The sequence below is a fragment of the Jaculus jaculus genome, chromosome 5 (genome assembly GCF_020740685.1).
Source record: "Jaculus jaculus isolate mJacJac1 chromosome 5, mJacJac1.mat.Y.cur, whole genome shotgun sequence".
NCBI classification, from domain to species: Eukaryota; Metazoa; Chordata; class Mammalia; order Rodentia; family Dipodidae; genus Jaculus; species Jaculus jaculus.
Genome location: NC_059106.1, coordinates 47,119,156 through 47,187,281, shown reverse-complemented (window position 1 = coordinate 47,187,281; position 68,126 = coordinate 47,119,156). Strand labels below are relative to the sequence as shown.

The 68,126-nt window shown below is 46.0% G+C and overlaps 2 protein-coding genes across 2 annotated transcripts in view; one reads left to right on the top strand and one right to left on the bottom strand.

Moving 5' to 3' along the window:
* Positions 1-9,837: 9,837 nt before the first annotated feature.
* On the bottom strand, positions 9,838-25,536 carry Aadacl4 (arylacetamide deacetylase like 4). Its single transcript, XM_045149078.1, has 4 exons — positions 25,369-25,536; positions 17,973-18,312; positions 14,784-14,847; positions 9,838-11,811 (listed from the first exon to the last, which is right to left on the bottom strand). The coding sequence occupies exons 1-4, from the start codon at positions 25,534-25,536 to the stop codon at positions 11,037-11,039; spliced, it is 1,347 nt and encodes a 448-aa protein (XP_045005013.1). The 3' UTR covers positions 9,838-11,036.
* A 39,927-nt stretch (positions 25,537-65,463) lies between these two features.
* Dhrs3 (dehydrogenase/reductase 3) overlaps positions 65,464-68,126 on the top strand; it is a 12,514-nt gene continuing 9,851 nt past the window's right edge. The window contains exon 1 of the mRNA XM_045148648.1: positions 65,464-66,398. Coding sequence (XP_045004583.1) covers positions 66,204-66,398 — 195 coding nt within the window. The 5' untranslated portion in view covers positions 65,464-66,203. The remainder of the gene's footprint in view (positions 66,399-68,126) is intronic.

Below are 68,126 nucleotides of genomic sequence, written 5' to 3'. Positions count from 1 at the left end.
TGAGGAATACAGCTCTCTGTCAGGAGTGATGCCCTGCATCATGCCCTGAAGGTGGATAAGACGTCCTTTGGATGCATAGGAGTTAGTATTGCCATAAGGATCCTGGATGCAGAAAGGAAATTCACAGCTGAAATACATATCTGCTACCCTGAGGACAGACGTGAAACCCTCTCGATGGGTGGCTTCCCTTCTTGCCCCATCTGCTCTATACATGCTAGTGTGGTTTGACAGGGAAGGATGCCACCTTGCTGGTTGTGTTTGGGTCTCAGCTGGTGGCTATCAGTGGGCAGTGGTGAAAATGAGGTTTTCTAAGGAGAGGAGCTGTGTTTCCATTCCTTTCCTGTGGTATTGTAACACACTGTCACAAACATGGTAACATTAAAACCACACAAATGTAGCCTCCTGGACTGGAGAGATGGCTCAGCGTTAGGTGTGCTTCCTGCACAAGCATGAGGGCCAGAGGGGCCCTGAGACTACCTAAGTTCAAATCTCCAGATCCCATGTAAATAGCTGGGCAAGGCCACATGAGCCTGCACCCTCAGTCCCACAGGGAAGCACCGGCCTGAGACTCTTCAGAGCTGGCAAGTTCTAGAATCAGGCTCCTAAAGTCAGACTCTTAAACAAGACCAGGTGGAAGAGCTATAGAGCCAGACACCATGTTCCTCCCTGGCCAAAGCAAATGAGCAATTCCCACTGCTGGCAAAGGTATATACAGGTGTACTCACCACACCCAGCGACGCCTTAGGGCTGGAACCCAGGATCTGCCCCCAGTGACAACTCCTTCAGCCAGGTAGCTGAAGATCCAAGTTATAAGCTTTAATAAAACACCTGAGTCTATGGGGAACATACATTCAAACTACCACAGTCCCATAACAGACATGCCCCCATTGCACCAGTTTGTCTGTTTGGTCTGGCTGGCTAGCCATAGAACTTATAGAGACCACTGATGGTTAACCTTGATGATGAGCCAGGCGGTGGCACACACCTTTAGTCCCAGCATTCAGGAGGCAGAGGTAGGAGGATCGCCATGAGTTCAAGTCCATCCTGAGACTACACAGTGAATTCCAGGTCAGCCTGGGCTACGGTGAAACCCTTCCTCTGAAAAATAATAATAATAATAGATAAATAAATAAACTTTGGCAATAGCCAAAATTTTTCAGAAAGAAAGAACAAACATGCTCTCAAACTATTCCATAACATAGAAAGGGAAGGAATGCTACCAAACACATTCCTTGAATCTGTAATTATTCTGATATCCAAACCAGATAAGGATACCAAAAACAAAGAAGCGATAGATTAATTTTCCTGATGAATAAAGATGCAACAATGCTCAAAAAAATTACAATTGAATTCAAAAACATTAAGTTCTGAGCTGGAGAGATGGCTTAGCAGTTAAGGCACATACCTGCGAAACCTAAGGACCCAGGTTCAATTCTCCAAGTCCCATGTAAGCCAGATGCACAAGGGATCATCTGCATCTGGAGTTCATTTGCAGTGGCTAGAGACCCTGGCATGCCCATTCTCTCTCTCTCTCTCTCTCTCTCTCTCTCTTTCAGTCTCCAATAAATAAATAAAAATAAATCTTAAAATAAAACATTAACTTCAACATTAAAAACAACTCATTTGGGGCTGCAGGGATGGCTTAGCAGTTAAGGCATTTGTCTGCAAAGTCAAGGACCCAGGTTCAATTCCCCAGGACCCACATTAGCCAGATGCACAAGGCAGTGCATGTGTCTGGAGTTCATCTGCAGTGGCTGGAAGCCCTGGTGCGCCCATTCTCTCTCTACCTCTTTCTCTGTCAAATAAATAAAAATAAAATACTTTTTAAAAAACTCATGTATAGAAATGATGTAAAATGTAATAACCATGTGTCCTCATACCTATATATGTTGCTGATTCTAAGGTAGAAATAAAACACCCTATTAATAGAAGGCAAAAAAAGAAACGCATGGGCTGGAGAGATGGCTTAGCAGTTAAGCGCTTGCCTGTGAAGACTAAGGACCCCGGTTCGAGGCTCGGTTCCCCAGGTCCCATGTTAGCCAGATGCACAAGGGGGTGCACATGTCTGGAGTTCGTTTGCAGAGGCTGGAAGCCCTGGCGCGCCCATTCTCTCTCTCTCCCTCTATCGTCTTTCTCTCTGTGTCTGTCGCTCTCAAATAAATAAATAAATAAATTTAAAAAAAAAAAGAAAAAGAAACTCATGCCAGGCATAGTAGCACACACCTTTAATCCCCACACTTGGGAGGCTGCAGAAAGAGAATCCCTCTGAGTTCAAGGCCAGCCTGAGACTACATAGTAATTCCAGTCAGCATAAGCTAGAGCGAGACCCTACCTTGAACCCCCCGACACACACACACACACACACACATGCACACACAAGTAAAAACCAACTCATAAACTAAGTTGATTTCATGTCAGGGGTTCAAGATTGACTCAACATATTCAAACCAGTAAATATAACACAGGGGCTAGAGAGATGACTCCGTGGGTAAGAGTGCTTCCTGTGCACGGGTGGAAACCTGAGGGAGAATGAGAACCCTTCAATTTGGTTCCCAGTACCCACATAAACAACTGGCCGTGTATGTCTGATACTCTAGTCTTGTGAGGAGCAGATCCACTCTGGAATGAACGAGAGGTGGCTCAGTCTGAAGGAAACACATAGATGAGCAACATAGGGGACACCTGAAGTTCTTCTCTGGCCTCCATTCAGGATGTGGGCATCTGAGCGCACATGCGTGTGCACACACACACACACGCACGCGCACACACACGCACACACTGTGGGGTTTGGGATATAGCTCATTGATAGAGCATTTGCCTAGCGGGCACAAGGGCCTGAGTTCTATATGCAGCAACCACAAAAGTACATCAATCAATCAATAAATAAATGTAAATAAGTAGAATCAGGGGCAGAAATCACATGACCATCTTGATCAAGGCAGAAAAGGCTTTTGACAAATGTCAACATCCCTTCATTATAAAAATCCTGACCAAACTAGAAATACAGGGAACATACCTCAGTATAATAAAGACAATAGAGCCAGAGAGATGACTCAGCAGTTAAGGAACCTGCCTGTAAAACCTAACGAACCAGATTCAGTTCCCCAGTACCCACATAAAGCCAGATGCACAAAGTGGTACATGCATCTGGAGTTCATTTGCAGTAGCAGGAAGCCCTGACATGCCCATTCTTTCTCCCTCCCTCTCATAAATAAATGAAAACTATTCATAGTGAATTTCAGGTCAGCCTAGACTAGAGTAAGACCCTAACTTGGAAAATAAAAATAAATAACCAAGGTTACTTCATCCTGCAAAGCTATCCATTCAAATAAATGGAGAAATAAATACATCCCACAACAAAAGCAGGCTAAAGGAATATTTGAAGACAAAACCAGCTCTATAGAAAATACTTGAAAGAATCCTCCGTGCTGAAGAGAAATAAAAGCACACATATAAGGAACCTGGAAAACACAAACCATACTCAAATACTAGTTAATACAGAGAGCAAAGGTAAAATCAGAGGAACTAAAAAAAAACCAAGAAAAATGGCGAAAATAAATACACAACTTTCAATAATAACTTTTAATATCAATGGCCTCAATGCTCCAACCAAATGACATAGGTTTTCAGACTGGGTTAAAAAGTAGCATCCTTCAATTTGTTGCCTCCAAGAAACTCACCTTTCTACAAAGGATGGACACTATCTTAGGGTGAAAGGTTGGAAAACAGTGTTTCAAGCAAATGGGCCTAGAAAACAAGCAGGGGTGCTATCCTAATATCTGACAAGGTAGACTTCAGTCCAACATTAGTTAAGAAAGATAAGAAAGGCCACTTTACATTGATTAAAGGCACACTCCAACAGGAGGACATTACAACCCTAAACATATATGCACCTAAAATGGGGGTTCCCAAATTCATCAAACAAACACTATTAGAACTAAGGTCACAGATAACACCAAACACAGTTGTAGTGGGTGATTTCAACAACCCACTCTCATCAATTGACAGGTCATCCCAGGGAAAAATAAACAGAGAGGCATCTGGCCTAAATGAGGTCATAGAAGAAATGGACCTAACAGATATATACAGGACATTTCATCCAAATGCTGTGGAATACACATTTGTTTCAGCAGCATATGGAACATTCTCTAAAATATACCATATATTAGGACACAAAGAAAATCTTAACAAACACAGGGAAATTGAAATAATTCCTTGTACTCTATCTGATCACAATGGGATCAAACTATAAATCAATAGCAAGAAAAGCTATATAGCATATACAAAATTATGGAAACTAAACAATATACTACTAAATGATGAATGGGTCAATGAAGAAATCAAGAAGGAAATTTAAAAAAATTCATACAGTCAAATGATAATGAGAACACAACATACCAAAACCTTTGGGACACAATGAATGCAGTCCTAAGAGGGAAATTTATAGCTTTAAGGGTCTATATTAAGAAATTAGAGCTGGGCATGGTGGTACACACCTTTAATCCCAGCATTTGAGAGGCAGAGGTAGGAGAACTGCCATGAGTTCGAGGCTACCTTGAGACTCATTCCAGGTCAACCTGAGCTAGAGTGAAACCCTACCTCCAAAAAAAAAAAAAAATTAGAAAGGTCTCAAGTAAACAACCTAATGCTTCACATTAAAGCCTTGGAAAAGAAGAACAAAAATCATATGATCATCTCATTAGATGCAGAAAAAGCATTTGACAAAATCCAACATCCCTTCATGATAAAAGTCCTACAGAAACTTGGAATAGAAGGAATATATCTCAACATAATAAAGGCTATTTATGACAAGCCTACAGCCAACATAATACTGAATGGAGAAAAACTTGAAGCTTTTCCACTAAAATCAAGACCAAGACAAGGGTGTCCACTGTCCCCACTTCTATTTAATATAGTACTGGAAGCCTTAGCCATAGCAATAAGGTAAGAGATACACTTACAAGGGATACAAATTGGAAAGGAAGAAATCAAGTTATCATTATTTGCAGATGACTTGATTCTATGCACAAAGGACTCTAAAGATTCTACCAGCAAACTGTTAGAGCTGATAAACACCTACAGCCATGTAGCAGGATACAAAATAAATACACAGAAATCAGTAGCATTCCTATATGCTAACAACAAACACACAGAGGATGAAATCAGAGAATAATTCCCATTCACAATTACATGAAAAAAAAAGTACCTTGGAATAAACCTAACCAAGGAAGTGAAGGATCTCTACAAGGAAAACTTTAAAACACTCAAGCAATAAATTGCATAAGACACTAGAAAATGGAGAGACATACCTTGTTCTTGGATCGGAAGAATCAATATTGTGAAAATGGCAATCTTACCAAAAGCAATCTACACATTTAATGCAATACCCATCAAAATTCCAATGGCATTCTTCATGGAAATAGTAAAAAACAATACAAGAATTCATTTGGAAGCACAAAAAACCTGGAATATCTAAAACAATTTTGAGCAACAAAAATAAGGCTGTTGGTATCACCATACCTGATTTTAACCTATACTATAGAGTAAGTCCAAATGCATCAAATTCCTAGTGTCAAACCTGAAACTCTAAACTGATGAGGAAAAAGTTGGGGAAACCCTTCAACATATTGCTATAGGCAATGACTTTCTGAATATAACCCCAATTGCTCAGACAATAAAACCACAGATTAACCACTGGCACCTCATAAAATTATAAAGCATTTGTATGTCAAAAGACACTGTGAATACAGCAAAGAGGCAACCCACAGAGTGGGAGAAAAATTTTACCAGCTACACATCTGATAGAGGATTGATATCTAAGATATACAAAGAATTAAAAAAATTAAATAATAAGATATCAAACAAGCCAATTTAAAAAATGGGCAATGCACTCAGGAGGCAGAGGTAGGAGGATTACTGTGAGTTCGAGGCCACCCTAAAACTACATAGTGAGTTCCGGATCAGCCTGGGATAGAGTGAGATCCTACTTCGAAAACTTACAAAAAAAAAAAAAAAAAAAAAAAAAAGCTATAGAACTAAATAGAGAGTTCCCAAAAGAAGAAATACAGAGGGCACATAAACATCTAAAAAAATGTTCTACATCCCTAGTCATCAGGGAAATGCAGATTAAAACTATATTGACATTCTATCTCACTCCTGTCAGATTGGCTACCATCATGAAAACAAATGACCATAAATGCTGACGAGGATGTGGGAAAAGAAGAACCCTTCTACACTGTTGGTGGGAATGCAGTCTGGTCCAGCCATTGTGGAAATCAGTGTGGAGGTTCCTGAGATAGCAAAAATTGATCTACCATATGACCCATCTACAGCACTCCTAGGCATATATCCTAAGGACTCATCTCATTACCTTAGAGATACTTGCTCAACCATGTTTATTGCTGCTCAATTCACAATAGCTGGGAAATGGAAGCAGCCTAGATATCCCTCAACTGATGAATGAATAATGAAGATGTGGCACATTTATACAATGGAGTGCTACTCAGCAGTAAAGAAAAATGAAGTTATGAAATTTGCAAAAATGGATGGATCTGGAAAGTGAGGTAACCCATGCCCAGAAAGCCAAGCATCACATGTTCTCTTTCATATGTGGATCCTAGCTACACATGATTGGACTTCCATGTGAGAAAGGAAGAAAGGTCAGTATCAGGGGCCAGTAAGTTAGAAAGGAGATATAAAGGGAATAGAAAGGGAGGCAGGGGGCACTTAATAGGATGGTATTGTATACATGTAAGTAGAAGAAGAGATTAATGGCAGTGAAAAGACCTAAGTGAGGTCAGGGGAAGAGATTAAGTAAAGGAAAGGTGAAGGGAGGGCTAATCAAAATCTAAGAGGATATAAATATGGAAACCTACTTTTTTGGACAATTGAACACACAGGAGCTATAGATTGTTGCTAGAAATTTTTCAGAGGTTCATGATGGGGGTATCAGTTCTCCCTGCTTATGACCCTGGTGTTTAAGGCTGTGGAAACTTCAGGAGGTATAGGTGGTGAATATAAGTAAGTAACTAGGGGATGGCCTTTCCATGTTATAACTACCCCAGTTCTAGCCAGCTTCCTATGCTTCTTGGTGTACCACGATATACAGACTCTCAACCACATATCCCCACCGCCATGTATTCCACCATACCCTTCCCATCATGGCGGACCAAAATGTCTCCAAAGCCATGAAGCAGAGTACATTCTTTTGCATGTAAATTGTTGTTTCAGGTATTGTCATCTGAAATGCAAAAGTAATAATCACACCAGGTATTATTCAATATTACTTGAATTAATTTTTTTCCTAAGATTTGCTGGTGATTTGTAGGTCTTGCCATGTATGTGTGTGTATGTATGTATGTATGTATGTATATATATATGTATGTGTGTATATATATATATACACACACACACACACACACACACCCCACACACACACAAATACAAATACAAGACACTGTTTTTGGCACTTTATAATTCTGACTCTTTAACCTTCATGATGCCTATGAGGTCTTACTCATTTTATAAATGTTTGAGGTAAAATGCAAAAGCTCAAACACCTCACTAAGGTGAGTATAAACCCAAAATGTGATATTAGGCAATCTGAATTCAGTATACATGGGCTTCCATTCCATGAGGCATGCTCTATGACTCCTTCTTACCCATCATCTGATTTGGGGCTCATGAAGGAATTATGGCCCCCTTCCTTCTTTCCATCCCTACAGTAATCATTGGCGTTCTATTTCTCCAAGCCATGTTGACCATAGGTAAGGTTTTATAAACTATTTAATTTTACTGTTGTGTTTTGTGTTTTTGTTTTTTTTTTTTACAAGAGAAGTAGAAAGAATGAGAGCCTATTGTAATGGGTTAACTCAGACTGAGAGTGGTGGTTTACACCTTTAATCCCAGAACTTGTGAGATCAAGGTAGGGGATCACCATGAGCTCAAGGCTACCCTGAGACTACATAGTGAATTAAAGATCATCCTGGGCTAGAGTGAGACCCTACCTCAAAAACCCAAACATGTTAACTCACAATAGGGTCCTTAAAATATCTTCAGCATTTTCTTCCAAGAAAATTTTCTGGGCTGGAGAGATGGCTTAGCGGTTAAGCGCTTGCCTGTGAAGCCTAAGGACCCCAGTCCAAGGCTCGATTCCCCAGGACCCACGTTAGCCAGATGCACAAGGGGGCACATGCATCTGGAATTTGTCTGCAGTGGCTGGAAGCCCTGTCATGCCCACTCTCTCTCTCTGCCTCGTTCTCTGTCTGTTGCTCTCAAATAAATAAATAAATAAAACTAAAAAAAAAAATAAAGGCATGTGCCAATGCGCCCAGCTCTAATTGAAAATTAAAAAAAAAAAAAGAAAAAAAAAAGAAAATTTTCTTAGGGAAACATCTAATCCTTAATGACCAAAACAGGAGGGAAGAGAGATGCTGTTGTAAAAACAGGTTGAGAAGAGATGGAAGGAAGTAGCAGGAGATGACCAGCTGACATGGCGTGGTAAGAGACGTGAGGTAGAGCTGTGGAGGAAGACAGACCCCTCTCCTGGGGTAACCAGCTCTCAAAAGCTCCAAAAAGAGAGCTCATGAGTATGGCCCATCCTGACAAGGTTGTGTAAGCAGACAAGTGAGCAGAGCAGCTTGCCCCATCACCTTCTGTGCAGGGAGGAGGCCCCGTGATGTCCATTCCTGCTGTGTACACCCTTGCGTGTCCCCTTGTGTGAGCAAGACCCACGGCTTGCTTCTGAGAGCATGAATGTGATGCCCATGGTTCCGTTACAGCGGATTCTGTTTATCTCATCATTGAAGTCCACCTTTCTGTCTCTACCTTTAAGGAGTGCTGAAGCAATATTGTTACCAGTTTTGAGAGCCACTGAACCTTTGTAGGCTCTGGATGGATTTAGTTTAGGAGTTAGAGGGCCAGCCACTCAACAGTTACTAAAATTCCCTGAGCCAGTGGACATTGAGTGCTTGTCCTGACAGCCATGAACAATGATGAGCGCAGATGCAGTTGAAGGGTAGAATCAATAAGGATTATTAGAATGTAAAGCACCAAGTGAAAGTAAGGCAGGAAGCAAAATTAAGGCCGAAAGTAAAAGAAGAAATAGGGCTGGAGAGATGGCTCATTGGTTAAAGGCACTTGATTACAAAGGCTGATGATCTGGGCTTAATTCTCCAGTATCCACATAAAGGCAGATACACAAAGTAGCACATGCATTTGTTTGTAGTGGCAAGAGGCCCCAACATGCCCATACTCTCCCTCTCTCTCTCCCTCTCCCCCACCTCTCTCTCTCTCTCTCTCTCTCATTAATAAGTAACATGTTAAAAAGTGAAAATAATGCAGGGGACCACCCAAGCTGGGAGGGGAAGCCAGCTAGCAAACTAAATGTCCTTAGACATGTGAATTAAGTGTCAAGTGAAGGTGGATTGGACTGGTTACTTGGAATATATGTGGGGGTTTCTGATAGGCTATGTGACACCCTCGTGTATGTGAATTAAGTAGCAAGTCAGGGTGGATCAGATTGGTTACTTTGAGTGTAGAGTCTCAATAGGGTGATGAGTTAGACAGAGGTTCCATTTGTATAGGCCAGTCAACATTCTGGGGAGTCAACGTAAGCCAGGGCCTTTTGAATATTAGTTCCCAGACTCTGCTTTCTGGACCTGTTATAAAAATCTGTCTGGCCATGCAGTTACTGCCACTCTTTTTTTTTTTTTTTTACATTTTATTTTACTTTTATTTATTTATTTGAGAGATAGAGAGAAAGAAGGGGAAGGAGAGAGAGAGAAAATGAGCACGCCAGATCCTCCAGCCGCTGTAACTCCAGATGCATGTGCCGCCTTGTTCACCTGGCTTACGTGGGTTCTGGGGAACTGAACTAAGGTCCTTTAGTTTCACAGACAAACAGCCTAACCGCTAAGCCATCTATCTGTACAGCCCAGTTACTGGCCACTCTTTACAGTGATCCAAAACCTCAACAGAGTATCATTTCTCCATCCTTCAGAGGTGAGCGTGTTGGGACCCAGAGAAGTTAGTGTTGCATAGAAGAGGTATCCAAACAGCTTCTTTGTTCAGGTGTCATGGATAGTAGTGGAGTTTGGAGTAATTCCAGGTGTATCTGGTCACATGGGTCCATAGAAAATATACTGTGACCCACTCCCAGCATGGATTTGGGAAGCTGTGTCCAAGCTCCCCGTGAGCATATAGCACCGCACACTGAGTCACCGGAAACAATCTATGAACTCAGCAACTTATGACCTCAGTTCCCCTAGGGAACACATATCACATGTAGCCTGTAGCTTCCAGAGCTCTCCAGACAGCCTTGTTTCCAAGAACCTGCCTCTCTGCAGACAGGATCTGATTCAGTACTTCCAACTCAGAACATAATCCCAACAAAGGCTCGCGGTCCGCAGATCTCACCCTGTCCTTTTCAGGGATCCCTCCAAGCTGCTTCTCCTTCCTCCATTTCTCAAAAACTCACAATGAAAGTGTCCCATGGGCCATGATGCCCTCAAGACAGCCGATCCTCTGTGAAATCAGCCTAGAATTCAACACTCGGGTGACCAGATTGAGAGAGTCTTGTTGAAACTGTATTTCTCAGGACAACTGGAAGCAATGTGAGCTTGGGCTGGGTCCAGGTGACTTTGACCTTGGGAACCATAAGATGACCTTTCCTGGTGTACTTCATCATCGTGGGTATGGGTTTCAACAGAGGACGATGACCACATTATGTTGTTAACTCTGCACAGGCCTTTTGGTTAAAACTTCAAGAAACTTTTAAAGCCTCCCTCCTCCCCACTTTGATATTTATTGTACCTAAACCTTCAGTGGTAAATACTGCTAGATGCGGGGCTGGGCATTGTTGGCCTGGAAAGAAAGACATGGATCGGGTATTCTTGACCAGGAAGTCAGCCATTGTCCCCTGCACCTCATCCTTCCTGGGCCACACCGAGCTTCGTTGTCTCCTTCTTCAGTGAAATAAAACTCAGGACCGGTCTCAGCTTTGGCCCTGGCCATCCACACAGTGCCCACAGTCACCATCAAATACCATTTATGTAACTGACCACAGCATTTACAGCTCTCAGGGAGGAGGGGAAACAGAAAGGCTTCTTATCAAATAACAGTATGCACCCATGAAAGCCATCCTCCACATGGCACCAGGTCACAGGGACGCCCTGGTCTTCCAGGCGCTTCTTATAGAGCAAGGTGTCATCGCGGAGGATGTCGTTCTCATAGCTCACCAGGAAGGCCTCGGGAAGCTGAGCGATGACCTTGTCATCGGCTAAGAGGGGTGAATTTTCTACATCTAAAACATGTCTGGTTTCTAGATAAGCAGCCTCATTAAAAGGTCCAGGAAACTCAGGTTGTAGGCCTTGAGTCCTGAATCTTTTGGGGATATTTTCAGAGCTGAGCCATTTCTTGTACTTCTCCCAGGCATCTGGGGGTATACCAGCACCTTTCAATATGGCATCTTCCCAGGAGCGGTCAATGGCCAGATATTTACACACAGCCAACATCACTATGTCTTTAGTGAGGAATGGGACGTTTTGGTGCTGCTGAAAAGATGGCAGGAAGAAATTGATAGCCTGCAGGGGTGGACAAATCAGGACCTGAGCCCGGAGCTGGGGGAGATTGGGTCTGTTGAGCAAAGCCTGCATCACAACAGCCGCAGCCCAAGCTCCAACACTTTCTCCCGAGATCACCACCCGGGAGGGGTCTACCCCATAGGTTTGCAGGGTCTTCAGGAAGTGGATGGAGGCATTCAGGCAGTCCTGGGTAATGACAGGATGATGGTAGTCAGGAAGCTTGCGGTACCTGAGGAAGAAAGAGGAAGAGAGCACACAGGTCACTGGCGGCAATGAGAGTAGCACCCTCCCCTCCCACAGGAAACCACACCTGACCACACCCCCAGACGCTGGTGCAATAGTGGCGTGTCTGTTATGGAGGAAACCAACCGCTCTCTCACTGGATTTGTGATCCACTGCACAGGTGCCTGGTATGGAAAACCCAGTCTAAATCTGGTGGCTGGGGAGGCCATAGGTTCTGAGAGGGAAGCTACGACTGTTATTTGGCGAAATGGATATGTTGAGCCCATCAAATTGCCCTCTTAATGCTTATGTTGATGCCCATAGTTTAGTGCTGCTCTCACTTTGGGTCAGAGAAAGTTCTTTTTGCAATGGCAGTGACTACTGGGAGACTCAAAACTCATCAAAGTGCTGAGAAGTGGCAGCCGTGTGCTCAGTCACCAGTGGGTTATCTCTATTATATCCACTAATACTTGGAGAGCATTGTGGAAGAGATGGTGGAAAGAATGGAAGAGCCAGAGGTTGGAGAGGAGTGCTTTGGAACGCTGTCTTGGGTACACAAAGTGACTAGCCTTTGTAGTCATGAGCTCACAGAGGCTGGCATTATTCTTGCACAAGACCTGCACAATATTGGGCCCATCAACAGGTTGTCATGCATGATGGAGGAGTTAAAAAAAAAAAAAAAGCCAGGCGTGGTGGCACATACCTTTAATCCCAGCACTTGAGAGGCAGAGATAGGAGGATCACCATGAGTTCAAGGCCACCCTAAGACTCCATAGTGAATTCCAAGTCAGCCTGAGCTAGAGTGAGACCCTACCTCCAAAAACCTAAAAAAAAAAAAAAAAAAAAAAGCACATATATACACACATTGTTAAAAAGAGGCTAAAGCCGGGCGTGGTGGTGCATGCCTTTAATCCCAGCACTCGGGAGGCAGAGGTAGGAGGATCGCCGTGAGTTCAAGGCCACCCTGAGACTCCATAGTGAATTCCAGGTCAGCCTGGGCTACAGTGAGACCCTACCTCGAAAAAAAAAAAAAAAAAAAAAAAGAGGCTAGAAATGGCTTAATGGTTAAAGTGCTTGCCTATAAAGCCAAAGGACCCAGTTTCAATTCTCCAGTACCCATATGAAGCCAGATGCACAAGGTGGCACATGCATCTACAGTTCATTTGCAGTGGCTGGGGGCCCTGGCATACTCATTCATTCTCTCTCTCTCCCTGCCTTTCTCTGTCTCTCTCTCTCTTTATCTAAATAAATAATTTTTTTTCTATTTTTTTGAGGTAGAGTCTCACTGTAGCCCAGGCTGACCTGGAATTCACTAAGGAGTCTCTGGGTGGCCTTGAACTCATGGCGATCCTCCTACTTTTGCCTCCTGAGTGCTGGGATTAAAGGCGTGCACCACCATGCCCAGCTTAAATAAAATAATTTTTAAGAAGGGAAAACCAGGTGTGGCAGTTAGACACCACCGCAGCCAGAGGGAAGGAGGCAGTGGAGACTGGAAAGAGGAGACCTTCCTCATACTACTGGAGAAGAGCAGTGATACGAAGTGACTTGTTTCAGTCACACGGCTGCACTGTCTACCCAACCTGAGGATGCCAAGGGGTGAGGGGGCCATGGAGGTGCGGCAGTACCCAACATGGCAGTTTTGAATCCAGTCACTTCCACCTATGAACTGGGCCCACCGACGCATGTGCCCTTGGACCAAGCAGCAGGATGGGAGTGAGTACACCGGCCCCCTCCTGGCCTTCCATCCACCCAAGGGCTTCTTTTGCTTTCAGAACACAGTTAAATCTTAGGTGTCTCTCCCTACTTGTTCAAAGTGCCTGGAGGTGGGCAGGTACATAGATATTTTAACAGGATAATGGGTGCATTTTTTTTTCTCTTTGATTTTTGAGGTAGGATTTCACTGTAGCCCAGGCTGACCTAGACTTCACTATGTAGTCTGGAATGGCCTTGAACTCACAGTGATCCACCTACTTCTGCCTCACAAGTGCTGGGATTAAAGGCGTGTACCACCATGCCTGCCTACAATGAATGACTTCAGACTCATGACCCCAACAGCCATACCCTCCTTCCACCTGACCATCAGAGGACCCTGGCTGCCCACCATCTTCTCCCAACTCAATACCACCTTATCAAGTGAGGGGCCACCCTGAGTCCTGCATCTATGATCTCTTTCTTTCCCTTTTCTAATGTTTTGCTGGCTATAAATTATTCCTTTGATTCTCATTAATTTTAACTTCGCAAAGACACTATCAGCCCTTATATATAAGTCTTGAAAAATGAGTCACTTATGATCCTACATGACCTGGGTTCCTTCCTGTCCTCTGTGTGCCTCCAGGTCATTTACTGTGTGGCTCTGCCATGCTCTGGGCAAGCCGGGTGCTGTCGCCTCCCAGTCATTCTGCCATGGCTCGCCTGTGCAGTACTAGCTGTGGGCATCTATCCAGGCTTCTCCTCTTTTTTTTTTTTTTTTTTTTTTCCGGGTTTTCAAGGTAGGGTCTCACTCTGATCCAGGCTGATCTGGAATTAACTATGTAGTATCAGGGTGGCCTCGAACACACGGCAATCCTCCAACCTCTGCCTCCTGAGTGCTGGGATTAAAGGCGTGCGCCACCATGCCCAGCTGCTTCTCCTCTTGTCTTTTTTTTTTTTTTTAATTTATTTGACAGAGGGAGAGAGAGAGAGAGAGAGAACAAGATTGGATGCGCTAGGGTCTCCAGCCACCACAAATGAACTCTATTGTTCATCTTGTGCATCTGGCTTACATGGCTCCTGGAGAATCGAACCTGGGTCCTTCGGCTTTGCAGGCAAGCACCTTAATCACTAAGCCATCTCTCCAGCCCTTCTTCTCCTCTTTACAAGAGGAGTGTCCATGGGTGTCTATTGAGGCCATGGCCCCTGCTGTGGTCTACAGTCACCAAAACCCACCCTTCCAATCTCACCCTCCCACGGACAAGCCACCGACTCTCTCAGGCCACTCACCCCACAGACAGCACCACCGAGTCTGTCTCCCGGGACAGGAAACTGCACAGGCTGTGGTAACTATCTGTAAGAGAAGACCCAGCTGGAAGAGGAGACCGCAGCTGCCACTCTGGCGGGAGAGTGCCATCCTCTCTCTTCCTCTGAGGCGATCTTGGTTAGCTCTGCCAGGTCAAAACCAGACAGCACCCCAAATCCCTCAAGTACCGGGGCTTCTTGAGTAAAACTTAGGGTTTACCTATAGAAACACTGAATTTTAAAGTGGGGTACACTGAGGACCTAGAAGGTTTGGAGGTCTAAGATGGGTAAAGCCAGCCAGGTGTGGTGGCACGCACCTTTAATCCCAGCACTCGGGAGGCAGAGGTAGGAGGATTGTTATGAGTTCGAGGCCACCCTGAGACTCCATAGTGAATTCCAGGTCAGCCTGGGCTAGAGTGAGACCCTACCTCGAAAAACTAAAAAAGAAGTTAAATTAAATTAAATGGGCAAAGCCAAGAGTGGGCATGAGTGGATTGACAGCCCTGGAGTGTAAACAGTCCCAAGGGGGTTTAAGCATGGGTGGACTTCTAACCCTGACCTGACCCTGTGACCTGTCCAGCTTTAGTCTCTTGTCTGTCAACGCTGACATCTTTCCTTTCCTCCCAGGCCTGCCGGTTCTATTTCAGGGTTTTGTACTTGCTCCTTGCCCTGCTGAGGGCTTAAGATGCTAGTGAGGCAGGTGACACTAAGTCAAGGTGTCACCAGGACCCTCCTCCCTCAGGCCTACCAGGTAAAGTCACATCTTCATGCAGTAGTTCACAAACCCACAATTAGTACCACTTACATCATGATGAGAGAAGTAAAAACTTCAAGTGTGCTTTCTCCAGCCTTCACAAGTAACTAAAGCCAACTGGCACCCACCTTCATGTGAATTTAGATAAAATGTTCCTTACAGGTTTTAATTGATTTATTTTTTATTAACAACTTCCGTGCTTGTAAACAACATCCCATGGTAATGCCTTCTATCCCTCTCTACTTTCCCCTCCGAAACTCCACTCTCCATCATATCCCCTCCCCCTCTCAATCAGTCTCTCTTTTATTTTGATGTCACCATCTTTTCCTCCTATTATGCTGGTCTTGTGTAGGTAGTGTCAGGCACTGTGAGGTCATGGATATCCAGGCCATTTTGTGTCTGGAGGTCACACTGTAAGGAGTCCTACCCTTCCTTTGGCTTTTACATTCTTTCTGCCACCTCTTCAGCAATGGACCCTGAGCCTTGGAAGGTGTGACTTAGATATTTCAGTGCTGAGCACTCCTCTTGTTTTTGCAGTAGTATATGTATATTTTTTCTTTTTGGTGTTTTTGGAGGTAGGGTCCCACTCTAGCCCAGGCTGACCTGGAATTCACTATGTAGTCTCAGAGTGGCCTCAAACTCACAGTGATTCTTCTGCCTCTGACTCCCGAGTGCTGGGATTAAGATGTACACTGCCACGCCCACCTCCCTTTTTTTAAAATTTTTATTTATTTTTATTTATTTGAAAGCGACGGACAGAGAGAGAGAAAGAGGCAGATAGAGAGAGAGAGAATGGGTGCGCCAGGGCCTCCAGCCTCTGCAAACGAACTCCAGACACGTGCGCCCCCTTGTGCATCTGGCTAACGTGGGTCCTGGAGAATCGAGCCTCGAACTGGGGTCCTTAGGCTTCACAGGCAAGCGCTTAACCGCTAAGCCGTCTCTCCAGCCCCCACCTCCCTTTTTTAATATTGCTCTGAAACCAGCATTATTTGATGTAATGATTGAGTTTCTCTGGCCCTTATTTTAAACCCTCATTTGCCAGGCCTCCTGCCCGGCTTGAAATTATCTTGTCCACCTCCTCAGCGCTACCTCCCCCTCATCCCCGGCCTGGCCTCCAGCTTCCCTTCTTGGAGAGGCTTTGATGAGCAGCACAGGTCACTGGCTGTCAGTGTCCAGCCCCCCCCCCCCGGGTTACCCTCATCTGGACCCACCTCTTGACTTGTGCTCTCCTGCGTGGCCCAGCCTCCACTTTTGACTGACACGCCCGTGGGGACAGAAACCACATGATGTCTTCCACGGTGCGCTCTGAGTCTGGAGAGGGTCTGAGGCTAAGCAGGTGCCCAGTAACTATCTGTTTCACCACCCTTTCTTTTACATTTTCCTGTAGCGCAGGTGGGGACTTCCGGGGATTTCTGCGAGTGAAAAGCATGCTGGGCAAGGGTAGGCCTCTAGGGCAGGACAGACTCAGTTTACCTGTGAATGAGAGCTGGCGCCTCAACCCCTGCAGCTGTCAAACAGCCGGGGATATTTGACCGCTAGGTGGCAGTACGTAACCCTCAGCCCAGGGAGGTTCTCAAAGGGACGTGGTCAGCCTTTGCACAGGTGTCCATCGCTCTGTCCATTCCCCATCCATCCATCCCTTTGTTCATTGGCAAACCCATCATTCGACATAACTGTTCATCCAACCATCTATTGATTTGGGCACTCATTCAAAAACTAAAAGTAAGCCAGACACATGCAACGCGGGCTTCCCCGGAGTTCTCGGGGCTTCCACTGCTGCAGGGGAGACACACAGCAAACAGGGGAGCATACGGGGACCACGACAGGTTCAGATTGTGACAAGTGCCACGAAGACATTTAAAAAGGGTTCCCTCAGGGATCGTGACCGAGGTCCTGGGCCTGGCCTCAGAGTGGCAGGGCGGTCACTTTGGGGAGGGCTATTTGAGACAAGGACGGAAGACCCGGGGGAGCCAGCCATGCCAGGCCCGGCTGCGGGGGTCTCCTGAGCGCGGGCAAGCAGGGCAGAGACGGGCAGGGAAGCGGCCCGCGCGTCTGCGGGCCTGGGCAGCTCAGGGCTTGGCACAGCTGGGGCACCGAGACCCCGGGGCCGGAGGGGCGGGCCCACGAGCGCCGCGGGAGAGCTGGGAAGCGAGGGAGGAGTCACGGCCAGGGCCAGGACAGCGCCCCGGGGTGTTTCTGCCCGGGCTCCACGTCCACCCGCCGAGCAAACGGGCCGTGGAGGCTTCCAGCGCCCCGACCTGGGGAGCCCGCAGCCCGCAGCCCACGACCCCCCCTCCCGGCGAGGGCTCCAGCCTCTGCTCGCGGGCACTCCCTCGCTCCTGGAGGTCTTCGTGGGGCCGCACGCGGGATTCCGCCCGCCGCCAGGACCTCGCCCTGCCACCCCGCCGAGGAGCTCTTACCCAGGCTGCCACATATGGCGCCCCCTCCGTGGAAGAAGATGATGCCCCGCCGGGCTTTGCAGGAAGCGGCCTTGGGCTGGTATAGCCTCACAGGGATGGACCCAAAGCGCATGTCGGTCACCACTAATTTGGGGTCCTTCTTGATGGTCCCTATGTCCTGTAAAAACTGGAGCAATCTGGGTGTGGAGCAAATCCTCAGCTTCTCCAGTATACTACCCTGTTGGAGGGAAAAGAGGGAAAGGGAGCTGTGGGCACTGCCCTGGCATGCGCATGGTGCCACCGCTAACCATTGCCAGCCTGTGTTGGGCGTTTCTTGCCTGCCTCCCGTGTGTACAGTGGGCTCACGGGCACGCAACAGGCTGCGGGCTCTGTTCAGATGAGGTGTGGGTTTTCTGATTTTTCTTCTTAAAAAGCCCCTATTGAAGCCGGGCGTGGTGGCGCATGCCTCTAATCCCAGCACTTGGGAGGCAGAGGTAGGAGGATTGCTACCCTGAGACTACATAGTGAGTTCCAGGTCAGCCTGGGCGAGAGTGAGACCCTATCTCGAAAAATAAATAAACAAATAAAATAAAAGCCCATATTGAATGATAATGTTACTGTAATTTGATTTTTTGTTCTACCAAGATTCATGTTGAAATGCCATTGTCAATGTTAAAAGATGGACCTTATTACAGAAGACAGAAACATAGATCAGAGATATAGAATAAATGACCCGGATCTAAGTGCATGCAGTTTCAGTCACTTGATATTTTGGCAAATATACTAAAAATACACATTGGAGAAATAGCCTTTTCAACAAATGGTGCTGGGAAAAGTAGCACATGTAGAAAAATGAAATTAGATTCCCTGCCTCTCACCCTGCACAAAGTTCAACTCCAAATGCCTAAAAGATCTAATGCAAGACTGGAAACTCAAACTGTGAGAGTAAAAAGTAAGGCAAACACCAGAAGATATGCACATAGGCAAGGACTTTTGCAATAGGACTCCAGTCGGTGAGGAAATAAAGCCAACAATTAACAATTGGGACCTCACGAAATTAAAAAGCTCCATACAGCAAAGAAATGGCTAATGTAGTAAAGAGACAGCCTACAGAAGGGGAAAAAAATCTTTGCTATGTATGTATCTGACAGATGATTCATACCTAGAATATATAAAGAACTCAAAAAGCTAAACAGTAAGAAATAAAATAACCCCATCAATAAATGGGCTAATAAAATGAACACCCATTTCTCAAAAAGTGACATACAAATGTCCAATGTGCATCTCTCTCTCATTATCTGTCTCTTTCCCTCTCAAATAAAAAATAAAAATGAATAAATGCCTATCAATAAATAGGTCAATGAAATGAGCAGACAGTTCACAAAAGATGGAACACAAATGGCCAACAGGCATCTTTTATAATGTTCAATGTCCTTAGCCATCAGGCAAATACAAATTAAAAACACTGAGATTTCAATTCACTCTAATCAAAATGACTATTATTAAGAAAACTAACTGGACACAATGGAGTTCTCCTTAGTGGTAAAGAAAAATGAAGTTATGAAATTTGTAGGAAAATGGATGGATCTGGAAGGGATTATACTAAGTGAGGTAACCCATGCCCAGAAAGCCAAGCATTGCATGTTCTCCCTCATATATGGATCCTAGCTACAGATGACTGGACTTCTGTGCAAGTAAGGAAGAAAGCTCAGTAGCAGAGGCCAATAGCTAGAAAGGAGATATAAAGGGAATAGAAAGGGAGGAAGAGGGGACTTAATAGGATGGTATTGTATATATGTAAGTAGAAGAACAGATTAATGGGGATGAAAAGACCTAAGTGAGGTCAGGGGAAGAGATTCAGTAAAGGAAAGGTGGAGGGAGGGCTAATCAAACTCTAAGAAGATATAAATATGGAAACCTGCCTTTTTGGACAATTGAACACACAGGAGCCATAGACTTTTACTAGAAAATTTTCAGTGCCAGGAATGGGATATCTTCCAGTGAGTTGTTGACCAGGGAGGTCAACAAAACATTACAGGTCATTGCCGAGGCCCTTAGTTTCCCACCAGGAATAGATGGTAAGACCCTATGGCTAAAGATTCCACATACTTGCCCTGCAAAGTCACTAAGAAATCCTGCTGGACCTGAGCTGAAAACCTCTTTAGCTAACAGAAAACTGGAAAAAGCTACACTGCATGCAATTCAATGGGAGAGAGAGAAATCACCAATGAAGATACTCAACAGTGGACACTGCAAGTCTTATATTTGGCCAGCTATGCCAAATGAGCCAATGGGTGAAACAGTGGCACATCTGTTATGGGGGAAACCAGCCACCCTCTAATTTGACTGGAGGCCTGCTCCATGGAGGGAATACATCCCTGATACTGAAAACCTGCAACAGGGTAGTCATGAGCCCTAAGGGTGTAATGTCTGTTGCTGTCTGGCTAAATGTATATACTATGTTCACCAAACTGCCCAGTAAGCACTTCACTTAATATTCATACCCATATATTAATGCTACTTTCACTTTTGGTTAGAGAACCTTCTCTTTTCAGATGATGGTGACCTTGGAATGACTCAGAAGGCACCATGGTTCTGAGAAGAAGTGACAGAGGAGTGCTCAGCACTAAAATATCTCTGTCACAGGGTCCATTGCAGAAGAGGTGGCAGAAAGAATGTAAGAGCCAAATGAAGGGTAGGACTCCTTACAACGTGCTCCTCCAGACACAAAATGGCCTGGATATCCATGACCTCACAGTACCTGACACTATTTACACAAGACCATCATAATAGGAGGAAAAGATGATGATATCAAAATAAAAGAGACTGATTGAGAGGAGGAGGGGATAAGATGGAGGGTGGAGTTTCAAAGGGGAAAGTGGAGGAAGGGAGGGCATTACCCTGGGATAATGTTTACAACCATGGAATTTGTTAATAAAAAATAAATTAATTAAAAAAATAAACAAAATTAAAAAAAAAAAACTAACTGGGCATGGTGGTGCGTGCCTCTAATCCCAGCACTTTAGAGGCAGAGGTAGGAAGATTGCTGTGAGTTCAAGGCCAGCCTGAGACTCTATAGTGAATTCCAGGTCAGCCTGGGCCAGAGTGAGACCCTACCTTGAAAAACCAAAACGAAGAGGAAGGAAGGCAGGCATGATGGTGCACTCCTTTAATCCCAGCACTTGGGAAGCAGAGGTAGGAGGATCACCATGAGTTCAAGGCCACCCTGAGAATACATAGTGAATTCCATGTCAGCCTGGACTAGAGTGAGACCATGCCTCAAAAAAAAAAAGAAGAAGAAGAAGAAGAAGAAGAAGAAGAAGGAGGAGGAGGAGGAGGAGGAGGAGGAGGAGGAGGAGGAGGAGGAGGAGGAGGAGGAGGAGGAGGAGAAGAGGAAGAGGAAGAGGAAGAGGAAGAAAAGAAAACTAATGACAGCAAACACTGGCAAGGTAATGGGGAGAATGGAGCCCTGATTGGCTTGTTAGGAAGTGTGAATTGATACAGTTGCAATGGAAATCAGTGTGTGGAGATGTCTCAAAAAAGCTAAAAATTGGGCTGGAGAGTTGGCTTAGCGGTTAAGCCCTTGCCTGTGAAGCCTAAGGACCCCAGTTCAAGGCTCGATTCCCCAGGTCCCACATTAGCCAGATGCACAAGGGGGCGGCGCACACGTCTGGAGTTCATTTGCAGTGGCTGGAAGCCCTGGCGTGCCCATTCTCTCTTGCTCTCTGCCTCTTTCTCTCTCTCTCTCTGTCGCTCTCAAATAAATAAATAAAAATAAACAACAACAAAAAAATAAAGGTGTGTGCCACCAGGCCTGACCAATTAAAAAAAAAAAAGGCTAAAAATTGTGCTGGAGAAATGGTTCAGTTGTTAAAGGTGTTTACTCACAAAGCCTGACAGACCAGGTCTGATTCCCCAGTACCCACATAAAACCAGATGCACAGTGGTACATGCTTCTGGAGTTCATTTGCAATATCAGGAAGCCCTGGAGTGCCCATACTCATTTTCCCTGCCTGCCATTTCTAGCTCTGTCACACACACACAATATCTCTCTCTCTTTCTCTCTCTCTCTCTCTCTCTCTCTCTCTCTCAAATAAATAAATAAATAAAATATTTTTAAAAACTAAACACTGAAAGTTTAACTACAATATCACCCAGCTGTACCATTCCTGGCCATATATTCAAATGACACAGTAACTTATCACAGAGATGCTTGTACATCCACATTCAATGCTGTCTAGGAAATGGAATCAAAATAGATGTCCATCAACTGGTGATTGAATAATGAAAATGTGGTACATATTCACGATACAATTTTACTTGGGTATAAAGAAAAATGAAGTTATGAAGTTTGTAGGGAAATGGATGGAATTTGAAAAAATTAAAGTAAGTGACGTAACCCAAGCCCAGAAAGTAAAAAGTTGCATGTTCTTTCTTATACATGGATCTTAACATTTTTGATATATAGGTAAATGGGGGGGGGAGTGTGAAATAAGCTATGAATCAAGATAGAAGATCAAGAGAAAGGAACAAGAAATGATAACAGGGCTGAAGAGATGGCTTAGTGGTTAAAACACTCTGCTGCAAAGCCAAAGGACTCAAGTTCAATACCCCGGGACCCATGTAAGCCAGATGCACAAGGTGGCACACACGCCTGGAGTTTGTTTGCAATGGCTGGAGGCCCTGCACTACCCGTTCTTCCCCACCCCCCCCCCTCTCTCTCTCTCTCTCCCTGTTTCTGTGCACCTGCTTCTTTCTCTCTTAAATAAATAAATAAAAATAAAATATCAAAAAAGATATGATGAGAAAGTGGGGAGGGAAAACAAAAGGAAATGTAGCATGAAAGCAAAAAGGAGGTTGTGGTGGGGGACAAGCACAAGGAGGGAAAGATAAAGGAAGAAAACAGGGTGAAAAGAAACAAAAAAATAAGATTTTATTTGAAAAACAACATAATGAAACCCAATCCTTTTTTAAAAAGATAAATAAAATCTAAAAAGAAAAACATTAAAAAAATAAAAGGGCAAGCTGCCCTCCAGTTTCCTCAGGTAACCTTGGGGCGAAAAAAAAAAAAAAGACTTGGGTAAGTGTTCATAGATTCCAACGTGCCTCTATCAACCACCAGTGAAACTGGGACCAAATCAGCATTCCTTTTGTAGAAAGCTGGGCACTGGAAGAGGAAGAGAGGGAAAGTCAAGGACCAGTCTTGCTCTTTCAAGTTTCCTCTTACAGAAGAGGAAGATAGACAGGCCTAGGGTGCTTCCTGCCTTGCCCTGAACCATCTAGAGCTCCTCTTAGAAGTCCCAGCTTGCCCGAGACACAACTGGAGAGGAAGGTGAGTTCTTGTGCAGAGAACTAAGTCAGAAGCCTACGGCTTGGAAGAGCATAGACCCTAGAGGGAAGCTTCCATGGTTCATTGGCTAAAAAGAGAGGTTATACTTGCCAAAAAGTTTTCTAAATGTCTATGTTGTCCCCTTTGTTCCATGCTGTTCTCAGTCTTGTTTAGGGAATCTATTTTTTTAATATATTTTATTTGTTTGTTTGAGAGAAAGAGGCAGAGAGAGAGAGAGAAAGAGAAAATGGGTATACCAGGCCTCCAGCCACTTCAAATGAACTCCAGATGCATGCGCTGCCTTGTGCATCTGGTTTACCTAGGTTCTGAAGAGTCAAACCAGGATCCTTTGGCTTTGCAGGCAAGTGCCTTATCTGCTAAGCCATCCCTCCAGCCCCTAAAGAATCTCCTTTTTTACAGACAGAAATGAATAGCAGGAAGAGCCAAGTCCCATCATGGATGCACCAGGACCTCTTACCACTGCAAACAATCTTCAGAGGCATCAGCCAATTTGTGCATCTGGCTGTACAAGTGTACTGGGGAATCAAGCCCAGGATGGCAGGTTTTGTAAGCAAGATTTACCCACTGAGCTGCCTCCCTAGCTCCCTGTGTGCCTTTCAACAGTTGGAACAAGAGACACACCAGAAAGAACAGCACTGCTGAACAGTGTTCTGTGGATATTTAAAAACTCCCCAGGGCTGGAGAGATGGCTTAGTGGCAAAGGCACTTGACTGTGAGGCCTAAAGACCCTTGTTCAATTCCCCAGATCCCATGTAAGCCAGACACACAAGGTAATATATGCATAAGAGTGCACATGTGCACAAGGTGACACATGCATCTGGAGTTTCATTGCAGTGGCTGGAGGTCCTGGTGGGCCAATTCTCTCTCTCACTCTCGCTCTTTCTCTCTCATAAAAAATTTCCCCAAAATTTTTGGAGACTTCCTAAGCAATGACTTAACAGAACTAAGTTTGGAAAACAGAATGTTGTTATAATATGTAGATGATGTATTAATAGCAAACTCATCCAAGGAAACCTCAAGTACAAATACATGGTCAGGATTTTTGAAATTTTTATTGCACTTTTTTTTTTTTGTCTAAAAAGGACCATAAAATCTCCAAGAAAAGGCCCTTAGTATCTGAAGATGTATAAAATGTCTCGGTTTTATAATCTCCCAATGATGACAGCCTTCCCACTGAATGAAAACCAGGCCTCCAAAGATCCAGAAATAACAGAAGGTGTCCCAGGACTTGGCAGGCGTCTGATGTATTTGCATTCCAGCTTTTGGCAAATTGCAAAGACTATACATGACAAAGTACTATTAGATTCAGGTAAAGGATTGAGACATGGCTTTCTTGGGATGGCAAGGCTGATTTTGAGAGGTTCATAAAGTGGAACTGTAGAAGGGGATGCACTGGGGAACCCCTGATTGGACTGAAAGGAAAGAGGCAGATCAGTGAGAGAGCAGTGTGGTTTTGGAAGGAAAGGGGCAGAGGACAGGAGCCAGGGAATGCCTGATGGAGAAACAGAGAAAAAAGAACAAGAATTAGTGAAAAAGAGAAAGAGGTATATGCAACATGGAGAGAGAGAGAAAGAGAGACAGAGAGAGGTATCATCTTAGGCCAGGAAGAAGCTGAAGAGATTACTGGTCATGAAACTAAGAAAAGAATCATAGGGGAGGAATAAATGTTAAGGGAGATGGGAAATATATGTCAAAGGCCAGGCATGGTGGCATGGTGGAATAAATGAGAAAACAGTATAGTGACACACATATGTTTGAAGGTGCCATGATGAAATTTTGTACAATCATCAGAAACAAGAAAACAAACAAGCAAACGGACAAACAAATGTGATAAAGAGTGGGGAAAATTGATAAATAGAGCCAGAGAAAGACAGGAGCAAAAGACGAAAAGAAAGGGAGTAAAAAAGAAAAGGAGTGGGAAAAGGAGAGAGAGAAAAAAGGAGGAAGAAATAACAGCATACAGTACAGTTTAGTCAACTCAGTCTTGAGGGATAGAAGTGAAGCAGGAAGGAGGGCTGAGATAGAGAGGGCGCCCCGACCCGCGGAGGGGCCCAGAGGAAGACTCACCCAAGCAAACACGTACAGCACCACACAATGCAAAAACCTGAGCCTGACCGGATGCTGTATGGTGGCGGGGATTTCCGCAGTGACCAGGTGTCTGACGACAGCCCACACGAAGAGTCCCAGGGGAAAGGCGAGCAGCCCCCCTAGGAGTCCCAGCCACAGGACAGCCATGGCCCCGAGGTCCTCTCTGTCCGGAGCTGTCCCGAGCTGCCAGTCTATGTGAGGAGCACCTGACCCAGTTTTCCAGGCTGCCACCTCCGCCCTGCTCCTTCCAGATTACACCTGACACAGTGGTGTGACCTGTGTGCCCTCACATAGCCACCCAAGTCAGCCTATGGGAGCCAGGGAACCTGCTCCTCAAGGACTTAGGGATCAGAGAAGCTCACCTGGCCCACCATAAGGGACTTACGAGGTGAACTCCCAAAGATCACAGGAAGGGGCTCTCATGGCACCCCAGCCCCTGGGCGTGTGCAAGAGAAGTCTCACTTGGGTTGCACAGACCCCTGGGGGCTGACATAGGAGATGGGGATCCCTTCTGCCCCACAATCTGGCTAAGGTGGGCAAAGCACATCCCATTCCCGGCTCCTTGGTTCTCTACCCTCTCCCTGGCCAGTGCTTCAGTCCAGGACACTGGGAGCTGCTGGGTCTCCAGGGGTTAAGAGTATCACTTGATCTCTCTCTCTCCCTCTATCTGTCTTTCTCACTCTGTCTGTCGCTCTCAAATGAATAAATAAAAAATTAAAAAAAAAAAAGAGTATCACTTGATCTCAGCCACATGGATGCTAATGCTGCCGCCCCTTCTGCTTGCTGACTGTGGCTGCAGACGGTTCTCCGCTGTCTCCCAGCGTGGAAGGTGGAGAGCTGAGAGCTCCTACTGGGAGGAAGGTCTCAGAACACAGAGGAGGCCCTGGCCAGCAGGGAGCTCAGCACAAGCCTGTTTTCCAAAATGGATCTGACCTTTTTTTTTTTCTCTTGTAGAAGAGAGCAATGTGGGAAGAAATTGTTCCCAAACCAGCTTTTAGAGCCATTTTCAGAGAGAGGATCAGTCCTAGGAATTATCACTGGGGTGGTGGTGGGCAGGGTGTGGTGGACTCTTGAGCCATTTGGCCAAGACTAGTGTGACTGGAGACCCATTGGTGCAGATGAGGGAGCAGCAGGGAAGCCCAATGAATGGAGCTTTTCAGGGTCCAGGGAAGGTTTGGCAGGAAGAGAGTGCAGATGATTCCTTTCACATGTTTCCTTATTTGTCATTAAAAATTGAAAAAGTCTCATCCACCAAGGCATTCATTAACATAGACTTATTATCACAGTTAATTTTTATTTTTCCAATGAAGTTATGTTTCCCTTTTTTTTTCCCCCAAGGTAGGGTCTCGCTCTAGCCCATAGCCCAGGCTGATCTGGAATTCACTACATAGTCTCAGGGTGGCCTCAAACTCATGGTGATCCTCCGACCTCTGCTTCCCAAGTGCTGTGATTAAAGGCGTGTGCCACCACTCCCAGCTGTTTCCCTTTCTTAAAAAATAAAAATAAGGGCTGGAGAGATGGCTTAGCGGTTAAGCACTTGCCTGTGAAGCCTAAAGACCCCGGTTCGAGGCTCGGTTCCCCAGGTCCCACGTTAGCCAGATGCACAAGGGGGCGCACGCGTCTGGAGTTCGTTTGCAGAGGCTGGAAGCCCTGGCGCGCCCATTCTCTCTCTCTCCTTCTATCTGTCTTTCTCTCTGTCTGTCACTCTCAAATAAATAAATAAATAATGAACAAAAAAATTTAAAAAATAAAATAAAATAAAAAAAAAATAAAAATAAAAGTAAAAATTTGCTGGGCATGAGGGCTCCTGTCTACAATTCCAGCACTCAGGAGGCTGAGGTAGTAATATTGTTGTAAGTTTAGGAGTACATTGAGACCTCAAAAAAAATACATATATCAACTAACATAAAGTTTACCTTTAGAACCATTTCTAACCATATAGCATATAGCATAGTGGTATCAAGTAAATGTGTGTGTGTGTGTGTGTGTGTGTGTGTGTGTGTGTGTGTGTGTGTGTGCATGTGTGTGTTAGATCTCTTGCAACACTGAAATTACATCTTTGAACTCCCCTCTTTTCCAGCCCCACCAATGTTACCATAGTTGTTAGGGTCAGAGCCTGGGCAGCTAAGCTCAGCTGGCCGCCCTCAAATGGCTGGGGCCCTGGACTGTATAGAAAGGAGCACCAATGCCCATCACTCTCTGTTTCCTCCCTGTGGACTGAATGTGAGCAACTGCCTCAGCTCCTGCTGCCGCGCCTTCCCCTCCATGAGGACCATGGCCTGAAATAAACCCTTCCTCCCTTAAACCGATTTACTTTCGTCAGGTATTTCAGCCCAGCAACAAGAAGGTAATTAATACAGAGCTATAGCAGCACATGGTTGTAAAAGGGATTGGCTTCCAAGAAGTAAGACCTCAGAAGAATGTAGCAGTCGCAGCTAGGAGGATCAACCACTACCCCTGGTGCGGAGCTCGGAGGAAGACCCCAGTCTCCTCTCCACAGGGCTGAGATCCATTCAGATCTTCCTGGAAAAGGCGCGTGGTGACTTCTTGCATTAGCAAAGACGTGTCTTTGCTGTGACACTGGTGGTATTTGTATACATACTCACACCCATTTTTTGCCATCTTGGGTGCTAGAGAAAGCCACGAATTCATAGGGGACAGAAGAACTCTGAAATCAAGCCACCGAAGGGGGCTGGAAGCAATGCCCTCCATATATGACAAGAGGCCCGAACAGGAACACCACATGCGTTGGTGGTAGGACGCTGGGGAATCAGGTGAGAGCTGAGCTGGCAGCCTTCTTCCTGATTGCCGGCTGCCAGCGTGCTGCTGAGCGCCACGCAGGTGGCCGTGGGAGAAGAGTCATCGACAGTCTTCACCAACAGTGAACCCTGCAAACTACATGGCTGGCCTGCCTGGCAAGATGCACACGTGAGTGCAATTGTGGCATGCCTGTTGTGGAGGTGAACGGCTCTCTGATCGGAATTGAGACCTATTTCACAGGCAAGAACTCGTGTTTATGGTACCATGAACCTAGTCAAACACCTATGACCGACCGGGAAGTTCATGAGCCCTAGTAACCGACTGCTGTTGTTTGGCTAAATGGATATATTATGCCTACCAAATTGCTCTCTAAATATCTAAATATCTATGCCCACATATGTGGTAGGGGGATTTCTGAGAGTTCGAGGCCACCCTGAGACTACATAGTTAGTTCCAGGTCAGCCTGGACCAGAGTGAGACCCTACCTCAAAAAAACAAAAAAAAGGAGCCAAAGCAAGCATCCAGAGGAATGAGGAAGGGACGTAAGGGAGGAGGGTTCTGGAGCCGGCTGCAGCTTTGACTGGTTATATAACCAAAACAAATGAATTCACCTGGCTGACCTCTGTCTATTCCATTTGCAGCTCTAGACCTAATAGAAACTAAGCATGTGAACACCAAGAGACACATACACACTCCTAAGGCTGGAGAGAGGGACCTGAGTTCAGATCCCCAGAATTCAATGAAATGCCAGATGTGGTGGTCCACACCTATAAACCCAGTGTAGCAAGGGAAGCAGAGACAGGCAGATTCCTGGGCTCACTGGTGAGCTAGTGTGGCTGAATTGTGAGCTCTAGGTTTCATGAGAGAGCCTTTCTCAAAAAAAAAAAAGAAAAAGAAAAAATAGACCCCAATCTTCCAGGTAAGATGGCAGCATAGTAACCATACCAAAGCAGCTTAGGGAGGGAAATAAGCAGAAAAACAGCAAAATATACTCTTTTACCAACAAGTGAAAATGTGTAAATTTTTATCAGCCACAACAGAGAAGGAGGAGAGACTCAGGTCTTCTAGAATGGAGGAAACTGGCCAGAATCACACCAATGGCCCCGGTCTGCTCACTCACCCGCCGGCCTTGCCAGTGCAGAGCTGCAGGACAGAAACAAGGTGGAGGGACTTTCCGCTCACACCTCACACCAGCCTCCTTGCAAAGTCATGAAACCTGAAGGGGAAGACAGCGGGGACCAGCGGAGCCGCTGCTGAAGGAGATCACAAACGGGACCAGCTGAGCAGCTCCCGTACAACTCCAGGCATCCTGCACAGCCTCTCATCCCCCAACTGCCAGTGCTGCGAACCTCCAGATCATTCTTTCAACCCCCCCCCACACACACACACATACCCAACAGATCAGAACACCAGATCCAGCAACCTAAGCAGCCTAATCGAGTCCACAGAGGAACAGCAGGGAATCGAGGTGGGCACTCAGCATTGGTGAGATTGGAAGTCATCCCACAAGGTAACAGGTCCTACTTACACAAATCCAGGCACATAGGCCTGCACTGGACGTGTTAATCTCTCTTTCTGTGTCGGGGCAGGTTATGAGTTACATTTGATTGATATATTCTTGGTTGGCTTTACCATTCTCAAGTAAGCTGTATTTTGGTGTTGACTGTTGTTGCCTTTGATAGTTCCTAATGTATAGAGCCTTTGTCTTTTTCTTCTGTCATTATTGGGAGCAGGGTGTGACTAGGCCCCAGGCTAACCTGGAACCCATTTCAGACCAGAAATCTCAGCCTCCCAGTTGACAGAATTAGGGTGTGGGGCAACATACACCCTTAGGGACGTTGGCTTTATTAGATTGTCTGCCTGGTTTAACCCTCACTCTTGCATACATACTGGGTGCTGGTTTTGATTAAATGTGTATATTGCTCAGTTGAATTTTAGAATTTGCCAATAATTTGCTTCACCCAAAGAGCTAGAATACTTGACTAGCAAGCAAATTCAACCCATAGCGTCACTTCTGCTGTTTCTCTTAGAGTATGAGATAGACCTGGCACCTTAAACTCCTACCCTGAAAATACATAAAGTCAGATTTACACAGCTATGAACACTTCAGATAATTAGAAAACTCAAGCATCAAATTAACTCAAGATGCAAAAATCTCTGCATTATAATACAAGAAACATGGAAAATCAAGACAATATAATTCCACTAAAAATTATAAACACATCAGAAATGACCTCCAGTGAGACTGTTTTAGATGAAATGCCTGACAAAGATTTCAACAACAAAAAAAAATGATTATATCTATACTCAAAGGAATCAAAGAAGAAAACCAACTTCTGAAAGAGAGCACAGGAAACCAACTTAATGAAATAATGAGGTCAATACAAGACATGAGTAGGGAAATAGAAATAATGAGAAAATACCAATCAGAAATAATAGAAATGAAAACCAGAATAATTCAAATAGAAAATTCTATAGAACATCTCAGCAGTACAATGGATGAAGGGGAGGACAGAATATCTAACCTAGAAGACCAGGTGGCGGATCTAATACAGCCCAGCAACAAGAAAAATAAATGAATAGGAAGTTATGAATGCAAATTTCAAGACATTCAGGACACTATGAAAAGATCAAACATAAGAATTCAGGACTTAGTAGAAGGAAAAGAATTTCACTGCAGAGGTATAGCAGATATTTTCAGCAAAATCATAGGAAGAAAAAAAAACTTGTCCCAAATAGGGAAAGTGATGCCAATACAGATACAGGAAGCCTTTAGAATGCTAAACGGACAAAATCAGGAAGGACTCTCTCACTGTCACATTATGATTATACTACAAAACACACAAGCCAAAGAAAATATATTGAAAGCAGCTAGAAAAAATAAGTAACATACACAAGCAAGCCCATCAGGATCACAGCAGATTACTCAACACAAACTTTCAAAGCCAGAGGGCTTGGAATGATGTAGTTCAAGTTCTGAAAAATAACAACTCACAATCAAGATCACTTTATCCTGCAAAGCTATCCATTCAAATAGATGGAAAAATAAAGACATTCCACAACAAAAGCAGGCTAAAAGAATCTATAGTAAACCAGCTCTACAGAAAAATACTTGAAAGGATGAAGAGAAAGAAAAGCACACATATAATGAAATAGGAAAAAATAAACCATACTCAAATAATACTTACTACAAGAGAGTAAGGAAAAACTGGAAAAACTACAAAACAAGAAGAATGAACAGAATAAATACAGACTTTTCAATAATAACTCTAAATATTAATGGCCTCAATGCCCCAACCAAAAGACACAGGCTTACAGACTGGGTTGAAAAGCAAGATCCTTCTATTTGTTGCCTCCAAGAAACTCACCCTTCCAAAAAGATGGACAGTATCTTAGGGAGAAAGGATGGGAAACATAATTTCAAAAAATGGGCCTAGAAAACAAGTAGGTGTGGCTATCCTAATATCTGACAGGGTAGACTTCAAACCAACATTAGTTAGGAAAGATAAGGAAGGTTTATATTGACTTTATATTGATTAAAGGAACACTCCAATAGGAGGACATTACAATTCTAAACATATATGCCCCTAACATGAGGCTTCCAGATTTCATTAAACAAGCACTATTAGAATTAAGATCACAGATAACACCAAACACAGTAGTAGTGAGTGACTTCAATACCCCACACTCATCAATTGACAGATCACCCCAGCAAAAAACAAATAGAGAAGCATCCAGATTAAATGAGGTCATAGAACAAATGGACCTAATAGATATCTGCCAAGGTCCAGCCCTGGCTTGAAGGAGGGTCCCCAAAGAGAGGTGTGAAAGGGAGCGGCGCGATAATGACTCGAAGTCAAGTTCTGGTGCAAGCTGACAGGCTAATGCTGAAGGCAGCTGAGCTTCTCCATCTCTGTATCTCTTTTCGGAATTTTTGCTTTTTTTTTTCTTTTTCTCTTTTTTCTCTTTCTCTCTTTTTCTCTTTTCTTTTTTTTTTTTTTTTTTTTTCTCTTTCTCTCTTTTTCTCTGCTGACACAGCTCTTAGCCTCGGTCTTTTATTTTCTGATCATGTGCATCTGGCTAACATGGGATCTGGAAAGTAGAATATGAGTCTTAAGCTTCACAGGCAAGTGCTTTAACCATTTATTTTGGCTTATAGACTTGAGGGGAAGCTCCATGATGACAAGGGGGAAAGATGGTATGAGGGTGAACATCACCTCCTCACCAACATCAGATGGACAACAACAGCAGGAGAGTGTGCCAAACACTGACAAGAGGATACTGGCTATAACCCCCATAAGCCCACCCCCAGTAATACACTGCCTCCATGAGGCATTAATTCCCAAATTTCCATTAGTTGGAAACCTAGCATTCAGAATACCTAATTTTATGGGGGACCCCAAATCAAACCACCACATTCCACCCCTGGCTCCCATAAACTGGTAACTATACATGATGTAAAATGCATTGCATTCAGTCCAACTTTAAAAGTCCCCATAGTTTTTAATCAATCCCAATAATATTCAAACATCCCCATAGTCCAAGGTCTTTTAACTGAGCCATAATACCAAAAAACCCTCACAAAACCCATAATGGCACAGAATGTACATTTATGCTGCAGAAGATGGCATTGGGCTTAGCAGAGAAATATTCAACCAATACAAGATTTAAAACAACCAGGGCAAACATCAAACTCCGTAGCTCCAATAACAACTCTAGCCAGTGACAAGTCTCCAAGTCTGATAATTCTAACCAGCAACAAGTATTTAGAGTTCCAATTCCACCCCTCCAGCTAGGCTACTCACAGTCCCAGAAAACTGCCGTCCCATAGTCCTGGTATCTCCATTGGGTCTCCACTGCTATCCACAGTTCATACTTATGTCTCCATTGGGTCTCTACACAGGTAATCCAACAAGCCTGCTTCCACTGCCCATGGCCATTTCCAAAATACAAAACAGTGTTACAAATTCAGTGACCCTCTCTTTCCTGCATTCCTTATACTCCATAATACCATGTGGGGTGCCAATTTGTTAATCCAGGGGGGAATAAAGCAGACTTTGAAAAACAGGACACTCCTTTAGCCTTCAGGCCCCTTCAGAATACTCTGCGTTCTTCCTGTTGTCCCAATGCAGGTCAGCTGGTCCAATCTCAATGGTTATAATCTCTCATATAATAGCAGCTGAATGGGCAGAAGTTTCAATACAAAGATTTCATTTCTGTGCCATATCCCTCGGCACATAAACAATCTATTTCTACACAATGTAAGCCCACACAATTTCTCAGTACACGGGCATAACAGCAACCATCTCACACAAACTGCTTCTAACCCAATCCAGGCAAAGCTCTTTCTCACCCTCATAAACAAAACCCCATTGTCTATTTCTTACTGCATTCAGGCCTTTCAACTCTGACCAGAGTAGTCCATCAAGGTGTACTACAAAGTGTCTCTCAGGCCAGGATTTCAAATCCTTCCATATTCCTCTCAAAAATCAGTTCCACAAGGCCAAAAGCCACACAGTCTAGATGTGTGATGTTTAGATGCAATGACACCACTCCTCGGTACCAACTTTACCATTGCAGTCAGGTTCACATTTCTGGAAGAGAATACCTGACCAAGAGCAGCTTGTGTAAAAAAGGGGCGTTATTTTGGCTTACAGACTTGAGGGGAAGCTCCATAATGGCAGGGAAAAATAATGGCATGAGCAGAGGATGGACATCACCACCTGGCCAACATCAGGTAGACAACAGCAACAGGAGAGTATGCCAAACACTGACAAGAGGACATTGGCTATAACACCCATAAGCTGGCCCCCCAATAATACACTGCTTCTAAGAGGCATTAATTCCAAAATTTCCATTAGCTGGAAACCTAGCATTCAGAATACCTAAATTGGATGGGTGTGGGGGCGCACACCTTTAATCTCAGCACTCAGGAGGCAGAGGTAGGAGGAGCACCGTGAGTTCAAGGCCACCCTACAACTACATAGTTAATTCCAGGTCAGCCTGGACCAGAGTGAAACCCTACCTCAAAAATACCAAAAACAAACAAACAGAATACCTAAGTTTATGGGGGACACCTGAATCAAACCACCACAGGAGGGCTGGAGAGGCTGCTTAGTGGTTAAGGCACTTGCCTACAAAGCCAAAGAACCTAGGTTCAATTCCCTAGGACCAACATAAGCAAGATGCATAAGATGGCACATGTTTCTGGAGTTTGTTTACAGTGGCTAGAGGCCCTGATGCACCCATTCTCTCTCTATCTGCCTCGTTCTCTCACTCTCTCTCTCTCTCTCTCTCTCTCTCTCTCTCTCTGATTATTTCTCTCCCTCTCAGCTTAATAAATAAAAAAATTTTTAAGCCAGGCGTGGTGGCGCACGCCTTTAATCCCAGCACTCGGGAGGCAGAGGTAGGAGGATTGCCATGAGTTCAAGGTCACCCTGAGATGACAGAGTTAATTCCAGGTCAGCCTGGACCAGAGTGAGACCCTACCTCGAAAAAAAAAAAATTAAAATTAAAATAAAATAGAGGAAACCATTCAACATATTGGCATAGGCAATGACTTTCTGAATATAACCCCAGTTGCTCAGGAAATAACACCACGAATCAACCAATGGGAACTCATGAAATTACAAAGCTTTTGTACAGTGAAGGACACTGTGAATAGAGCAAAGTGGCAACCTACAGAACGGGAGAAAATCCTTGTCAGCTATACATCTGACAAAGGATTCTTATCTACGACATACAAAGAACTCAGAAAACTAAATAATAAGAAACCAAACAACGCAATTAAAAAATAGGCCATGATCCAGTAATTTAAAAAGGAGACATAAAGAGTAGAGAAAGGAAGGGAGGAGGATACGTAATAGGTTGATATTGTATATATGTAATTACAATGATTGTAATGGGGAGGTAATATGACGGAGAATGGAATTTCAAATGAGAAAGTGTGGGGGTGGGGAGGGAGGGAATTACCATGGGATATATTTTATAATCATGGAAAATGTTAATAAAAAAAATAAAAATAAATAAAATAAAATAAAAACAGTTACGAGGAAAAAAAAAATAGGCCATGAAAAAGCAGGGCAGACTTCTTCCGGTTAAGATAGCGGCGTTGGTACCACGCCAAAGCAGCCTAGGGGGGAAAAATACCAAAAAAACTCAGCAAAATGCACACTTTTACTAAAAAGTGAGGTGTTTAGGAAATTGAGGCGGCAGCAGAGAAGTAGAAGAGTTCCAGAGCATCCAGAGCCTGCACAGGCGGGAACAGCGGCTCCGGGGCGGCTCGGCCACCCGCCGCAGCCGCGGAGCGGCAGAAAGCCGCCGGACTCTCGGCTCGAGCCGCAGGACAAGCCAGGTGCGGGATTTTCCCCTCACACCGCGCTCTCCACAACTCGGGAAACGTGAGGGGAGAGCGGCAGCGAGCACCGGAGGGAAGAGCAGACCGCGAGGTAGAAGCACACGTGGAACAGCGATACAACCAGAGCAGCCGCGGCTCCCTCCCATCCCCCACCACCTGAACCCAGCTCCAGCGAACACAGCAGCGGCCCGGGACCCGGCCACGCCAACTTGGGCTGACAGCGGGACCCAAGCAGGAGCAGAGTTCGGCAGCAACTTCAGCGGCTCCAGCACCGGTACCAGCGGCCCCAGCAGCAGCGGACCCAGGAGCGGCAGCGGCGGCAGATCCCGCAGCAGCGGCTTCGGGGTGAGCAGCGGCGGTGCACACGGCAGCGGCAGCTTCAGCAGCGGTGGTGGCTCCGGTGGTGGCAGCTACGACAGCAGCAGAGGCAGCAGCAGCGGCTCAGTTTACCCCGTAGGAAAAGCAAGTGCCCAGCTCCAGAAATCAGAACAGCAGCCCGACGACCCAGGCAGCAACTTGACTGAGACCACAATCACCCAAGGTAACTGGGATTGCACCAGGGAAGGGTCTCACTTGGTCACAAGCTGACTTGGATACCTCAACAGACCAGAAATCTAAACCTCTTTGTTGATAGAGGATCTGGTCATTATAATAACTACTCTTGCATACATACTCGGGGCTGTTTTTGATTGAATGTGTATAGTGTTTAGTTAAATTTTAGAATCTACCAGTATTTTATTCCACTCAGCCTGCTTGAATACTCCTATAGCAGGGAAACTCAACCCCTAAGAACATCTTTGTAGATACTCTGAGAGTCTTAAGAGCCACACCTAATACCTTAAGGTCCTACCCTGAAAATATATTACATCAAATCAATTGATACAGCTAAGAATACACAGCTAGCTAGAAAATCCAAGCATTAACTTAATCCAAGATGCAAAAATATATACATTATAACACAAGAAACACTAAAAAGCAAGACGATATAAATCCACCTAAAAGTATTAATGCATCAGAAATGTCCTCCAGTGAGAAAGAGTTAGAGGAAATGCCTGAGAAAGAGTTCAAAAGAATAATTATAAATATGTTCAAAGAGGTCAAAGAACACATGAAAACAATCAAAGAAGAAATCAAAGAGGAAATCAAAGGAATCAAAGAAGAGGCAGGACACCAATTTAATGAAATAAAGAAGGCAATACAAGACATAAATAGGGAAATAGAAATAATAAAGAAAAACCAGTCAGAATTACTAGCAATGAAGAACACAGTTAATGAAATAAAAAACTCTGTAGAAAATCTCACCAGTAGGATGGATGAGGGAGAGGACAGAATATCTAAGCTAGAAGATTAGGTGGCAGACCTAATGCAGTCCAACAAAGAGAAAGACAAACTTATAGAAAAGTATGAGTGGGAATTTCAAGATATTCGGGACACTATGAAAAGATCCAATATAAGAATTCAGGGCATAGTAGAAGGAGAAGAACTCCACTCCAGAGGCATAGTAGGCATCTTCAACAAAATCATAGAGGAAAATTTTCCCCAAATTGGGAAAGAGGTGCCAATACAGATACAGGAAGCCTTTAGAACCCCAGCCAGACAAAACCCAGAAAGAAACTCTCCTCGCCACATTATACTCAAACTTCCAAACACACAAACCAAAGAAAAAATATTGAAAGCAGTTAGAGAGAAAAATCAAGTTACCTACAAAAGCAAGCCCATCAGGATTACAGCAGATTATTCAACACAAACTTTTAAAGCCAGAAGGGCTTGGAGTGATATATTCCAAGTTCTGAAAGATAACAACTGTCAACCAAGGTTACTTTATCCTGCAAAGTTATCCATCCAAATAGATGGAGAAATAAAGACATTCCATGACAAAAGCAGGTTAAAGGAGTATCTGAAGACAAAACCAGCTCTACAGAAAATACTTGATAGAATCCTCCATGCTGAACAAAAGGAAAAGCACACATATAAGGAACCTAGAAAAAACCAGCTATACTCAAATACCAGTTAACAGAAGAGAGCACAGGTAGAACAAGTAACACACACACACACACACACAAATGGCAAACATAAATACACACCTTTCAATAATATCTCTTAATATCAACGGTCTCAATGCCCCAACGAAAAGACATAGATTTGCAGACTGGGTTAAAAAGCAGGATCCTACAATTTGTTGTCTCCAAGAAACTCACCTTTCTACAAAGGATAGACATTATCTTAGGGTGAAAGGTTGGAAGACGGTGTTTCAAGCAAATGGGCCTAGAAAACAAGCAGGGGTTGCTATCCTAATATCAGACAGGGTAGACTTTAGTCCGACGTTAGTCAAAAAAGATAAGGAAGGTCACTTTATATTGATTAAGGGCACACTCCAACAGGAGGACATTACAATCCTAAACATATATGCACCTAACATGGGGGCTCCCAAATTCGTCAAACAAACACTATTAGAACTAAGGTCACAGATAACACCAAACACAGTGGTGGTGGGTGACTTTAACACCCCACTCTCATCAATTGACAGGTCATCCAGGGAAAGAATAAACAGAGAGGCATCTGGACTAAATGAGGTCATAGAAGGAATGGACCTAACAGATACATACAGGACATTTCATCCAAAGGCTGCAGAATATACATTCTTTTCAGCAGCACATGGAACATTCTCTAAAATAGACCATATATTAGGACACAAAGCAAATCTTAACAAATTCAGGAAAATTGAAATAATTCCTTGCATTCTATCTGACCACAATGGAATTAAACTACAAATCAGTAGCAAGAAAGGCTATAGAGCATACACAAAATCATGGAAACTAAACAATACACTACTAAATGATGAGTGGGTCAATGAAGAAATCAAAAAGGAAATCAAAAAATTTATAGAGTCAAATGATAATGAGAACACAACATACCAAAATCTCTGGGACACAATGAAGGCAGTTCTAAGAGGTAAATTTATAGCCTTAAGTGCCTATATTAAGAAATTAGAAAGGTCGCAAGTAAACGACCTAATGCTTCGCCTTAAAGCCTGGGAAAAAGAAGAACAAGGCAAACCAAAAAGTAGTAGACGGGAAGAAATAATAAAGATTAGGGCAGAAATTAATGAAATAGAAACAAAAAGAACAATCCAAAGAATTAATGAAACAAAGAGTTGGTTCTTTGAAAGGATAAACAAGATTGATAAACCCTTAGCAAATCTGACCAAAAGAAAGAGAGACACAAATTAATAAAATCAGAGATGAACAAGGTAACATCACAACAGATTCCAGAGAAATTCAAAAAATTATAGGGACATACTATAAAAGCATATACTCCACAAAGTATGAAAATCTGAAAGAAATGGATGATTTCCTTGATCTATATGACCTACCTAAATTAAATCAAAATGAGATTAATCACTTAAATAGACCTATAACAAACATGGAGATCTGAGCAGTTATCAATAATCTCCCAACTAAAAAAAGCCCAGGCCCGGATGGATTCACTGCTGAATTTTACCAGACTTTTAAGGAAGAGCTAACACCATTGCTTCTTAAGCTTTTCCAGGAAATAGAAAAAGAAGGAATCCTACCAAACTCCTTCTATGAGGCCAGCATCACCCTGATACCAAAACCAGGCAAAGATAGAACAAAAAAAGAAAATTACAGACCAATCTCCCTCATGAACATAGATGCAAAAATTCTCAACAAAATATTGGCAAACAGAATACAAGAGTATATCAAAAAGATCATTCACCCTGACCAAGTAGGCTTTATCCCAGAGATGCAGGGATGGTTCAACATACGCAAATCTATAAATGTAATACATTACATAAATGGGTTGAAGGACAAAAATCACATGATCATCTCATTAGATGCAGAGAAAGCATTTGACAAAATCCAACATCCCTTCATGATAAAAGTCCTACAGAGACTGGGAATAGAAGGAACATATCTCAATATAATAAAGGCTATTTATGACAAGCCTACAGCCAACATATTACTAAATGGGGAAAAACTGGAAGCTTTTCCACTAAAATCAGGAACAAGACAAGGGTGTCCACTGTCTCCACTTTTATTTAATATAGTTTTGGAAGTCTTAGCCATAGCAATAAGGCAAGAGACACACATAAAAGGGATACAAATTGGAAAGGAAGAAATCAAGTTATCATTATTTGCAGATGACATGATTCTATACATAAAGGACCCTAAAGACTCTACTAGCAAGCTGTTAGAGCTGATCAAAACCTACAGCAATGTAGCAGGATACAAAATAAATACACAGAAATCAGTAGCCTTCGTATATGCTAACAACAAACACACAGAGGATGAAATCAGAGAATCACTCCCATTCACAATTGCATCAAAAAAAATAAAATACCTTGGAATAAACCTAACCAAGGAAGTAAAGAATCTATACAATGAGAACTTTAAAACACTCAAGCGAGAAATTGCAGAAGACACTAGAAAGTGGAGAAACATCCCTTGTTCCTGGCTTGGAAGAATCAATATCGTGAAAATGGCAATCTTACCTAAAGCAATCTACACATTTAATGCAATCCCTATCAAAATTCCAAAGGCTTTCTTCATGGAAATAGAAAAAACAATCCAAAAATTCATTTGGAATCACAAAAAACCTCGAATATCTAAAATAATACTGAGCAACAAAAAAGAGGCTGGTGGTATCACCATACCTGATTTTAACCTATACTACAGAGCCATAGTAACAAAAACAGCATGGTACTGGCACAAAAACAGACATGTAGATCAGTGGAACAGAATAGAGGACCCAGATGTAAGCCCAAGTAGCTATAGCCACCTGATATTCGATAAAAATGCCAAAAATACTCATTGGAGAAGAGACAGCCTCTTCAGCAAATGGTGTTTTGAAAACTGGATAAATATCTGCAGAAGGATGAAAATAGATTCTTCTCTCTCGCCATGCACAAGAATTAAGTCCAAATGGATTAAAGACCTTAACATCAGACCGGAAACTTTGAAACTGCTAGAGGAAAAAGTAGGGGAAACCCTTCAACATATTGGTCTTGGCAAAGACTTTCTGAATACAACCCCAATTGCTCAGGCAATAAAACCACAGATTAACCACTGGGACCTAATGAAATTACAAAGATTTTGCACTGCAAAGGACACAGTGAAAAAAGCAAAGAGGCAACCTACAGAATGGGAAAAAATCTTCGCCAGCTATATATCTGATAGAGGATTAATATCTAGGATATACAAAGAACTCAAAAAGTTAACCAATAAGGAATCAAATAAGCCAATCAAAAAATGGGCTAAGGAGCTAAATAGAGAGTTCTCAAAGGAAGAAATACGAATGGCATATAAGCACCTAAAAAAATGTTCTACGTCTCTAATCATCAGGGAAATGCAGATTAAAACTACATTGAGATTCCATCTCAATCCTGTCAGATTGGCCACCATCATGAAAACAAATGATCATAAATGTTGGCGGGGATGTGGAAAAAAAGGAACCCTTCTGCACTGCTGGTGGGAATGCAATCTGGTCCAGCCATTGTGGAAAACAGTGTGGAGGTTCCTAAAGCAGCTAGAGATTGATCTACCATATGACCCAGCTATAGCACTCCTAGGCATATATCCATAGGACTCATCTCATTTCCTTAGAAGTACATGCTCAACCATGTTTATTGCTGCTCAATTTATAATAGCTGGGAAATGGAACCAGCCTAGATGTCCCTCAACAGATGAGTGGATAATGAAGATGTGGTACATTTATACAATGGAGTTCTACTCAGCGGTAAAGAAAAATGAAGTTATGAAATTTGCAGAAAAATGGATGGACCTGGAAAGTATTATACTAAGTCAGGTAACCCAGGCCCAGAAAGCCAAGCGCCACATGTTCTCTCTCATATGGGGAGCCTAGCTACAGATGACTGGGCTTCTGTGTGAGAATGAAAATACTTAGTAGCAGAGGCCAGTAAGTTGAAAAGGAGACATAAAGGGTGGAGAAAGGAAGGGAGGAGGATACTTAATAGGTTGATATTGTATATATGTAATTACAATGATTGTAATGGGGAGGAAATATGATTGAGAATGGAATTTCAAACGGGAAAGTGTGGGGATGGGGAGGGAGGGAATTACCATGGGATATATTTTATAATCATGGAAAATGTTAATAAAAATTAAAAAAAAAAAAAAAGCAGGGCATTGTGGCATGCTCCTTTAATCCCTGCACTCAGGAGGCAGAGGCAGGTGGATTGCTGTGAGTTCAAGGCCACCCTGAGACTACATAGTTAATTCTGGGTCAGCTTGGACCAGAGTGAGACCCTACTTTGAAAAGCCAAAAATAAATATAAATAGGCTATGGAACTAAATAGAGAGTTCTCGAAAGAAGAAATACTGATGGCCTATAAACATCTTTAAGTAAAAATGTTCTATATCCTTAGCCATCAGGAAAATGCAAATTAAAACTTCCTTGATATTCCATCTCACTCCTGTCAGAATGGCTATTATCAAGAAAAAAAATGACAATAAATGCTGGCAAGAATGTCGAAAAACAGGAACCCTTGCATACTGTTGGTGGAAATGTAATCTGGCACAGCCATTGTGGAAATCAGTGTGGAGGTTCCTGAAAGAGCTAAAAGCAGATTGACCATATGACCCAGCTATACCACTCCTAGGTATATATCTGAAAGACTCACCACTCTGCCCTAGAAATACTTGCACATCCATATTTATTTCCACCCAATTCATAATAGCTAGGAAACGGACTCACCTAGATGTCCCTCAACTGATGAAGTAATGATGAACTAATGAAGGTGTGGTACATTTATATAATGAGCTCTATTCAATGGTAAAGAAAAATGAAATTTGCAGGGAAATGGATGGACCTGGAAAGGATTATACTTTATGAGGTAACCCAGGCCCAGAAAGCCAAATGCTGCCTTGTTTTCTCTCATATATGGATCCTAGCTACAAATGTTTGGACTTGCATGCGAGTTGGAATAAAACTTAGTAGCAGAGGCCAGTAAACTAAAAGGGGCTATCAGGGAAGACTTAGGGGAATGGCTAAATGTATACACTATGCTTATCAAACTGCCCAGTGAGCACTTCTCTTAATGTTCATACCTATATATTAATGCTACTCTCACTTTTGGTAGAGAACCTTCTCGTCATCTGAAGATGGCAGTGACCTTGGGATGACTCAGAAGGCATCACAGTGCTGGGACGAAGTGACAGGAGTGCTCAGCACTGCAACATCTCTATCACACCTTCCCAGGTTCAGGGTCCATTGCAGAAGAGGTGGCGGAAAGAATGTAAGAGCCAAAGGAAGGGTAGGACTCCTACAATATGCTCCTCCAGACACAAAATAGCCTGGATATCCATGACCTCACAGTGCCTGACACTACCTACACAAGACCATCGTAATAGGAGGAAAAGATCATGACATCAAAATAAAAGAGAGAGTGATTGAGAGGAGGAAGGGATATGATGGAGAGTGGAGTTTCAAAGGGGAAAGTGGGGGGAGGGAGGGCATTACCATGGGATATTGTTTTACAATCATGGAAATTGTTAATAAAAATAAATAAATTAATTAAAAATACACAAGCACTGAAATCAGCAGTGATTGTTGTAGTCAGGTTCACATTGCTGGCAGAAATCACCCAACCAAGAGCAACTTGTGGGGAAAAGAGGTTTATTTGGGCTTACAGGCTCAAGGAGGAAGCTCCATGATGGCAGGAAAAATGATGGTATGAGCAGAGGGTGGATATCACCCCCTGGCCAACATCAGGTTGACAACAGGGACAGGAGAGTGTGCCAAACACTGGCAAGGGGAGACTGGCTATAACACCCATTAGCCCGCCCCCAACAACACACTGCCTCCAGGAGGTGTTAATTCTCAAATATCCATCAACTTGGAACCTAGCATTCAGAACACCTAAGTTTATGGGGGACACCTGAATCAAACCAACACAGTGAGAGATCAGTGGATGTAAGCTATTTAATATTAGGAGCTAGCAATACATATAAGACCATCATTATTATATACATACTGTCAGGCATTACTATAAGGTGAGTAAACAGTATAAAAATCAGTCCAAGCTGGAGTGGCTGCTCAGCAGTTAAGGCACTTGCCTACAAAGCCTAACTACGTGGGTTTGATTCCCCAGTACTGACATGAAGCCAGATACACAAAGTGGCATGCATCGCAAGTTCATTTGCAGCGGCTGGAGGCCCTGGCATGCCCATTCTCAATCTCTCTCTCTCTTTCTCTCTCTCACCCCTTGCAAATAAATTTGAATTTTTTTAAATTATTCATTCAATTTGGGTGTGGTGGTGCACACTTGTAGTGCCAGCACTGGGGTGGCTGAGGCAGGAGGATCTCAAATTACAGGCCAACCTGGGCTAGTGGTAAAAACCTTGTCTCAAAAAAGATGTTATTGGGCTGGAGAGATGGCTTAGCGGTTAAGCGCTTGCCTGTGAAGCCTAAGGACCCCGGTTCGAGGCTCGGTTCCCCAGGTCCCACGTTAGCCAGATGCACAAGGGGGCGCACGCGTCTGGAGTTCGTTTGCAGAGGCTGGAAGCCCTGGCGCGCCCATTCTCTCTCTCTCCCTCTATCTGTGTTTCTCTCTGTGTCTGATGCTCTCAAATAAATGAAAATTTAAAAAAAAAAAAGATGTTATTAATTTGACCGTATTCCACATTAGATAGGAAGTCCTGTAGAAGAGGCGAAGATAGATAACCACACAGCTGGGGGTCTGTGAGATGGCTCAGCAGACAAAACACTCTCCACTCAAGGCTGAAGACCCACGTTCAATCCTCAGATCCCACGTCAAAAGCCAGAAGCTGTGGTGGGCTTCCGTAGTCCCGGCACACTGATAACAAGATGAGCAGTGGAGAGAGGAGAATTTTCTGGAAGTGCTTGGGGAAGCAGCCACAGGAACAATAGAGGGAAATGCAGAAATCCCCTGCCTCAGACAAGTTAGAGTGACAACAGCGGGCTCCAGAGTTGTGCTCTGACCTCCACACATGAGCCTCATACATGTACACCTATGCCACACCCACACCCACACTTAAAAGAATTAGGAAACCACATAGCTAAGAGGGTGGCATGATTATTTGGCATGAGAGTGTCTGAAAATAAATAGTAGGAAACAAAAACTGAAACACACAGACAGACATTGGGAAAGACAGAGGCTAAAAGCCAGCAGGCCAGTCATGAGGACATGGCAATAGAGATGGCCCCACAGAGGCAAGCAGAGTTGGGACATTCACTTCTGATACATTAACCTAGCACGGCCTCAATGGGGCTTTTGCCCGATGGAATGAGGTGTGCTGGCACGGCTTCTGTGAGGACAAAATTGAACCAACACTCAGCCCACAAGAGGAGAGGAAGGGACACTTGCCCAAAGCTATAATAGGTAAGGAAGGATGATTGGCCAACGAGTGGGATGGGCTGGGTATAGTAAGGCAATGCTTCTCACGCTAAACGTACAAGATGCGGGCCAATTTTGCAAAAAATTCACTCCCGGTTTTCTAGAAGCAGGCAACTATCTTGATTATAATTTTGTTTTCGTATGTATATATATATATATATATATTATTTTTTTGAGATAGGATGTAGCCCCAGTTAGGCACATGTGGAGTTCTTATGAGCAGCACTTGAAGAACTCAAGATAGTACTGCAGCTATTAAATAGCTGTGGTTTGCTGAGGGCTATCTGTGTGCCAAGCGCAGGTCCTACCAACAACCAACAACCACTGGAGGTGAGCACAATTGCATCACTTTCCTAAGATCACTGTCAAAGGTGAAGATGTCTTCTTCAAGTGTATAAGGCTGCATGTTACTTTCTTGTAAGCTCCCATGGCAATGTAGGCATAACAGTAAAAGGTCCCTCTTTTTGCCCTGGAGGTAAGTAATGGTATTATCACTTTATGTACCAAAACCCAGATTACTAAACCCACTTGCTCATATTTGCAGAGCCCTGAAGCAAAAGGGCTCATCCCAGAAGCCACAATCCTCACCGGCTGAACAGACAGATGGACAGAAAGACGCTCATCCTCAGAACTCCTCTGCCCTCCAAGGCCAGGGCTGCAAAGGAGAGATTCACGCCCACCTGAGTTAGGGGTAAGCATCTTTCTTTTCATAGAAACTAGGGGACTAGAGAGACGGTGCGACATGTAAGTGAGATTGCTACCCAAGCCTGAGGGCCTGGGGGAGCCTGAGACAGCTCGGGTTTGAATTCTCAGGAGCTGGGTAAACAACAGACCCCGGCCACACACGGCTGTAACCCTTGTCCTGTAGGAAGCAGAGACCAGAGAGTCACTGGAGCTTATGAATGGCACGTTCCAGAATCAATAAGAGAGTCTTTGGGGGGGGGGGCACTTGAGCTATGGAGGCGACACCTCTTCCAGGCCTCAGCAGGTGAACACACACTGTGCCCTTTAGCACACACCACACGCACACACGAGAAAAATCGTCACTGAACTGCATGTCCAGTGCCACAGCGGGGTTTGGAACGAATGGTCTACAACAGGGTCCATCCCCAACCCGCAGCCAGCTCCAGCCTTTGTTACCACATAATGACATTCCAGTCATACAGAGCAAACCTCTATCTTGCAATGTCCTTGGCCTTAAGAGGGCCAGTGGGGAGGGGAAGAAAAGCATTTCCCAACTACTTGTTGAGTTTGGCCCAAAGAATCTGGGGAAGACGGGGTGAGATCCATGCCTTAGCGGCATGTCCTGGTCTCACTGAGCTGCAGGAATGCTTATCTGACGTGCTCTCTCCCCATCCCATCCCACTGCTGGACCCAAGCCATGCCCTGTGCTCTGTAAATTTACCCAGCTGACACAGCCCTGGAAGCAGATCCCTCAGGGACCCTCCCAAGAGCCAAGAATTCTGAGAATCCAGTGGGGGCAGTCCCGAAGTGACTGGATCCCTATGCTACGCAACATTTCCAGCCTGGCCTGGGAGGAGGCAGGTGGGAGCAAGGGCCGGAGACCTCATCCACTTCACCACAGCCCTCAATGGTGTTGGCTGAGGGGGGTATCCTGCTCAGTGTACAGCCTGAGACTTTCCAGGGTGTGAGCTTCCCTTGGAGGCACGTGGGGGACAAGCAGTGAGGACGCAGTGTTGTCTGAAGTGGAGACTTGATGGAGTTCCAGTTTTAAAGGAATGACCTCCAAAACAAGTCGGATATGCTGGAGAGATAGCTTAGGGGTTAAGGCACTTGCCTGCAAAGCCAAAAGTCCCAGGTTCAGTTCCGCAGTACCCACGTACAGCCAAATGCACAAGGTGGTGCCTGCATCTGGAGTTCATCTGCAGTGGCTGGAGGCCCTGATGTGCTTGCGCTCTCTCTCTCTCTCTCTCTCTCTCTCTCTCTCTCTCTCTCCCTCTCTCAAGTGTGTGTGTGTGTGTGTGTGTGTGTGTGTGTGTGTGTGTGTGTATGTGTGTGTCCTTGCAAATAAATAAGTAATTTACAAACTATATTTGAAAGGGTGTTCAGAATTGTCAAGAGCTGTGAGTTCGAGGCCGCCCTAAGACTACAGAGAGCTCAAACAAGACAGAAGGTGAGGACCAACACCCAAAAGTTGTCCTCTGGCCTCTGCACACTGTGGCACCTGTTAGATTTCGAGACCGCTGCCTCCCCTGTCCAAACCTCCCCAGCAGATGTGCCCAGAACCAGAAGATCCCTATCTACTGTTAAAGCACACTGAATTAAGCCTTACTGCCCGAGGGCCTGGATAAGGGATGCCACCTCCTCACCGCCACAACCAGTGGACCTCAGAAGGAATCAAAACCTCACTTTGGAGGGAGTTTCTGCAGGCACTCTACAGAGCCACAAATGGTGGCCACAAAATCCAGACCCAGAAAAGGAATGCGCCCCCCCCCCCGCCACCCCGCATCATGTAAGCTTGAGACATCTTGAGTCACAGGCGCTCAACCCCTTCACTCCCTCCCAGTGCATTCTCCTCCCCTCCCCTTCCTAAAAGCCCTGAAAATCTCCTTCCTCCCCTCCTCTGGGTTCCCAAAACTCCCTCTTTTGCTTCTTCTTGGGGATAAGGGAAGGGCAGAGAGTACACTGTGCTTTCTTTCCCCACGCGTCTGTGACCAACAGCCACAGGGTAAGACAGGAACTCCTCTCTCTCCCTGGGTACTGAAACAAAAATGTACACACCTGGGTTGGAGAGATGGCTTAGCAGTTAAGGCGTTTGCCAGCAAAGCCAAAGGATGCCAGTTCGATTCTCCAGGACCCACGTAAGCCAGATGCACAAGGGGGCGCATGTGTCTGGAGTTTGTTTGCAGTGGCTAGAGTCCCTGGTGCATCCATTCTCTCTCTCCCTCTCTCTTTCTCTTTCTCTCTCTCTCTCAAATAAATAAAAATAAAGTATTTTTTAAATGCACACACCTGTGGCTTCCAGTCAGCACCCACATCATGTTAGCAGCAGCAAACATTAATAGTTTTGTTTTTTAATTTATAAGCAGAGAGAGAGAATGAATGAGTGCACCAGAGCCTCCAGCTGCTGCAAACAAAATCCACATGCATATGCCACTGGTTTTACATGGGTACCGGGGACTTGAACCCAGGTCATCAGGTTTTGCAAGCAAGAACCTTAACCTCTGAGCCACCTCTCCAGCCTGACTGATAGTTCTTTACTTTTTAAATTTTTAAAACAACTTTCCAGGCCGGGTGTGGTGGCTTACGCCTTTAAGCCCAGCACTCGGGAGGCAGAGGTAGGAGGATCGCTGTGAGTTCAAGGCCACCCTGAGATGACAGAGTTAATTCCAGGTCAGCCTGGACCAGAGTGAGACTCTACCTCAAAAAACAAAACAAAAAAGGAGACATAAAGGGTAGAGAAAGGAAGGGAGGAGGATACTTAATAGGTTGATATTGTATATATGTAATTACAATGATTGTAATGGGGAAGGTAATATGATGAAGAATGGAGTTTCAAATGGGAAAGTGTGGGGGTGGGGAGGGAGGGAATTACCATGGGATATATTTTATAATCATGGAAAATGTTAATAAAAAATCAAAAAAAAAAAAAAACTTTCCAGGCATGGTGGTGCATGCCTTTAATATTTAGAGCATGTCCTTAGTCCCAGCACTAGAGAGGCTGAGAGTGAGAAGGATCACTATGAGTTCAAGGCCAGCCTGGGACTGCAGAATGAGCTGCAGATCAGCCTGGGCTCGAGTGAGGCTCCACCTCAAAACGACAAGAACAAGAAAAACAACAAAAACTCCAATATTCTAAAATAAAATGAATAAGGTTTTCTTATATATAGTTCTGCTCTTAATGATGTTTATATAAATGCCTTACAAATAGGAATTTTATATGAGATACTTAAAACTTATAGTTAAGATATAGCCAAATGCCAAGTTTGTATGCTTTCCCAATGTATAAAACATTTACTTGATTGATTAAAAAAAAATCTTATTCTGTGCTGGAGGAATGGCTTAGCAGTTAAGGGGTTTCCCTACAAAGCCAAAGGACCCAGGTTCAATTCCCCAGGACCCACGTTAGCCAAATGCACAAGGGGGCGCACATGTCTAGAGTTCGTTTGCAGTGGCTAGAAGCCCTGACATGCCTATTTTCTCTCTCTCTCTCTCTCTCTCTCTCTTTCTCTGTCAAATAAATAAATAAAAATACTTTAAAAAAATTCCTTTCCATTTATTAAAAAACTCTTATTCTAAATCAGGCATGGTGGTGCATGCCTTTAATCCCAGCACTCGGGAGGCAGAAGTAGGAGGATCACCATAAGTTCTAGGTCACCCTGAAACTACATAGTGAATTCCAGGTTAGCCTGAGCTAGAGAAAAGACAAATCTTATTCTAATAGATAAAAGTTTGTTCTAGGGGCTGGAAAGAAGACTTAGCAGGTAAAGGCTCTTGCTTGCAAAGTCTGACAGCCTGGGTTCAATTCCCCAGGACCTACATAAAGCCAGATGCACAAAGTGGCGCATGCTTCTGGAGTTCATTTGCAGTGGTAAGAAGCCTTGGCATTCTCTCTCTCTCCCTTCATAAATAAATAAAGATACTTTTTTAAAGTTTGTTCTTGGCCTGGAGAGATGGTTTAGCGGTTAAGCGCTTGCCTGTGAAGCCTAAGGACCCCGGTTCAAGGCTCGGTTCCCCAGGTCCCACGTTAGCCAGATGCACAAGGGGGCACACGCGTCTGGAGTTCGTTTGCAGTGGCTGGAAGCCCTGGCGTGCCCATTCTCTCTCTCTGACTCTCTCTTGCTTTCATTAAAAAAAAAAAAAAAAAAAAAAAAGGTACAGCCGGGTGTGGTGGTGCACACCTTTAGTCCCAGCCCTCAGGAGGCAGAGGTAGGAGGATTGCTTTGAGTTTGAGGCCACCATGAGACTCCATAGTGAATTCCAGGTCAGCCTGAGCTAGAGTGAGACCTTACCTCAAAAAAAAAAAAGTACAAAAAAAGTTTGTTCTAATTATATAAAACTTAAATGTGCCTATGATGTTTAATCATCAAAAATGGTGGTTAAATATGTAACTTACACAAATAAACTGTTAGATTAACCAGAGCTTTATTTATTTTATTTTTATTTATTTATTTGAGAGAGAGAAGGGTGCACCAGGGCCTCCAGCCACCACAAACAAACTCCAGATGCATGTGCCCCCTTGTGCATCTGGCTTACGTGGGTCCTGGAGAATCAAACCTGGGTCCTTTGGCTTTGCAAACAAATGTCTTCACCGCTAAGCCATCTCTCCAGCCCCCTAGATTAACCAAAGCTGTTAGCTTTCTCAGCCTGACACACTTCTATTAGTTCTAAATCTAAAGCCTCTTTGGTCTCTGCACCAAGTAATAACTATAAACCATCTATATTAAAGGTTATTATGAAAAACTTTAAAATTCAATAGTTAAAAAATGACAAAATTTCTTAAATTCTTTTATGTTTAATTTTAAATGTTTCAAATGTTGCTCAATATATAAATAGGGCTAAATAATGCTAATCTCAACTATAATTAAGCTGCCAATGAAAATTAGGGGTGTTCGTTTGTTTCATTTTTGAGGTAAAGTCTCATTCTAGCCCAGGCTGACCTGGAATTCGCTACATAGTCACAGGTGGCCTTCCCTGAATATGGGAGGACCAGTCTTTGGTCAAGGGTGTTCAAGAAGCTGCACTCCCTGCTGGAACCTCAAACTGTAAGGTTCAGGATTGAGCAAGACCACGGAGACCACCGTGAGGCAAAGATGGAAGCTTTTATTCAGGAAAACCACGAGCTGCCAGGACTGACTCTCAAGAGCGAGCGGAGCACAGCCAGCTTTGAGATTCCAGACAGTGCGCAGTATAGAGCTCCTTAGCTGGGGGAAGGTGAGGAAGGAAAGTAGCTAGGGTGTGAGACCAGAACAGTGACCAGATGGGGGATAAGGAGGCAGGAAACCTAGACCTGGGGCATTGTTAGGCAAGGAAGGGATAATGGCCGGGCGGTTCCCACTTCCTTTTGTCTCCGTCGCCCTCCTGCTGTCCCTGGTGGCTCCTTCTTGTCCTAACCAAGCACAATCTCCCAAGAAGGCCTGCTACCCTTCTATAGACAACACTTTTTTTTTTTTGGTTTTTCGAGGTAGGGTTTCACTCTAGTTCAGGCTCTCCTAGAATTCACTATGTAGTCTCAGGGTGGCCTTGAACTCACGGTGATCCTCCTACCTCTGCCTCCCGAGTGCTGGGATTAAAGGTGTGCACCACCACGCCCAGCTCCACTTTTTTCTTTATCTACTGTTTGTTTTCTATCCTCAGTCTTCCATAGAAAAACTCCTATTGTGTGTCATGTAAATGTCAAACACAGAAATATTCATATGTAGATATATTAAGACCCAGTACCAGATTCATGTGATTCGGAAGTTTCTTTCCCAGTGGCTCTGTTAATGACCTCCCCCCCCCCACACCTCCAAGAGCTAACTTCCCGCATATTCAGCCTTATCTACAGCAGACCCTGGGAATGAGCCTCCTGGCAACATGGGACAACAGCAGCTTGCAATGTGCAGAGAGTGTAACACTATGCGATGCGTGACCAAAGAAAACGGAACCAAACGCTGAGGCTCCCAGAAGCCACCGCTGTGTCACTGGAACCTCAGCGCCTGGCGCTAGCACTTGTGGGGAGTTACCTGCTACAGGTCCAGAGACAAAACCATGTTGGGTTATACCAGCATTTCCTTTCCTTTCTTGGGTTTTTGAGGTAGGGTCTCACTCTAGCCCAGGCTGACCTAGAAATCACTATGTAGTCTCAGAGCGGCCTCCAGCTCACAGTGATCCTCCTACCTCTGCCTCCCAAGTGCTGGGATTAAAGGTGTGCGCTACCACACCCAGCTATGTTAGGCTTTTTAAATTATTTTTATTTATCGATTTGTAAGCAGAGAGAGAGAATGAAAATGGGCACACCAGGGCTTCTTGCTGCTGCAAACGAACTCCACATGCATGTGCTACTTTGTGCATCTGGCTTTATGTGGGTCCTATGGAATCAAACCCAGGCCGTCAGGCTTTGCAAGCAAACACCCTTAACCACCAAGCCATCTCCCCAGTCCCATATCCTTTTTTAAAATTTATTTATTAGCCGGGCGTGGTGGCTCACGCCTTTAATCCCAGCACTCGGGAGGCAGAGGTAGGAGGATCGCCGTGAGTTCAAGGCCACCCTGAGACTACAGAGTTAATTCCAGGTCAGCCTGGACCAGAGTGAGACCCTACCTCGAAAAACCAAAAAAAAAAAAAAAAAAACTAAAATTTATTTATTTATTTATTTTGGTTTTTCGAGGTAGGGTCTCACACTAGTCCAGGCTGACCTGGAATTCACTCTGTCATCTCAGGGTGGCCTTGAACTCACGGCAATCCTCCTACCTCTACGCCTATTCTCTCTCTCTTTCTCTCTATCTGCCTCTTTCTCTCTCTGTCACTCTCAAATAAATAAAATAAACAAAAAAAAAATTTTAAATGTTCCTCCCATAGAGGCTTGAGAATTATGAGAACATGTTATAATAAAAGCAAATAATTTGCAGACATTCAATTTTTGCAAATCTTTTTTTCTTTTCAGACTTACAGTCCGAGGCCTTTAAACACAGTGCTGCAAGCTACTCGGCAGAGTGACTATGTCGTGGGTGATATGGCGGGGACCCAGCTCTCTTGTCCAAAGTCATTTCAGGCTCGGTTAAGGCAGCACCTGCTTCTAGAAAGAACGGCCGGGTGGGCAGCCACTGTTCATACTCAGGGTGTCCCTGCCACTTTCTTTACCCGAAGCAGCCTCGGCATTATCCCATCCCTCAAAGAGGCAGAGTATGGGAATGTACAGTACCAGTCCTGCTTTTGCAAACCTGTGGTTTTCCCTGAGTCCCAAAATTCAAGGGCAGGCTTTCAGGCCCCTTCAGGCCGCCACAGACATCCAGCATCCAACGAGGATGAAGTTAAGACCAACACACTCTGAACAAAGTGTTTTTATGCTAGTGAAAAGAGGCTTTATTAGAAAGGACTTAGGCAGGGGCAGGCCTGGGGTTGCGACATGTCTGGTTCTTTCTGCAGGCTCCTGGCGAGCTGGGCTCATTAGCAGATTTCGTTCTGGGTAAGCTCAGTGTCAGCTCCACATTATGGGATTTTTATGGGATTTATGCACAGAACTTTCCAGCAAAACAAGGTATTACAGGATAGATTACACAGCTCCAAGGAGCAAAGGGCCTGACTCCCTATTTGTCTTTTTTTTTTTTTTTTAGGAGTTTTATACACACATGGCCAGGACCTCTATGGCCTCACACCAAGGGGGGTACGTGTGTGTGTTCATGTGTGTGACTGCAGGTGCCACACGCATGGAGATCGGAGGACGACTTGCAGGCATCAGTCCCCACCTTCCACCTCGTTTGAGGTGGTCTCTCGTCTCATTCTTTTTTTTTTTTTTTTAATTTTTTTTTTTGTCTATTTTTTATTTATTTATTTGAGAGCGACAGACACAGAGAGAAAGACAGATAGAGGGAGAGAGAGAGAATGGGTGTGCCAGGACTTCCAGCCACTGCAAACGAACTCCAGACGCGTGCGCCCCCTTGTGCATCTGGCTAACGTGGGACCTGGGGAACCGAGCCTCGAACCGGGGTCCTTAGGCTTCACAGGCAAGCACTTAACCGCTAAGCCATCTCTCCAGCCCTCGTCCTCATTCTTGCTACTGCTACTCGCTGGCGCGCTCACCAGGCTAGCTGGACACGAGCTTTGGAGAAATGATGCTCCGCCTCGCCTCTTACTGTCAGCGTGCTGGGGTTACAGAAGCCTGTTGTGGCGGTTTGAAGGAGATGTACCCCCTAGTCTCATGGGATCTGAATGCTTGATCCCAAGCAGGTGGCAGTCTGGGAGGTGGAGCCTTGCTGGAGGAGGTGTGTCGTTGGGGTGGCCATTGAGGTGTTATAGCCCAGCTCTCCCTAGTCAGTTCTAGCTACTAGCTAGCTCATTCTTGCTGCTACTTCCCAGCTGCTGTGGCAAGATGTACGATAGCCAACCTTTGTTCTGCCGTGCTTGGGGAAACTTCCCCTGGAAGCTGGAAGCCAAAATGAACCCATTCTTTCCAGATGCTGCTTTTAGTCTGCTGTTTGGTCCCAGCAACACGATGGTAACTATCATCAAAGCAGAAAACCAGAGGCTGCTGAGAGCTCAACACTAAAGGGGACTTACAACACACCTCCAAGGCTCAAGGAACACTGCGAAAGACGGAGTGGAAAGAATGTAAGGGCCAGGAGGTGAGAAGGTGTATTCTGAGGCACAGTCCTCCCACAGACTGGCTGGTGCACTCCTCACCCCACAGCGAAGACCAACAACTCCACTGACGAAGCCCTAAAGGGGGGGGGGGGTGCAGGGATAATTGCAATGCCCACGTGGCTTTTTTTTAAATTCTTTTGTTTATTTTTATTTATTTATTTAAGAGCGACAGAGAAAGAAAGAGGCAGAGAGAAAGAGAGAGAGAGAGAGAGAGAGAGAGAGAGACAATGGGCGTGTCAGGGCCTCCAGCCACTGCAAACGAACTCCAGGTGCATGTGTCACCTTGTGCATCTGGCTAATGTGGGTCCTGGGGAATTGAGACTCGAACTGGGGTCCTTAGGCTTCACAGGCAAGCACTTAACTGCTAAGCCATCTCTCCAGCCCCCACGTGGTTTTTTACGTGGCCTTTCCCTGGTTTTCCATGGCTTCTACATGGGTTCTGGATTCCAAACTGAGGTACTCCAGCCTGAGTGGCTAGTTCTTTATTCACTGAGCCATTTCCCCAGCCCCTCATACCAGGACTTCTGATCCTAAAACAGCCTACTTAGGAAAAAAATAAAATCACTGAGTGGGTTCTTCCCAACGAGCTGAGTGTACAGCACAGAGAGAACGTCGGCAGATGCTCTGCACGCTTGTCAGGAGACAGGAGGCATGGAGCAGAGACAGAAACAAAGACGATCTACTTGGAAACAAACCTGGGCTGACTTCTGACTCCATAGCCTCTCCTTGAGCCCTTCCAACTCCATATCCAAGCTGTTTAACCTCCACTTCCACAGATATAAACTGGGTTATGGATCCTATCTCCAGGGAATTGTTTTCATTAAATAAAATGAAATTCAGGCTGGAGAGATGGCTTGGCGGTTAAGCTCTTGCCTGTGAAGCCCGGTTCGAGGCTCGATTCCCCAGGACCCACGTTAGCCAGATGCACAAGGGGGCGCATGTGTCTGGAGTTCGTTTGCAGAGGCTGGAAGCCCTGGCGCCCATTCATTCCCTCTCTCTCTCTCTCTCTCTCTCTCTCTCTCTCTCTCTCTCTCTCTCTCTCTCTCCCCCTCTCTGCCTCTTTCTCTCTGTTGCTCTCAAGTAAATAAATAAATAAAATTAGAAAAGAAAAAAGAAAATGAAATTCAACTAAATGAATATGAAGCAGTGTACTGCTCACACACAATAAATCCCAGTCAAATGGTAAGTAAATAAATAGAAATGTGTACCTTGGGTTTTTCTCTTTCCAATAATGGGATTATACTGGTGGCTCCTTTTGCATCTCACTAGGCTGCAAGGGTTTCCCATGAGTATGGGAAGATGGATTCTGCTGTGGTGAGCATCCCTCTAGGGCCCAGACATCACAGGCTTGGTCTCCACAGGTGATGCTTCTAGGCAGGGACAAGTCTTTGCTCGTCACTAGAGAGCCCTCTGGTGACATGACAGTTACATGGTAAGTCCTCAGAGGCTGCTTGTCAGGAGGTAGTCAAGCATGGACCCAGGGTCCCAAGGTAGACCCTGCAGGTTCTAATCTTGCTTTGCCATTGACAGACCTGAGGCCTTGAGAAAACTACTTAACATTTGGGGGTCTCAGTGTTCTCCATCCACTTAGGATTAGATGAGACATGACCTTTAAAGAGCTAGAAAGGTACTCAGGATGTGGCAGGAGCTTTTAAAAATGTCACTTACGGGCTGGAGAGATGGCTAAGCGCTTGCCTGTGAAGCCTAAGGACCCCGGTTCGAGGCTCGGTTCCCCAGGTCCCACGTTAGCCAGATGCACAGGGGGGCGCACGCATCTGGAGTTTGTTTGCAGAGGCTGGAAGCCCTGGTGCGCCCATTCTCTCTCTCCCTCTATCTGTCTTTCTCTCTGTGTCTGTCGCTCTCAAATAAATTAAAAAAAAAATGTCACTTACAAGCTGGACAGATTGCCTAGTGGTTAAGGCGCTTGCCTGCAAAGCCAAAAGACCCAGGTTCAATTCCCCAGGACCTATGTAAGCCACATGCATAAGGTGGTGCATGTGTCTGGAGTTTGTTTGTGGTGGCTGGAGGCCCTAGCATGCCCATTCTCCCTCTCTCTCTCTCTCTCTCAAATAAAAAGTAAATAAAAATAAATTTAAGGGCTGGAGACATGGCTTAGCAGTTAAGGCATTTACCTGTGAAGCCTAAGGACACAGGTTTGATTCCCCAGTACCCATGTAAACCAGATACACAAGTTGACATATGTGTCTGGAGTTCGTTTGCAGTGGCTAGAGGCCCTGGTGTGCCCATTTTCTCTCTCTCTCTCTCTCTCTCTAATAAATATAAAATCTAATAAAAATAAAAAAAATATTTGGGCTGGAGAGATGGCTTAGCAGTTAAGCGCTTGCCTGTGAAGCCTAAGGATCCCAGTTCGAGGCTCGATTCCCCAGGACCCACATTAGCCAAATGCACAAGGGGGCGCATGCATCTGGAGTTCGTTTGCAATGGCTGGAGGCCCTGGCGCACTCATTCTTTCTCCCTCTCTCTCTCCCTCTCTCTCTCTATCTGCCTCTTTCTGTCTGTCACTCTCAAATAAATAAATAAAAGTAAACAAAAAAATTAAAAAATAATGATAAATATTTTTTAAAATGTCATGTCCATCATAAGATTTGGGCTCAGGCCATTTTCTGTTGCCGTGAGCGCCACAGATTAGGTAAGTCACAAGGACAAGAGGGTTGTTGTGCAGGGTGCTAGAGACTAGGAAGTTCAAGAGCGCAGTGCATTTGGTGAAGTCCTTCTTACAGGTGGGGACTCTGTGGAGATCCAAGACAGCGCAGCCATCATCTTCTAGGAGTGACCTAGTATTACCTAGGATTTTGTGCATGTCACACAAGTGCTCTGCCACTGAGCTATGCTCATGGCCCTGGATCTTGTGAGACGGAGTCTTGGTGTGTAGGTCAAGGGTTACAGGCATACATCACCATTGCTGGGACAAACACCCAACCATAGTAGCTTATGGGAGTAAAGGCTTTATTTCAGGGGAAACACCAACAATGGTGATAGAAACTGGCTCATTTCCTTAGATGGACAGCAGAGAGACCCCACCAAACAGCCGGCAAACGTGGGCTGAGCTCACACAGCTCTAAACCCACCTTAAGGCTGGACCTAAGATTCCCCCGACGCCGCCCCCCAGTAACACCTCCTCCACCGGGCTGCTGGAGACTTAAGTTGCAAGCTTAACCTTAATCAAAAATCCCTGAGGCTTTCAGGGGACATCCATTCACATCCAAACCACAGTCACCATGCCCTTTTCTCTTTTTTCTTTTCTTGTTTCTTTTTGGATGTATGTGTGCACGTATATGTGAATGTTTGTGCATATATGGGCAAACGTATAAAAGTGCACATGCAAGTGTGTGTGCATGTGTATGGAGGCCAGGGACAACCTCAGAGGCCATCTTCAGGAATGCCATCCACTTCTTTTTTTCTTAGTTTTTCTTCTTTGATTTTGTTTTTCTTTCTTTTCTAAGACTTTTTTTGTTTGTTTGTTTTGTTTTTCAAGGTAGGGTTTCGCCCTAGCTCAGGATGACCTGGAATTCACTCTGCAGTTTCAGGGTGGCCTCGAATTCATGGTGATCCTCCTACTTTTGCCTCCTGAGTACTGGGATTAAAAGTGTGCATCACCACTCCCAGCTGGTTTTTCCAGACAGGGTCTTGCTCTAGCCCAAGCTGACCTGGAATTCTGTGTAGTCTCAGGGTGGCCTTAAACCCATGGAGATCCCCCTCTACTTCTTTTGAGACTGTGTCTCTCATTGGTTTGGAGCTCACCAATTAGGCTAGACTGGACCACCAGTGAGGACCAGGCATCCTCCTGTCTCCACCTCCCCAGCACTGGCATGACAGGTGCACACCGCCATACCTGGCATTTCACGTGGGTGCTTGGGATTGAACTCAGGTCATCGTGCTTGCAAGACACACTTTACCCACTGCGCTATCTCTGTAGCCCCATCTTTGTCATAAGATGGACCCAAGTTCATGTTCACTGTAAGAAGTAAAGGACTTCCTCAGGTATGGTGGTACATGCTAATAATCCCAGCACTAAGGTGGACTAGAGTTTGAAAAAAAGAAGATAGATAGATAGATAGATAGATAGATAGATAGATAGATAGATAGATAGATGATAGATAGATAGATAGATAGATAGATAGATAGATAGATAGATAGATATAATTTTCTTATTTGCAAGGAGAGAGAGAGACGCCAGGGTCTTACATGCACCACTTTGTGCATCAGCCTTTGCCCAGGCTTCCATCCCCAGCACTGCAAACCATAAAAGACCTGGAGAAGGCCAAGGAGGGGACAGAGTAGCTCGGAGGTGGGCACTAGTATTGAAGATTGGCTCCCCAAACTTCAGTCCCTGGGGACCTCTGAGAGTCCCCGAGCTGGCACTCTAGATGTCCTCCAGTAGCACCTTAAGCACCCACGTGGCTGCCACTCTTCCTGAGTTTCCCTCCCCCCACCCAGGTAGGGTCTCTCTCTAGCCCAGGCTGACCTGGAACTCACTCTGTAGTCCTAGGCTGGCCTCGAACTCACAGCGATCCTCCTACCTCTGCCTCCTGGCTTCTTCCTGGGTCTTGGTAATCATCCAGACGGCACTCCGTACCCCAGCCTTGCAGGTTCCCTGCACATTGCCGCTCTCATTCACTCCATGCACCTTCCCAAAGGTTCTGGAAACATGCAGAGGACACCCAGAGTCCTTCTCTGGGTCTATAGGACCCAGACTTGGCACATCTCAAACTTTAATGAATAAAGGAGCTTCCAGGGCTCCTGTGTGTGTGACAAGATGAGGAAAGATTTGGAAAATCTGGCAGGGCCTGTGGGTCTGCTCTTCCTTTCTTGCAGTATTGGGGATGACACCCAGGGTCTTGAGTCCACCGAGCAAGAGTTCTACCATTGAGCTACATCCCTAGCCCTGGAAAATGGATTTCCTTTCCTTACACTTTCTTTCTTTCTTTCTTTCTTTCTTTCTTTCTTTCTTTCTTTCTTTCCTTCCTTCCTTCTTCCTTTCTTTTCTTTGTGTGTGTTGTATGTGCATATACCATACAAACACATATACCACACACACGCACACACATACATATGCAAAATACTGACAAAATAAAATGTTGTCTCACTGCCTTTGCAGAGTTTCTTTGCTTGGAGAGGGCATCCAGCCAGATAAAGCAAACAGGAAAGATAAAATCATGAATTCTAGGTGGTAACAAGGACATTAACCCACACAGAGTCCTTCTGAGTGTGCAGCCAAGTGACTGCATAGGTTGTATAGCCACAAAGCTGGCCCTCCCTCCAGAAGCTTCCAACTCAATATGGGATTAGAACAGCAGCCCAGCAGTTACAGTGCCATGGGCTAATGCTGTGAGGGAAGGAACCCCTGGGCCAGACTTGGCCAGGAAGGGGCATGAAGGGACAATGAGGAAGGGTTCCTGGGGAAATCACCTCACAAGCTAAGGTAAACCAGACAAGATGGACAAGGGTTTGTCTGACTTTGTAGGAGGGGTTGTGGTGGCGGGTGACATGAAATGAGGCCATGCCAGCCTCAGCTAGTCACGAAGGCAGCTCTCCCACGGCATACTGCAGAACCTCCTTCAGATCACAGAATGTAGGACCACCATCTGCAAGTGGCCCGGCTGGCTCGCTGTGGATGATAAACCTCCTCATAAGCAGCGACCGACATCTCCACAGAAGTGAGAGCTGGTATTCACTGAGCTGGCCTGAGCCAGGTGCTGGGGCAAGGGTTTCATGGGTGCCTAATTCTATCCTCACTCAACTCTCCACCTTTCTTTTTAATATATTTTTATTTATCTACTTATTTATTTGAGAATGACACAGAGCATATGGGCATGCCAGGGCCTCCTGCCACTGCAGGTAAACTCCAGATGAATATGCCACTTTATGTGCCTGGCTTTATGTAAGTATGGGGGAATCAAACTGTCAAGCTTTACAGGCAAGTGCCTTTAACTACTTAGCCATCTCTCCAGCCCAGTCTCTATCTTTTCTAAATGAGGAAGTTGACAATCTGAAAACAGAAGTGACATCTACAGCCATACCAACCCTAAACATGCCCATCTGGTCTGATCCTGAACACTGAGCAGGGTCCAGCCTGGGCAGTATTCAGATGGGAGAAAATAGAAGTGACTTGCCCAACACAGTCTTCCTGGCCACTAACACAACTGGCATTTGAACCAGAGGCCAACTCCAAAGCCAAAATAATTGCTACCCAGATCTCTGATCCATCTTGCCTTACCCTGCAGGTTTCCCAGTCCCTATAGGGCTGGCTCCAGGCAGCAACCTTGGTGAGGGCAGACAATTACACAGCTAGTTGAATCGCTGACTTGTTTTGAGTGTGTCCCTGCATCTCTAGCTTCTGCCTCTTCCAAGCTAGGTGTCCCACAGCTAACCAACCAACGAGAACTAAGCAATGAGAGCCCACGACACAAGCAGGGGGCGGCTAGACTGGTAGTCGAGAGAGACAGGGAAGGAAGGTCACCGCCAGCCAGGAGCTGCACAGAGTGGGGGACATTAGGAAGACATCCTGGGAAGCCAAGGTTTCTGACATCCAGCACTGAACCACCACCTGCTGGGCCTGCATGCAGATTCCTGGGCCCCCCGCTGCAGGATGCAGGGTCTGGAGGCCAGGGACGGACAGGAGCCCAGAAGCCTGCTCGTTGGCAAGCCCCTTGGCTACTCCTCTTCTGCTGGTCAGAGGCCTGCAGGTTTTTGCCAGTATCATGAGGAAGGGCACTGTGATATAGTCACAGCATGAGTGTGTATCCCCGATTCAAGTACCACCTCCCCCTCTTAGTTTCTGGTAACATTCCTTTTTGTTGTTGTTATTTTTGTGTTTCGAGGTAGGGTCTCCCTCTAGCTCAGGCTGACCTGGAATTCACTATGGAGTCTCCGAGTGGCCTCGAACTCACGACGATCCTCCCACCTCTGCCTCCCGAGTGCTGGGGTTAAAGGCGTGCTCTCTGGTAACATGCTTAACTTATGAAAGCTTCAGCTAACTAAAGGGGAGGGCTAGGGGCGCTCTGCTTTATTTCTCGGCTTTTGGGGCAGGGAAGTGCTCTGTAAAGGAATGACACTCAGCCTTCATCGCTTAGTTCTGAGTGGGAGATGGAAGCAGTGTGGCGGTGAGGAAGTCATCGCAGCCTAGTGGCCCATAGGGAGCCAGCTCTCTAGGCAGCCTAGGTCCAACCCCAAGGCTGAGAGCCTCTTAGCCCTGGCTCCTCTCACCAAGCGCTGGGGGTGGAAGACAGTTCTGCCACAGCCACCAGGACTCCAGCTGGCCCGGCAGGGTCCTCACACCTCCCTGTCTGTGTGGAAGGATGGGCTGCCCCGGCAGGACTGAGTCATGGAAAAAGTTAGCTGGGCGGGCCGCTGCACACCTCTGCCATCAAGCCCACAAAGGCTCCTTTCACATCCTCAGGAGGGGAGTGAAAAGAGTGTGGGGCCCTCCACCCAGGCCCGGGATGTGAAATTTCAGACTTCACCCTGGAGTTAGATTCCATGCCTCCTGCCCCAAGAAAACACACAGGAGGGTTACCAAGGGTGGAAAATATGGGTGGATGTGAGGTACCCCATGGAGTTCTCACTGAAGCCAGGTCATGGGGATCCTCACGGCCAGACTGCTTGAAGAATACATGTTCCAGCCCTCACCCTAATCTTCCTGGAGGCTTCAGGGGACAGAAGGGCAACCGTTTCGAGGAAGCTGATGTTGTGCAGGAGCCCGAGGCTCACAAAGCCGCATCCTGAAGGTAGCTGAAGTAGGAAACAAGACACTGCCCCCCACCCCAGGCTAGCCTCTGAGCCGCCAGCCCGCTTTGGGAATTGTCTCACATACCCTTTTTCCCTCTGACTCCATCCCAAACCTGACAGATCCACTGTGCCTCAGTGTCCCCCCCCCCCACACACACACACAATGAATGGACAGTGAGAGCCACCTGCCCAGGCCGTTCAGGAACTTACAGAAGAACGTGTATACAGTGGAACTGGGAAGTTGGCTCCGCGCTTAATAACACGAGGGCCTCTCAGGCTGGACACTGCCAAGTTCTACTCCTCAGAACCCATGCAAAACTCTGGGTGTGGAGCTGGGCATGGTGCCACATGCCTTTAATCCAGGCAATCAGGAGGCAGTGGTAGGAAGACTGCTGTGAGTTCAAGACCTGCCTGTGCTACAAAGTGAGTTCCAGGTCAGTCTGGGATACAGTGAGGCCTTACCTAGGGAAAACAAAAACAACTCTGGGTGTGACCATGCACATCTGTAACACTAGCCTGCAGGGAGCAGAGACCAGTGGGTCCCTGGGACCTGCTGATGGACAGCAGCTCCAGACTGAGGGAGAGCCCCTGTCTCAGAGAAGTACACAGGTGAGCCTAAGAGAAAGACACCTGATATTCTGTCCTGGCCTCTGAACACTGGCAAATGGAGTGTGTGCATCTGCACACCCATGCGTGCATACACCAAATATTTCATACTACACAATACTCTACACACATGCAAGAAAATCAAGATATGATAAAATATGCATATAGAGTATGTGTAAAAATCAACTTGAGGGCTGGAGAGATGGTTCAGAGGCATTTGCAAGCATAATGACCTAGGTTTGATTCCCCAGTACCCACGTACAGCCAGATGAACAAACATGTGCTTGGAGTTTGTTTGTAGCAGCTAGAGTCCCTGGTGTGTCCATTCTCAGTTTGTCTCCTTCCCATTTCTCTCTACTTGCAAATAAATAAATAAATAGTCAAGATGGGCATGGTGGCGCACGCCTTTAATCCCAGCACTCGGGAGGCAGAGGTAGGAGGATCGCCATGAGTTCAAGGCCACCCTGAGACTACATAGTGAATTCCAGGTCAGTTTGAGCTACAGGGAGCCCCTGCCTCGGAAAACCAAAAATAAATAATTAAATATAATCAGTCTGAGTTCTCAGTTGCTCAATCTCTTTCCCAAGTACTGCCGGCCTTCTGTCCCAAATTCAGACCCAAGGGATGGACAGGGGTCCTAGCGGTCACTCAGCTGGCCTGGCATCTGAGCAGGATTGAGAAGCTGGTGGGATGTGAGTTGCTGGCCGTCTGTGTGTTAGCGTCCTCTGCCATGGCAGGGAGCTGTGACGTTTACAGGCTCTGTTAGACTTGGGCTGTTGACTTTTCATGGGGAGAAAGGACAGTGACAAAAAGCATGGTGAGCAGGGCCGCGGCGCTGGAACGTGCAGCGGCTTGGAGGTGCAGTGTCCCATGCTGTCCACTAGGCGGCTCCAAGGATAACAGATGAGCGCAGAGACCGTGCACGACACCCGGGTCACCCTACTTCCAGTGCTCCTCTTGGGCCTGGCCGCTGTGGTCAGGAAGGGCCTGACTCTCCCAGGATGAGATTTCTTTTCCATTTTTATAGATCTGGGAGATTGAGAAGAAACGGTCACCACGGCAGGGTCGTGCAGTTATGGGTGCCCTGGGAACGGCCTGCCCTTCAGTCATCCATCCTTTTGGAGAGCAGAATAGAGCCTGAGGGAGTCTTCTCGCTGCAGGCTGCAGTCTTTGGCTGAGCCTCGTCCTCCCCATCTCTCCAGCCCTCTTGCCAGGGTAGGGTGGGGTGGGAAGGGGAATTAGGTCTGGATTTGGATCTCTCCTCCCTGCACTTCCTGGCTGGGTAACCTGGGAAATGGGATAATGCCCCCACTGCAAGGTCAGTGGGAGGACGGAACGTCAGAACACAGGAACTTCCGCACGGGAAAGTGGCCTCCAAGCCCCTTCCTCCCTTTTGCTCTTCCAGCAGCTCCCCATTCTCCTGCCCTGCTTCTCTCCCCAGGACCACAGAGGTTTGCAGGTGAGGTTAACCCCAGACCTCTTCCCTCCCCCCCAAGCTCCCAGAATCGGCACTTCTCCCAGAAACTTTCTCACCAGGGCTGTGCATTCAATCTACGGATCCCTGTGCACCTAGGCTTGCTGGCTCAGTGTTTGGGACTGAGGCCCAGGACTCCCTGTCTGAACACGTCCGGGGCTGGAAAGGGCTGCCCCAGATTACAGGGCAGCTCCCCGGCTCTCCCTCCTCCCGCCTAGGGTTGGGTGTTCGGAGGGGGCGGGCAGCAAGTCCCATCAGCACTTTTCAACTGGGGCTGCTTTTCATGACTCACCTCCCAGACTTCCTGCGACAGACAACCCTAAATAGCTCTGTCCCACCCTTGCAGGGGAGGACCGAAGGGTACAAGGTCACAAGGTGGGTGCCCAGTTGGGACAGCCCAGGGTGGGGAAGGGAACCCAGAGAGACTGATTGCATAGAAAACAGGGGCACAGGTTGAAGACATGTTGTTTACAGACTTTTTGTTAATAAGGAAATTGCTGTCAGTCAAGGTAATTCTAGACTCCCGGCTAATCTTACGGGGATTTTATTGGCACTTGGGGTTAGAGGATCCTGTACCCCGCCCCCCCAAGGCAAGACCATACTCCGCAGTGGTTCCCCTCAGCAACGTGGGGACTAGGAGGCGACGGAGAAAGTGCACTCGGAAGATGAAAGATGACCGTGCAAAAATGGGGCGTGACTTCCTGGTCCTACCTGGAAGCTGGGGGGGGGGGGGGGGAGGAGGGATGACCAAGTGACCTGAAATAAACCCTGGGCGACCCGATAGGATGGAGGCAAGGGACGATTTACGCCTCTCCCCTCTTCCTCCTCCTCCCCCAGGGCCAGCCCCGCGGCGTCCCGGGGTGGTCACCTGGCCCGGGTGGGGAGGAAGGTTTGAGGGAGCTAGCCGGCTCGCTGGAGTCGGTTCCAGCATGTCGGAGTTGCAGCCGTGAGCCCTCAGGGACCCGGGCAGCAAGTCCCGGCTTGCAGAGACTGAAGCCAGTCCCGGGAGTGTGCGGAGTGGCGGCGAGCCCGGGTGCGCGCCCAGGCGCGTGCCCCGGAGACGGCGCGGGCGGGGGGAGGGGACCTCGCCGCAGCCACTCACAAGAACGGTAGTGAAGCCTCCCAACAACTTTAACTGTCAATCAGACTTAATGGGGTATTAAAAAAAAATGGGGTGGGGAGGGGGCGGTGAAAAGGACGCCTTCTGGGTCCGCGCGGCAGCTGCCTGGGGAACCCAGGAGTCAGGGCGCGCAAACCAGGGCGTCCGATCCACGCGCGCTCCACGGCCCGGCCCTCTCCAAGTTGGAAAGGACAAAAAGAAGGCAATAAATGCTAGAAGGGAGAGAGAGAGAGAGAGAAGGAGGGAGCGGGATCGGGCGGCAACTCCCAGCGTGGTGGGGAGGGAGGGAGGGAGGAGAGAGCGGGGAGCGGGCGCGCGCCGGGGAGAGCCGTGCACGCCGAGAAACTGACACCCGGACCCCCCACTTCTCCTGCGCGCCGCTCTCTGCCAGTCAGCGCGCCTTTAAGCAATTTCCTGAGCCCAGGAATAGCAATGAGTCGGAAGACTTTCGCGAGCTGAAATTGGGAGCTCCAAGCACTTTTACCCCCAGGTTTATGTTTTTTTTTTAATTTTTTTTAACCTCTTCCTGGAGAAAAGTGGGGGGGGGCGCTACAATTTGGAAACTGCCTTTTTTTTTTATCTTGCACTTTGAAACCGCGGGACTGTAGCGGAGCGCGCGCGTGTGGTTAGTGCCTTTTTTTTTTTTTTCTTGCCTTGCCTAAACTCCTCTGTCAGTCTGTAAACATTACCTGTGAATTCCTTTGCCGAAGCGGCAGCCGGGGCAAGAAACTTCTTGTTAGAACTTTTCACCTCCCGCTTCCCCTCTTACAGTCCCAACGCTTTCTTTCCTCCACGGGAGAGGTTTTTTTTTCTTTCTTTCTTTCTTTTTCTTTATCCCCCCCCCCCCACCACCACACACACTTTGTCTCACCCAGTGTTTTACATCTGGGAAGGGGTCATTTCAAGAGTGGCCAGGTGGGACGCTTCTCCTTTCTTTATTTGGTTTATTTATTATTGTTGGGGGCGTTTTCTTTTTTTAATTCCTGTTTTGCTCGGTCGGGGGAGTTTCGGCCCCCCTCCCCCTGTGCCCGGCTCCGCCGCGCGGAGGATGGTGTGGAAATGGCTAGGCGCGCTGCTGGTGCTCCCTCTGCAAATGACTTATCTGGTGGCCAAAGCCGCCGTGGGACTAGTGCTGCCTCCCAAGCTGCGGGACCTGTCGCGGGAGAGCGTCCTCGTCACCGGCGGAGGGAGAGGCATCGGGCGCCACCTCGCTCGGGAGTTTGCAGAGCGCGGCGCCAGAAAGGTAACGGGGGACGCGGCGACACCTGGGAAGAGGCGCCGAGGGTCGGGGGACGCCGGCGTGGTGGTGGGGGGGAGTTGTGTACCCACCTGCTGCGGCTGCGGGATCCTGCGCCTGCGAGCCGAGAAAGTCGCCGGCCACCCACCCCCTGCGCCACCCAAGGACTGTTTGAGCTAGTCGGTTTCACCTTGTAAATTTCCCGGGCACCAGACTGTCTGTTTTGGCAGGACCTGAGCTGACCTGCTCCTCTGGAATCAGTATCTGGCCGCCTATTTATCCCTCAGCCTTAAACTCAGGAGACCCTCCCAAATCCTCCACATTCCTCTCTCACCCTCTCTGGAGGTGATGTGCCCACCCACCAACCCTCCCCCCCCCACCACCTCCCCGGCTTCCCTGGCTTCCACTTTTTACCGCCACCCTGCTGAGCTCTGGGTGTGCGCACTCCTGGGTAGTGCTGAGCAGCTAGCTGGCACTTGGTATTTTCCTTGGCAACCGGTTTCCTAGCCCCAACCTGGGCGGTTGCAGCACTGAAGATATATGAGAGGGGGGTACTCGGTTTGAGTTTGAAAAAAGAGGGAGTTGTCTCGGATGGTTTAAAGCCCGGCGGAGAGCGCAGGGAGGCCCAGGTGTTTGGAAATCCGGAAAGAACTCCGGGGTGAGCAGCTATACTGATAAAGAGCTCTTGTTCTCACTTTCAACCCCGTCCCTCCGCCACCACCTCCAGCCCCAGAGGGGAGCCCTCCCCACTGGGTTGGGAGGCGGCACTGTGCGGGAACGTACACTGCCTTGCACCCTTTTGGTGGCTCCAGCTTGCCTTGCTTCAGAATGTGGAGACCTGGTGCAGGAGAGTGGGGAGGGAGAGCCAGCTGTCATCCAACTCCCAACACAGGCCGGGCTGACTCACCCAGTGACAAGGGCAATGGAGAGAGGGATTTGAGGCGGGCAGGCCGGGCTGTCTCCAGCCAGCCCCGAGAAGAGGAAGAGTGAAAACAGGGAATTAGTTTGAAATTTAAACTGTTGTGAACGAGGGGTAAGGACTACCAAAGCCAGCTGATCAGACATGGAGCCACATACCTTGGGGATTAAGTAAATATGTACTGTAGAAAACCAAACCTGCATGCAATTCCAGGTTGCTTTTGTTTTGTTAAATACTGCCCTGAGATTTACAATTCCCCGGGGGTAGCTGGAGCTGAACTTTGGAGTCTGAACTATCAGCCGAAACTGATTGCTGATTAACTCTTCCATTACCGGGCTGAGTGGCGCCATCTCAGCTGAGCTGGTGGGGATCCTGCCGTCCGGGACTCCTGGCTCCCCCTTGGGTGGTTTAGGCAACTGTTGACCTTGCCATTGGAAGGGGAGTTCTCAAGTGTTTTTAACCCTTGGACACACGTGGGAAGGGGAGTAAGACTTGTCCTCAGCAGGGTCTCTTCCTAGAGGTAATTCTCAAGGTTTGCAGGGCACGTTGCGGCAGGGGGCGCAGAAGGCAGAGGAGGGGGAGACCCCTGGTGAAGGGATGGGTTGGGACTATTGTCTGTGGCTGCCATTCCTTAGCTGTCTGCATCCCAGACTTTCTTTGGAATCTTCCAGCTGGCCCCAGTCCTGTGGCTGTTTCACTGCTTTTGTGGCTGACCCTCGCAGGCAGATGAGGAAGGCTTAGTCAATCTGGAAAAACTTGACTGACTGTAAACAATCCTAAATTGGAGGCAGGAGATGGCACTCGTGTGTGTGTGT

Bases quoted from the DNA above. Each gene is read 5' to 3' on its own strand.
- Aadacl4 (XM_045149078.1), bottom strand. From the start codon at position 25,536: ATGGCTGTCCTGTGGCTGGGACTCCTAGGGGGGCTGCTCGCCTTTCCC. The intron at 18,313-25,368 runs GTGAGTCTTCCT...CGTGCCCGTGAG, and splicing joins TGCTGTACGTGTTTGCTTGG to CCCACTGTACACACGGGAGG. The intron at 14,848-17,972 runs GTAAGAGCTCCT...CTTCTCTTACAG, and splicing joins CGCCATATGTGGCAGCCTGG to ATAGTTACCACAGCCTGTGC.